The following is a 72,089-nucleotide window of genomic DNA, read 5'->3' on the forward strand; positions in this document are numbered from 1 at the left end:
CGTTTTATCGAACTTCGTTCAAAGTTAATTAATATGATCTTCATTTATGCAGATAGCTCTAAGACCGATGACGGTGTCGGGTGTTCTTTTATTGTCGGGGCACACAGTGTCAAATACCGGCTCCGTGGCCATTGTTCGGTCTTCACAGCTGAGCTATTTGCTCTCTACCTGGCTGTTCTTTACATCTGCCGCCACTGACATTCTGCTTATGTCATCTGCTCCGATTCCCTTAGCGCCATCCAGAGCCTCAGTGATCTGTATCCGGTTCACCCTTTTGTGCACCGGATCCAACGCTCTCTTCAGCAGCTGTTGGACGACGATTCTCTTGTTACCTTTATGTGGGTTCCTAGCCGTGTCGGTAACCCTGGGCACGAAGCTGCAGATGCCGTGGCCAAGGCTGCGGTCCTCCAGCCTCGGACAGCTTCTTGTTGTGTCCCTTCATGGGATTGTAGCAGGGTCATTTGTCAGCGCATTTTATCGCTGTGGCATGCCGATTGGGCTGCACTTACGCCCTTCTCGGCGGGAGGAGGTCGTTTTGGCCCAGTTACGAATTGGACACTGCCGGTTCAGCCATCGCCATTTGCTGATGGCTGTGCCGGTGCCGTTCTGCCCATGTGGGGAATTGCTGACGGTATGCCACATTTTAACGTCCTGTCCGAATTTTAATACACTGCCCGTTGATCTTGGCCTGCCGTGCACTCTGGATGCCATTTTAGCGGATGACCCAGGAGCAGCTGCTCGCGTTCTTTGTTTTATCCACTTGACAAACCTGTCTAAGGAGATTTGATTCTGCTGTTTTTTTAATCCTATACCTGTCAATCTGTCTTTTATCGTGTTTTCCATTTTAGTTGCTGTTTTAACCTAGTGCCTCGCTGTGCATTCCTAATGTAGTCTGGGCGCTGATGACCATTGTAGTTGTGCGCCCTAAAACAAAAAAAAAAAAAAAAAAAAATTGCAGCTGCTGTACTGGTCTGCACGTGCGTCGTACAAGTGTGGAGGGTGCTGTGTAAGGTGGGCTCGGTGGCGCCGTGTTTCAGGACCCTCCGCCATGTCGTCAGCTGCTGAGGTTCAGAGGATGGCGGCCGTGGACCTGGGCGCCCTGCTAGATGCGGGCGAGGGCGCGGTCATGACGCTGGTGGCAGGAGAGACGCGGCTGGCGGCGCACCGTGCGGTCCTGGAAGAGAGGAGCCCCGTGTTCCGAGCCATGTTCCAGCACGACAAGCTGGAGGCCAGCTGTGGTGAAGTCAGAATCGCGGACGTGGAGGGCCCGGTGCTGAGGCAGCTGCTGTCTTACATGTACACCCTGCAGGCACCCCAGCTGACCGACACGGCCCGGGAGCTGTTAATGGCAGCCGACAAATACGGCCTGTCCGCGCTGAAGGCCGCCTGCGAACAGCAGGTGGCGGCACAGCTGGAGGTGGAGACGGCGGCGGCTGCAGCTGTGCTGGCGGTGAGGCACTCGTGCCCCAGCCTAACTGCAGCCATCGTCCACTTCATAAGGGCCCACGACTACAAAGCAATGGCAACACAGGGCTGGGCAGACGCTGTGCTCGAGTACCCAAAAGACATGGTCGAAGTCAGTCGGCTGCTTCGTGAGCCACCAGCAGAAGCCAGGTGAGCCCGGGGCAAGACGTTATTCTGTCTTTAACAATAATGTGTGTGTGTGTGTGTGTGTGTGTGTGTGTGTGTGTGTGTGTGTTGTGACTCTCTCTCCTTACAGCTCACAATGCTGTCATTGGCCTGTCATGACTGGTTTATCAAAGCTCCATATTCAGCTCTTTTTGTTAGCAGTTATGTTAAGTAAACAAATCATTGAGGGGATAATTTCAATGGTTACGGAATCTGTCTACATTTGATTAGTTCTCTTATAAAGCATGTGTAGAGCCCACTCATGTAGATTTTGGCATCAAGTCATTGAACAAAACTACTAAATTGTGATCTGCATCCGTATCTGCTTCTGTGTACACCTTACAGTCCAGTGTCTGATTTCTGAATCTCTGCCTGAAGATGATGGTATGTAACTGAAATCTTCACATATCTCGCATCGTTTCCCAAGTGTACCACCACCTCTTGTGAGTCTCAAAGAGAGTATTTGCTATTGCTAGCTGAAGTTTATTGTACATCTCAACTAGTCTTTCTTCTCTCTCATTCCTAGTACCAGGTCCGTCTTCTCCTGTAACCATTTCTTTTACTCTTTCCCCTACAACTGCTTTTTTGTCCCCCCCGACTATTAGATATTTATCTCCCTTTACGTACTGGATTAAGTGTTGAGTATCATCATATAGTTTTTCTACATCTTCATTGTCACCTTGTGATGTCGGCATGTATACCTGAACTCTCGTTGCTTGTGCTGGTGTTGGTTTCCTGTCGATTCTGTTGAGAAGAACCCTGTCACCGACTTGTTCACAGTAGCTCGCTGTCTGCCCTAGCTTCCTACTCATAATGAATCCTACTCCTGTTCCGCCATTTTCTGCTGCTGTTGATATTACCCCATTCTCTTCTGGCCAGAAGTCCTTGCCTTCTTTCCATTTCACTTCAGTGACCACCACCACATCCAGATCGAGCTATAGCATTTCCCTTTTGTTATTGTCTGGCTTTCCTATTGCATTCAAACTCATTACAATCCACGTCTTGACTCATATAATGTCATCATTTTGTTGGTCATTCAATCTTTTTCTCGTGGTTACGGCAGTCTCCCCAGGTATCCAAATAGGCACTAGGTGCCAAGATCGTCATGATACTTTTGTCAGTTATCGGCCACATCTCCTGTTGATGCACTTCATGTGTCTAATGCAGTGGTTTCCATTGTCTTCTGCATCCTCATGCCTTTTATCATTGTTGATTCATCTGCCTTAAGTGGAAGCTTCCAAACCCAATGGCAAGAGTGTCCTGAACCTGTCTGCTCCACCACCCACTTTTGACAAAGATGTTGACTGGGGGTCTCAGGATTCTTTCATGAGTACTTGCATGGTGAGCACGGGGTGCCAAGCTAGTGCAGCCTTTCTTCTTTCCTGGGCTGCATTTCCTTGCCCTTACCCTCCTTTCCTCTCCTTGCTCCTTTGCCCTCTCCTTTCCCTCTCTTGGTGTCCTTGCTTATGTTGGTCCCGCTATCCTCCTGGTTATGTTGGTTTTGTAATTTGGCTTTGTTGCATAATCACCTCATCCTTTTGGCATTCCCTGGTCCCCCTCTGGGGATTGGCCTCCATTACTAAATTTCTATTGCGTCGTGTGAGCCATTTGGGTAAGAGCACCTTACCTAGTGTCTCCGACGTTTGCCCTCCTAGTTCATTCAGCCTGTTCTTTCACGTCGTCGTCTGATGATAGGGTGCATAGCCTGCTCGGTAGCCAGCCCGTGTGGTGGGGTCGCTAGTACCCTTTTGGTTGAGCCCCCTGAACACACAGGGATCACACTTCTGATATCTGTGCTGTGACCACCTCAGGTAAGGCTAGCAGTGGTAGCTTGTCATCCTGGTGCATTCGATCTCCCGGCAATGGCTGCTGTGCCAGACGGCCCTCGCTGTGGCTGGGTGGCGCACGTGAGGAGAGCCCCTGATTGGAGTGGGTGATATCAGGGAGGGCACTGCATACAGATCCAGAACTCAGGCCATTCTTTTGCGGCTGTCTCTCCCCGTGGAACTGATTCTTTTAGTGCTGCTTCTCCTGCCCCTTCGGCCTTCCCTCCCGCGGCTACACCCTTGGAGGAGCGTCAGGCCCATCGGCTAGGGGTGAAACCTTTTCCCCGCTATCTGGTTTGCACCAGGACTGACGGAGATACTTTCAGCAATGCCAAACCTTTATTTTTGTGGAACACATTGAAGATAAGTTTGGGGAAGTGGACTCCCTGAGCAAGGTGCGGTCGGGTTTGTTGCTGATCAAAACCGCTTCAGATGCCCAGTCTGCAGCTCTTCGTGCCTGTAACCATCTTGGCACAATTCCTGTGTCCATTACCCCCCCCCCCACACCAGTCTCTAAATATGGTACAAGGTGTGATTTTTCACAGGGACTTCATCCTTCAAACTGATGAGGAACTTCGGAACAATCTTGAACAATGGGGTGGGGTGTTCACTTTGTTCGGCATGTTCAGAAGGGTCCGAAGGACAATCGCATTGATACTGGTGCCTTTGTCCTGGCCTTTGAAGGGGATACCCTCCCTGAGAAAGTAAAGATTATTGGTTATTGATGTGGCATAAAGATTATTCTTTATTGATTTGGCGTGAAGCCGTACATACCACCTCCTACGAGGTGTTTTAAGTACTTATGTTTTGTTCGCAGGCCCCTCTCTGTGGTGACTGAATGTCCGCTCCATGAGGGGAGTTCGTGTGTTCCGCCTCCTGTGTGTACTGTCATGGCAATCATTTGATCGTTTAACCGACACTGAGGCTCGTAAGAAGTAAGCATGTCTTCAACCAGTGTCCATGACGCTAGTTCTGCTTTAGTTCCATTTTCACCCCTTCCTCACCCGTCGTTACCCCAGTCCTGAATCCCTCTCCTCCCCCCCTCCCTTGTGGCTCCCACACCTCTGTGCACTGTTCCCCCCTCTCCAGCCAGAGAAGTGTCCCACGTCTTCGGTGTCTGCTGCTCAAGGGCGCCCCTCCTGGGATATCCCTTCCAGGCCAAAATTATGCTGCCACGCAACCAATGCTGCCACGCGATGACTGCGAGAACCACGGTTTGTGGGGCCCCCAGGTTGCCCGATCTCTTTCTGTTCCCGATCTTGCTGCAGATGGCTCCTTTATGCCACTCAGCTCTCCTCGATCTCAAACAGAAAAGAAGAAGAAACATAAGTCCCGGGACAAGGAGCCTCTGGTGTCTCCAGAGGTCCCATCCTTGGCTTCGCAACCCGATTCTGACTTGTTGTTCATGGATGTCACCCCCTCCTTGTCGGTGACAGTTGGTGACTGGCTTTAGCTTGAATCATTGTTCTATGGTTATCCAATGGAATTGTAATGGGTATTACAATCACTTACCGGAGTTGAAATCCGTTATTTCGTCTTACTCTGGAGCTTGTTTGGTTCTACAGGAATATAATTTTACTGATGATCACTCACAAACCCTCTCTGGGTTCCGTGTTTTCTGTCGAAATTGGGTTGGCCCTGTGCGGGCAACTTGTGGCGTTTGTACGTTGGTCCGTACAGACATTGCTAGCACGTGGATTCCTCTTCAAACTACATTGGAAGCGGTTGCTGTTAAAGTCCACCTGGACGGTTTGCAATCTTTATCCCCCCTGACAACACCTACACCTGCTGGCATAACAGCCCTTCTTCTGCAACTTGTTCCTCCCTTCCTCCTTCTAGGGGATTTTAATGCTCACCATCCCTTTGGGGCAGTGCATTTCCATCTAGACGAGGTCTTCTCATAGACCAGTTTCTTGCAGACCACGACTTGTGCCTTCTTAATGATGGCTCCCCTATTCATTTCAGTGCCAGTCATGGTACCTTTTTGCCATTGATCTTTCTCTTTCTTCTCCCTCCCTCTTCCCTTCATTACACTGGTCGCCACATGACGACCTTTGTGATTGTGAGCATTTCCCATTGATTCTTTCACTCCCTTCCCGCTCCCAGATGGGCAGGCTACCTCATTGGTCTTTCCAACGTGCCGATTGGCGTCTATACACTGCACAGGTTGTGTTTTCTCCCTCTTTGTCAGGTTGTATTGATGATGTCCTACATGAAGAGTGACGTGATTGTTTGCGCTGCTAGTTTTGCTGTACCTCGCTCATTTGGACCATTTCACCGCCAGCAAGTCCCGTGGTGAAGTACGGCCATTGCCATTGCCATTGCCATTCGTGATTGGCGTCGAGCTTTGCAATACCTTAAGAGGCACCCTTACATTGCCAACCTTATTACCTTCAAACGCCTTCGTGCTAAAGCTCGTTACTTAATCAAACAGAGCAAACGGATATGTTGGGAATGCTTTGTTTCTTCCCTCGCTCCTACTGTCCCTACGTCACGGGTATGGGCTACACTTCCCTCTCTCCAAGGTTGCCACTGGCAGTCCACCCTCACAGGTGGTCCCAGATGGTCTTCGTACGGACCCGCTGATTCTCGCGGAACATCTGTCGACCCATTTTGCAACAGCATCATCATCATCAACCTCCTAACCAGCATCTTTCCTGCACCAGAAACAGTGGTCCGAAGCTTCCACCTTACATTTTACCCGTTGTCAGTCAGAATCTTACAATGAACCTTTTATGAATGGGAATCTCTTTTCACATTTTCTTCTTCTCATGATACAGCTCCTGGCTCAGACTCAATTCATAACCAACTGCTTGAACATCTCAGTGCTCCACAACGGCAACATCTTGTCCAGTTTTTAACCGTATTTGGCTCCAGGGTGACTTTCCTTCTTAGTGGAGGGATAGCATCATGGTTTTGTTTGTCGTAAGCTATCGGCCAATTATTCTGACAAATGTTGTTTGCAAGTTATTTGAACTGATGGTAGCCCGTCGGCTCAATTGGGTCCTCGAATCTCGGAATCTATTGTCATGTTACCAGTGTGGCTTCTGGGAGGGACGGTCTCCGATCGATCATTTACTTATTAAGCTTGGAATCCCCAGTTCGACAGTCTTTTTCCCAGCACCGCCATTTGGTTGCAGTATTTTTTGACCTTTGCAAGGCTTATGACACGGCTTGATGCCATTACGTCTTCCTTACACTTAATCAGTGGGGTCCACCCCCCGATTTTTATCCGCCAGTTCCTGTTCTACCGATCGTTCAGGGTTCGGGTTGGTACTGTTCTTAATTCTCCATGGACCCAGGAGACTGGCATCTCACAGGGTTCTGTATTGAGTGTACTTCTTTTCCTCATTGCTATCAATGGACTTGTGGCTTCTGTCAGTCCTTAGGTCGCCCTTGCTCTGTATGTGGATGATTTCTGCATTTGGGTTTGTTCCTCTTCAATGGCCTCTGCAGAGCAGCAGTTCCAAGGAGCTATACGGCATGCCTCTGCATGGACCCTCTCACACGGGTTTCAATTCTCTCCTTTAAAATTACGGGTGGTACACTTCTGTCGCCGTAGTACGATCCACCCTGATCCAGAGCTCTATCTCGATGCACAACGATTACCTGTGGTCCCACAGTTTCGTTTCCCAGGTCATCTTTTTGACAACTAGCTCACTTGGCTGCCTCATATCAGACTTCTGAAGAATGTTTCCGTAAACTCAGTCCTTCACTTCCTTGCCCACAACTCTTGGGGTGCAGACAGCTCCATCCTTATCCGCCTTTATCGTGCTTTAGTGCTGTCTCGCTTGGACTATGTCGTCAAGTTGGGCTGTCTCGCTTGGACTATGTCGTCAAGTTGGGCTGTCTCGCTTGGACTATGTCGTCAAGTTGGGCTGTCTCGCTTGGACTATGTTGTCAAGTTTATGGTTTGGCTGCTCCTTCCACACTGCACCTGCAGGATCCGGTCACCATTGCAGTATCCGTGTGGCCAGTGCTGCCTTCCCTACTAGCCTTGTTGATAGTCTCCTGGTTGAAGCTGGGATCCCCCCCCTTTCTGTTTGGTGGTCCCAGCTTCTGGTTTCTTATGCAATCGCTGTCTGTTCCTCTCCCACTCATCCTTCCTTTTCTATCCTGTTCCCAGCCCATGGATGTCACCCATCTGATTCCCGCCCTCTGGCAGGTTTACCGGTTGGGATCCCCCTTGCGTCTCTTCACCGTGATTTTCAGCTTCCTTCTGTGTCCTGTTTTCCATGCTCCCTTCCCACCACCCCCTCTTGGTTATTTCTTCTGCCCCAAATTCGGATGGATCTCCGCTGAGGTCCAAAAGAGTCCATCCCCCCCCCATGGTGTTCTGTTGGTTTTTCCGCCAAATTTTATGGGAGTTTCGGGATGTTGTTTTTTACACCGATGGCTCTAAATTTGTTGACCGTGTGGGATATGATTTCATGTCCTCTGTTTGCACGGAAAATCATCTGCTGCCACCTACATGTGGGGTGTTTACTGTGAAATTGATGGCAATTTCCCAGGCCCTTACCTTTATTAAACAGTCCCAGCACAACCGCATTTTGTTATTTACGGTCTCAATGAGTGGCCTTGTGGCTGTTGACCAGAGTTTATCCCGCCATCCCTTGGTCTCGGCCATCCATGACCGTCTCGCTGATCTTCACTGTGCTGCTTGTTCCGTTGAGTTCCTTTGGGTCCCTGGTGATGTGGGTATCCCAGGTAATGACCTTGCTGATTGTTTGGCTGGGGGAGCAGTCACTCCCCCCCAGTTTTCTGTAACTCCTGCAGTGGATTTACGGTTTCACATCAAATCCAACTTCGCACAATCATGGGCCAACTCTTGGGTGGCTACCTCCATGTCTAATAAACTTCGTGCGATTAAGGTGACACCTGGCCTGTGGCGTTCTTCCTTCCGCCTCTCTCAAAAGGACTCGACCACACTGTGTTGTCTCTGCATCGGCCATACCAGGCTGACCCACAGTTTTCTTTTGCGTAATGAGCCACCCTCACTTTGTGGTTGTGGAGCCCGTAACCCACATTTTGGTGCAATGCCCCCTTCTTTTGTACTAAGTACAGATTTCCCCATGCTTTACCTTTAACCTTGGATGAGGATTTCTGGATAGTTGAACTGGTTCTCAGTTTCCACTGGGAAAGTGGTTTTTATTCTCAATTTTAAGGTTTTCAATCTCACTTTGGTGTTGGGGCATGACAGTGAGGGTTGGGGTATCTCCCACTGTAAGCTGTGTTTGGAGATTCCCGACTCCCCTCCTTGGCCAAGATCCTCTTTTATTCCCCCTTTTACTCTGTTTTTATCACTTTTTAGAATTTGTTAGTCTCCTTTTGCCATATGCACTTCTACATTCTAGCGGTTGAATGCTTTCAAATAGCAGGTAGTCTTGCCCCTGCTGCTTCAGACGTGGGATATTTCCTGCCTCTAGCATAGCCATGGGGTCGCTCTCTTGCTGACTGCACTCATTTTGTTTTTACCATTGATGACATGACTGCTCTTTTACATTTTTTAGCCTTTTCCCTTTTATCGTTCTGACTTTTATGAGATGTCAAACTGTCTGAATGGACCACATTTGTAACAAGGGACTGATGACCTTGCTGTTTGGTCCCTTCAACCCTAATCAACCAATAACCATCCAGTCAGATATCCAGTACAGAAGATGTGAGCGGAGACAGTAATTCAGTCAGCACAGTACCGTGGTCACACACAATGCTGGGCCTGACAATCACAATCTCGTCTCTGTTCCAGGTATGGTGTGCTCTAGTTACCTCACTGTACTTGATGCTGGAGGGGCAGGTGTCAAATGTCTACCCTTCTGCCAGGGCTGCAATTCTCTCCGACATTACTGGAGACCACTCCAGTGAATCACATTAGTTTCCTCGCACTAGGATGCGGCAGATTATATTTCCTATCTGTCTATTTGAGTCTCCAGCATGTTCCACACTGTCAGTATTGGTGTGACGATTAGATCCAAGTATTATTTGTTACCCTCTGCCTCTCAGATTCATATGCTTCATATTAGGACTTCCTTTTCTTTTTGGAGTTTCTTGAATGTGTTACACTACTGGTAACTCAACAATTTATAAACATTGTTCGTGAAACAATATTACCTAGCCTGTGTAATCCATTTTTTCTTCTAGTGGTAGCCTGTACTGGAATCCTATGTCTGTTTTGTCCAGCTTAATTTAACATGAAAATTGATGTTTGAGGAAGAAGTACATCACCTCTGCTATCAAGAGACATTACATGCATATATGGTTCTGTCTGCTTTAGTCAGAAGCAAATTTTGAAACAACTCTTTTGTAAGTTTTACAGTGTAGCTGTTGTAATTCCTGGCCATCATCTCCTTCATTCCCTCAGGCGTCAAAAAATACTGCATGTTAGTTATCCACTGTTAATCTAAATGGCAGTTTATCAAACAACTCCTGTGTATCTGTGACAAGCTTCATGTGTTTTTCATTGTACGAGGGTCGTTCAATAAGCAATGCCTAAAAATTTTTAAAAATGCCATTAATATACATAGACAGATGTCCTTGTTGGTGCCTCCCATTTGATGTTTTTTGTGTGCCATTGCAGTTTCGAACCATTCTGGCAGATGGCAGAGCAGTAGTACAGCGTCAAAATGGCGTCTGCATATGAGATCCATTACAAGCAGCATGCTGTTATTGAGTTTTTGTGCGCAAGAAAAGAAACCGTGGTGAACATCCATAAACGTTTGTGTGCAGTGCGTGGCAATGCTGCAGTTGATAGCACAGTTGGGCAACGGGTGGTGAAAGTTGCACGCTCAGGAAATGCAGAAACAAGCTCCACGATCAGCCACACTTGGGACGTCCTGCCACAGCAGCTGCTCCAGACATGCTGAATCGTGCAGATGCCATTATTCGTGCCGACTGGTGCATCAAACCTTGACAGTTGGCTCTACAGTTGTCGGTCAGCATTGGAAGTGGGTCTGCAATGATCAGGACTCTCGGCTATTCAGATAGAGGTGCTCGCGATGGATTCGATTAACGCTCACTGCGGGCTACACGATTCAAAGAAGGGCCATTTCATCTGAACTATTAGAGCGTTTCGAGACCGACGGAGACGCCTTTCTCTAACGGATTATTACGGGGGACGAAAGCTGGGAGCACCACTTTGTGGCAGAAACAAAAAGGGAGTCCATGCAGTGGCGTCGACCTTATTAGTGACAAAACAAGACATTAGAGACAAACCCCTCTGCCAGAAAAGTCACGGTGACAGTCTTCTGGGATTGTGATGGCGTCATTTCTGTGGATGTGATGCCAAGAGGGTCAACCATCAATTCAGGGCCATATGAGAAGACTCGAACACGAGAACCGTTACCGATGTGTTCAATCGGACAAGAATCCAGCAGAAATCTTGCTCTAATATGATAATGCACGCCCACACACAAGTCCGAGAGCCCGGGAACGCGTTGCCTCATCCACGCTACAGTCCGGACCTGGCACCCTCGGAGTTCCATCTCTCTGGGCTGCTTAAAGATTTTCTACGGAGAACAGACTTTGAAGAGGACGAGTGTGTCAGTCTTTCAGTGGACACGAGCAAGACGTGTCGATGTATGTCACCAAATTCTGACTCTTAACAATAAATACATTATGGGGAAAAAAAGTGGGGCATTACTTAATGAACGATCCTCGTAAGTTAACAGAACTTGACAGATTGTTTCCCCTATGTCCCCCCTCCTCTCCCCCCATTATGGGGAAAAAAGTGGGGCATTACTAAATGAACGACCCTCGTAAGTTAACAGAACTTGACCGATTGTTTCCCCTATGTCCCCATCCCCTCTCCCCCCTGTTACTGATATTCAGCTTCCATACATTAGGTTCCAAATAAACTCACAAGCAAGTCACAGCTGGCTGACTTCAACTGCTTCCAAAGTTCTGCTCGGCAGTTGCCCTGTCAGTGCAGCACAGTCGCTGTCCCCTATGTTCGGGCTGTGGTTCGCGCCCCACTCTGAACAGTCGCCCCCTGTTTGCAGCGCGGGCCGTGGCTCCAGCAGTCCCAGCACCGCCACGCGGCCACTCGGCGACCCCGGACGCTCTCCTGCCGCGGCTGCCCGCCACACTCCGCCGCCACCAGATGCGGCCGTCTCTCGCCTGCGGTGAGTGCTGCCGACTTGTACACTCAGTGCCGCATCAACCAAATGTTACACTAAAAAGATCTAATTTAAGCATTTTTGAAATTTCCGATAAAGCTGAACTTACAGTTGTCAGGAAACACTATTTCTTCATTTAATAGGTGTGTTTAATGTAACTGCTGCTCTTGATGGTGTTTACATATCTTAGAAATTAGTTCCGAAGGAAGTGGCCTAGTAGCCACTGTCAGTGCACTGTTATTCACTGAAACCTACATGTCACGTCAATGAGTATACAACTGTGTGGAAGTTCTCACAGGGAACCTCTTGAGAGCGAGATCACAAATTCAGTCTTCAGTGAGGCTCATCAGATAGTATTAACAGTTGTGATGGGGAAAAATATTAGCTGCTAATGTTTCACAATCTTCATGAGGGCTACAGAAAGTGAGTGTCCATGATGTACAGAGATAAACCTCCTATGAGACACACGTATTACACATAACAAAATAGACATCGTCGACATTAGAGAAATGTTCAGGACAGATAATTAACTTGAACAACAAGCACCAAATGAAAAACAGCGTGTCCCGGTGGTCACAAAGGTTCACACCATCGAGATCGAAGGTGAACACTGTCGTGGACCTTAAACCGTGAAACTGGTCTTCCTTCGAGGTGCACGTTCAGATAATGCGATAATACGTTTTATAGGCACAGAACAAACAAAACATCTAGAGGCAAAATCTTCCAGTGATACAAATTACAATATTGCACTCCTTTCAGGAGGGATAGTTTACTCTGAGGGACTATCATTTTTATACGCAGACCAGGAACGATCAAAAGAAACTTGCTTTAACCAGTCATTGGTCAGAAGCAGTGCTCATACTGCATTTGTAGTTCTCTTATGCCTATTTTCCTGCTCTCGTTTGCTTTGAGGTAACTACTACCTACTGCCCTTGCAAGATGGCGCACACGAGAAACAATCGTAGGGGGCAGAGCACCTCCAGCTTGTCGCAGCACAACAAATAGATTTCCAACAAATTTACCGACTAGATTAACATTCGACATGGTTGTGTACTGCTGTGTTAAGGCATTGATATTACGAGAGTGAGATTTTCACTCTGAAGAGGAGTGTGCAGAATTTGGAAGGTAGGAGACGAGGTAATGGCGGAAGTAAAGCTGTGAGGACAGGGTGTGAGTATTTGAAATTTCGTTACCTGATTTTTTTCAGTTTTATAGCACTGTTTCAAACTATGCCAGTAGTATAGGCTTTGATATGGGACACCACATGTTTTTGACTTGAAAATATTTCGACATGTTTTTGACTTGAAAATATTTCGACATGTTTTTGACTTGAAAATATTTAGACGTGTTTTTGACTTGAAAATATTTAGACGTGTTTTTGACTTGAAAATATTTAGACGTGTTTTTGACTTGAAAATATTTAGACGTGTTTTTGACTTGAAAATATTTAGACGTGTTTTTGACTTGAAAATATTTAGACGTGTTTTTGACTTGAAAATATTTAGACGTGTTTTTGACTTGAAAATATTTAGACGTGTTTTTGACTTGAAAATATTTAGACGTGTTTTTGACTTGAAAATATTTAGACGTGTTTTTGACTTGAAAATATTTAGACGTGTTTTTGACTTGAAAATATTTAGACGTGTTTTTTTCTGAAAAAATATTTCCACGAAGGTTTCTTCTGGAAAAATATTTCCACGAAGGTTTCTTCGGGAAAAATATTTCCACGAAGGTTTCTTCTGGAAAAATATTTCCACAAAGGTTTTTTGTGGAAAAACGTTTCCACATATATTTTGTAAAAAATATTTGTCTTATAAAATTTCCACTTAAATATTCTGTTACATATTTCCAATTTCCTTTTTAAAAATTCGCCGTTCGGCTTGAGAAAACTGTATCGACAAGACTATTTTCATCATTTTCACATGTTTTACACGTAAAAATATTTACATAGTTTCCGCATAAAAAATTTCCACATCTTCCCACTGCAAATTTTAAAACATTTTGTATAAAAGTGTGGTCCTCTCTTTAAACTCACATCTTTTTGCGCAAAAGATGGCAGCCACTTTTTAGCAGTCACTTTTTTGCGAAATTGTGGCGATTTTAAGTAAGGGCAGCGGTATGGCACGAACCCACATTTTTTAGACGAAAAGACGACAGCCACCTTTCTGCAACTACTTTTCGCATCCACTCTTTTGTGGCCACTTTCTTGACATTTCCAAGGAGCGTTCGAGTCGTCACTCGGCAGGCACTTTTTCGTGGTCTCTGTTTAGCTACCACTTTCTTGCGAGCGCATTTTTGCAACGACTATCTGAAACAACACTCGACAGTTGTGATGTGCTTAAGTCACCTCAATTATTTACTGGTTGATAGGTGTCTCTTCAGTTATCTCTATTTTATCATCCAGCAACAATCTGTACCAACAATCAGTATTATCAATGCATTCTGTAATCTCGCAGAAAGCATAGCTGTATTCTATTTATACAAGCGGATTTTATTTCATTATTAATTGATAACCCCCAGGGAAGTGTATCGATTATTCTGTAATCTCTTCTAAAGCCATAAGCTTATCGTAGTTACAGTTAAATTCCTTACCTATAGCTGTACTTACAAAGTTCTTTGTTTTCTTGTGTATGGGTATTATATCATTGGTTATGACTTTGTCTTGTGAACCATGTACCAGCTCGGCCATTGTTTCCATATTCAAAACCTTCAGCACTACGGTAGTTAAGAGTGAAGCCTTGTAATTTTGGTAGTCTGTTTACCTCTGTACGTTTTGTATGCACAACTTTTTGGTCCTGTTCCTATCCATTCAATACCGTAATCATCTTTACCAAACTCGTCAGTCAATTCACAAAGTGTGCAACCTGTTTCTACAGTATTCGTACCATCGTCAAGATAAACAAGTGTCGGTGTTGTAGGACACAATTTTATCACCTAATCTATCGAGCATATCGTACGGCCTCATTCTAGTGTTGGAAGTGGTGAAAGTGGACACAAATAGGTTGGTACAATCTTAGACATAGTACTGATATATAACTTGGATTACACAGGTCTGCGACATAAAAATCGTTCCAAATTTATCAAGTGGTTTTCATAGTGTTTTCAACATCGATTTCAGGGAAATTGGTGAAAAAATTCCATCACGTACAGTTATTTCACAAACGTCTTCTCTAGTTTTAGCTTTTTTCGATATTTCAGCACTCTAGTGAGTTTGAATTTTGGTTTTTAGGGTCTCCGTAAACTGTTATTTAGCCGTTTTTATACTAGATGTACGCAAAATAAGAGTAATCAGGCGAAACCAGCAGTATTTTCATGTCAGTGCCTGTCTGCCGCGATGCCCCTTCCCCCGCCATCACCGAGCAGTGAGCTTCTGCTGTTGTCCTCCAGTTCACAGTACCTCTTCACTCTGTGATGTTGTTGCTGGTGCTTTAAGTTAGTGACTGTTTCCTTGTGCTGTGAAGTTGTTCTATGGACAATGGCTACCAGAGGATATATAAATTCGCCACATCGCTTGTGCTACATTTGTGGTAACTATACCGTTAAAAAGCAACAAAGAAACATTTCCGATTTTGCTGAAAAGGTATAGTTCGCCTATTTTTGTATAAAGTTAGGTGATCAAGATAAGCCTTGGACCCCACACAAAGTTTGTTCAGTGTGTGTTGAAGAACTGAGGCAGTGGTTTCAACGTAAAAAGCAGTCCGTACATTTTGGAATACCAATGGTTTTGAGGAGCCCAAATATCGTAGTGATGACTGCTATTTTTGTTCTTGCAGTGCAAGAAGACAGAGATCGCTACGATTCTGGCACAACTGATCCCGTTCCATTCTCACAAACTGAACTGAACGATTTAGACCTAAGCCTTTCTAAAGAATCGGCAGAGGTTTTAGGATCTAGATTGAAAGATAAACATATATTGGCACCAGGTAGATCCTTTTCTTCGTATCGATCGAGGGAAAAAGAGTTTGTATCTTTCTTCCCTCAAGAAGGTGACATGGTGTTTTGCAGTGATGTTCCCCCTGGACTTATGGCATGTTTCAAAATAGAATATGCTCCTGATGAGTGGAAACTTTTTATTGATTCTTCAAAACAAAAAAGCTTTAAAGCAGTACTTCCACACAACAGCAATAAGTATGCTTCTATACCAGTTGGGCACTCGGTTTACTTAAAACAATGTTGCGCAGGCCTTGAACTGGCTTCAAGCAAACACTGCTATTCAGACCACAAACGGACATTACGTGTGGATTTAAAAGCGATTTCAATGCCGTTTGGTCAACAAACGGCTCTACAAAGTTCCCTTGCTTTTTCTGTGAATGGGAGAGATAGAAAGCAACACTACATCAAAAAAGGTTGGCCCTTCAGAAAAACCTTACAGGTAAGGGTTAAGAACGCTGATAGGAAAAGCCTTGTGGATCCCAAAAAGGTGTTACTTCCACCACTTCACATTAAGTTGGGACTGATGAAACAATTTAAGACATTGCCAAAAGAAGGGGAATGCTTCAGATAGCTTTGTGGACAGTTTCCTGGTTCATCAGAGGCAAAGCTAAAGGAAGGAATCTCTGTCCGACCAGACATTAGGAAACTAATGACAGATCCCAAGTTTGTGGACAAAATGGAAACATAAGAAAAGACAGCATGGACATCTTTTAAATTAGGTGTTACAGATTTCCTAGGAAACACGAGAGATCCAAACTAAAAGACAATTGTCGCAGACATGCTCTACAACTTTAAGAATCTGGGCTGTAACGTGAGCATTAAAGTTCATTTCCTCCACTCGCGTCTTGACTACTTCCCTGCAAACCTTGGTGATGTAAGTGAAGAGCAGGGCGAAAGATTCCATCAAGACATCCAAGAAATGGAAAGAATATATCAAGGAAGATTGAATGTCAACATGATAGCGGACTACTACTGGGTGATAAGTGGTGATCCTCAACGAGCCCACAGCTGGAGAAGCAATAAGAGGAGCTTTGACAGAAAGCGAAAGCGTTATTATAATGACTTGTGAGATTAAAGAGAAGTGGAAGTGTGCGGGAAATATAGTTTAGAACTTATTTATAAATAAAATAAAATTTTATTGTTACTATACTTAAAAATACTCCTTTTTCTGGGAAAACCTGACGTTACAGAAAAAAATTGGATTGCATTTTTGAAATTGGTGTTAAAAAGTACATAAGTCAGTTATCAAATTTCAAGCAACTTCCAAAAAAATATTTTTTTGCAGACCTGTGTTATTTCTTCGTTGATCGGTATGACATTAGTTCTCTCTCTTTTATTTCGAGTAAGAGCTCGTACAATTGCTCAGTGTTGTCTATAAATTCTGTTTGACACATTCTGTCTCTGGCCGAATTTTCTGCTGAGGGAATTGCACATTTTGGCCACAGCCCGCTTGCCAGCGTTCGGTTCAGTATTGTTAATGTCATGCGTGATGTCTTGCTTTCCCTCGATAATTCGACCGTATTCTTCTTTAGACTTCTCATTACCATCCCAAGGACTAGTTTGACCTTCATGAAGGTTTTAACGTAGTTTGTGAACAGTCAATTACTTTCCCATTCAAAGTGCCACACCTCGTAAATTTCCTGTATTGTGCAGCCTTCTTGATGGCTTTGTTGAGCTCTATAGTTGTCATAAAGTTCGTACGAATGCTCACTCATAGTCACTATGGTTGCAACTACTATCAGGCTTTTCTTCTACACTTTTCGAACATAGAGCAACTGGAAGCACAGAGTGGTACAAGCCGTGAAGCACAAGCACTTTGCATTTAACAAAACGAAATCATTCGTCGTCATATTTTTGTGGCCTCAGTATCTGTACGGGATGACCAACATATAATCGTCGTAAAACATCGCTGTCGGATATAGCCTGCCCGTGTCTATATATCGCAGCTTCTTGCCTGAAACCTTGAATTTAGCAGCGTTTGTTCTTGCTCCAAAAAAGACATCTCTAGGATTCAGGGGTTCTATGACATTTACGTTCTCTTTAGAATTATTCCACTTAAAGCTCCATATTTCGACACAGTTACAACTGGTGTACCCTAACTCTTGTGTGAGTTCTAAGAGATACATGGTTTCATTGTTGACCGTTGTCGATAGTATCGGGCGAATAACACACTAGACAGCTGTGCCAGAAGCAATTGTGATACTGGTAAACTGTTTTTGTGTTTGCGTACTAGCTGTCAACATTTCCGCCACCTTTTGTAACTTCTCCACAGCTCAATGCATTTCGTACATTAGGAAACGAATTTAACCACACAATTTACTCTTCGCTGAACATTTCCTTCTTTTGATGTTTGACTACAGCAATTGGGTTCAATGTATTCTGACCTGTAAATAGCCATAGAAACACTAAAAATTATGTACTGGAAAGGATCAATGTTTCTAATATCCAGGAAATATCTCCTAAATTCAAGGCAGCTGCGGCGCAATATGTCGTCAGAATGGAAATACTCTGAAAATTCCTTCTGGAAGTCAAACCCGTAATTTTCACCCACTTCCTGAGCGTGCCATTCTAAGAATGCTTTTCTAGCCTTACATATCACAATGTCAACACCATAGTACTTGTTTGCTGGAAGTCGCCCTACGTAATTTTGATTTGCTTATTGAAGAAGTGTGGAAAGTAACCTTTTTTTCAGCTCTTTCAGACTGAATGTCTTGGAAAACCTCGCGAGATTTCCTAGGATACCATATTTACTGGAATCTAAGCCGTACTTCCGGTTTTTGTAATTCAGAAAACCGCCTGCGGCCTAGAATCGAGTGCAAAGTAAGCGGAACTTCTGAAAAATATTGGTAGGTACCGCCACAACTAACTTCTGCCGTCAAATATATGTGGCGCTACTCAGGCATGCTTTGCAGGCACAAAGATAAATACTGGTGCCAAAACCTCTGCGTTCGTAAATAAATTAAAAGAAAAGGTAGAAGAATGTGAACATTATGCCATGTATTCCTTTGTGTTTGCTGCTGTCTCACTGAAATTCTGTCTGCCTAATAAACTACGAAGCTAGAGTGAGACAACAGCAAATGCGGAAGAATATACATATCATGTCATGTTTATATTCGTATTATTCTTATGCTGAATAGTGATAGTCAGAAATGAATCTCAGCAACTGACTAGATTTTTAAATCTAAGATGACTTTGATTTCTGTGCAGAATGCAATGCACTAAAGAGGCGTCTGCCAAGATTTTCAAACGGAGAAAATTTTTCGCTAAACTCCAGTTCACAACATCTTCTCTCATACGCTGTCTATTATTTCGTTCTTGTTGGTATTTACCAAACAAAGCAGCAGTGTAAGTAACAACAAATAGCAGTCTCTTGCCATTGTTTCCTGTGTGAGACAATTTCTCTTTTTCTTTTTTATTGTAAGCCACGGAAGCGCGCACAAAAGCAAGCCATGCCGCAAGCGGCGACTGGTTGTAAACACTCATTATCAGTATGCGACAAACAATGCATGACACAGTACAAAAATGCATTTCCAGCTTAGAGTGACTTAAACACCTATAACAAAGAGAACAGCACTCATCAGATCAAAGCAAAATAAGCAATCCGTTCAAATCAGACGAAATATGTGAAAAAGGAAGGGTATCTGTATAATGCCTGACACACAGCAATGAATGTTTAGAGAACATAGTTGCGTGGAGATAGCAGCGATTGCTTGTACATGATTACTTACTGATATTATAGCTTTACAGTGTAAATTGCCCTGAAGATGACCCCATCTCAGGTTGAAACCGGTTGGCGACAAAATAATGTGGCTGTGAGTGTCGCTTTGATTAATTGACGTAGCAATGGCTACTTGGTAAAGCTTAACTGTTAAGCCTACGACTCGGACCACACTACTGTAGCTGTATCTTCATCTATTCGGCTTCAATTGTGTCTCACGTTAGGGTGGTCAAAAACTTTTCTCTCCCCTTGAATTTAGAACCCCAAATTTCAGGTGCAGCTTAGATTCGGAAATTTTTTTTTTCATTGATTTAGTCTCATTCTTCGAGTGCGGCTTGGATTAGATTCGACTGAATACGGTAAGGTTTATGCTGTCAGTTATTCCGAGCCTTGTTGTTGTCTTGAGGCCTTAGGGAAGGTATTTCTAGCACTACAATCTTCGTTCCTTGGTAAATGGTTTTGATCTTAATTCCGTTATTGACACAATACTGTAAAATAAAGTACGAATCATAAGTCTTTGTATTGTGTGCTATACACGTATAGCCCCTGTTACTGTGTGACAGCAACCATTCGCAAAATTTATTGTTTCTAAATTCGTATGTGTTTCCTTTGAAGTCTTGCACAGCCACAAAGTTTGGCGTGTGTATGCCTGTGTCTTGTTCTGCTCTGAAATCGGAAAAGTAGTACCTTTCTTTGTAAGTGCATTTTTAAATTTTTTAGTGCCACTCCCATTGCAAGTATATTTATTATTGCAGTAACCACCACATCTTTTTCTCCTTTGCATGTAGCATTTGTTTTCACTAACCTTCACACGCTCATCGCCGCAATTTTGGCAATCAGAGAAGCCAGTTGTCTTCCGAGGCTGCTTCTGTGTTATTTTTTTACACTTTTCGCACTCTAAAATCTTTTCACACGCTCACTTGTGATTACCCATGCATTCTTTACCAAAACAGTACAGTAGAGGCTTGATAGTGCGAGTTTCCAATAATCCGAGCCTCTTTAATAAAAAAGAAAAAAAATAGAGGTTGCCATGATCTACTTTCTTTTTTTCACTGACATGATAAATAATGAGAGAGTACAGCTCAGTGACGAAGCAGACAACAATTCAGTCAACACCGACAGTTAGCTCGCTGCCATGTTGCACGAACATCTGTCGTCAGTATGGCACGAAATACCCCGACTGCTGCCGGCTGCTACCGATCAAAACTGGGCAGTTCATACGCTGCTGTAGTTCCCAGCACCTGTACTGTACAGTGCTGTGTGTCGTTTTGTTTGTTGACTGTGTGTTCTGTTATTGTAGAATTTAAAAAATCATAAGTGTCGAAAATTTGTCTAATGAACAAATATATAACTGTGACGAAACTGGGCTAAATTTTAAAATGTTACCAGCGAGAATACTTGCTTCTTGTGAAGAAAAAAGTGCTCCTGGGCACAAAAATAGCAAAGAGCGGCTCACAGTTATGGCAGCTTCAAATGCAACTGGAAACCACAAACTAATACTAGTTGTGAATGGGAAGTTTGGCAAGCCAAGAGCATTCAAGAATGTATCCATCTCAGCTCTTCCAGTTGTGTATACACATGAGAATAATGCCTGGATGAACCAGGAAATCTTCAAGAACTGGTTTTTTAACTCATCTGTACCTGACTGCAAGAATTTTTTAAAAGGAAGGGGACTGCCATGCAAAGCAATTTCGCTCACGGATACTGCGTCCTCATGTCAGAGTGCAGGAGAACTGCAGTGCGACGGTATCCGCGCCTTGTTTCTCCCACCAAACGTCTCCTGTCTCATTCAGCCCACGGATCAGGGCGTTCTGGAATGTCCAAAAAAAAAGTATCGACGGCGATTGCTACAGTCAGTGCTGCATTCCGAAGACAACGAAAGTATTGTAGGAGCTTCGAAGAAAGTGATTTTGAAGGACGTCGTGTACTGGATTAGCAAGTCTTAGAGCGAAATAGTCAGAAACAATTTCTAAGCCGTGGAGGAAAATTCTATAGGAAAGTATGCCGGACACAGAAACTGAAAATTCACCGGAGGACGACGATCAGCCACTGTGTAATTTAATCAGAAGATTGCCAGGCTGTGAAGAGGCAGAAAAGGTGGAAGGAGGCGAGTTGTTTAATCCGGACCAACAGTTGGAAGTGACAGACTCTTTTGTAATTGACACGGCTAACATTCGACGGCAGTGCGAGGGTGACGAGGCAGCGGCTGCACAGGTGGTGAGTCACACCGATGGCTGCGCTGGCCTCGAGGCCGCCATATGCTCCGTGGAACAGCAGCCTGAGGCGACACCGGTGGCGTCACACTGCCGCGAGCAAACGTCGCAGACACCTCACTATTACTTGGCCCCCCTGTGGGTCCGGGGATTAGAATAGGCCCGCGGTATTCCTGCCGGTCGTAAGAGGCGACTAAAAGGAGTCCATCCCCCTCACGGGGGTCGTTAGCGCCTGCGTCCGGAGACGGACGGTTCCACGACCTATAATCGTGGTCTTTTTGGTTTTTCACTTCTCGTTTCTTCCTTCCTTTTGTTGGTTCCTTTCTTTGCTCTTCTCCACCTCACTGTCTTCCTTACTCTTTCCCTTGACTTCTCCTTGCCTTCTCATTGCCTTTTTCTCCTTGCCTTCTCATTGCCTTTTTCTCCTTGCCTTCTCATTGCCTTTTTCTCCTTGCCTTCTCATTGCCTTTTTCTCCTTGCCTTCTCATTGCCTTCTTCTCCTTGCCTTCTCTGGTCTCCGCCTCGGCGTTTGAGACAGTCTGTCCTCTTTCTCCCTCTCTCTCTTCTTTTTCCTCTTCTTCCTTCCTCCCTGTGCGTGCCTGAAGGCCGACCCACGCGTTCGCACGCGTAGCCGGTGACGGGGTAACGCGTAATTCCCCGCCCTGGGTAGACATGTAAGGCACGCGCGTACCCCCTGGTAAAGGCCAGGCCCGGGGAGGGGTGATTGCCTGAGCTGATACCTTCTGACCATGCCGATTGGTCCCTCCGTCTGTTTCTCGGGAGGTGTGACCTGAGGTGTAAACATTCACCTAAGGCGGGAGTGCCCTCTGAGAGGGTCCCCACAAGGAAGGAGCGCGCCATCGGAGACGCTGGCAATCATGGGGGATTCCTCCGCAATGGATTCTACTCCATCTCTTTCGACTTCGACCCAAAAACGGAAACGTGACCGGCCAACAGTGACAAAAGTACTACCGCCTGTCCCACAGTTCCTCGTAGTTTCTCGATCTGAGGACGGAAAGGATTTTTCTTCTGTCAACCCTTTCGTTATTCAGAAGGGCGTAGATGCCATAGCCGGATCTGTCAAATCTTGTACCACGTTGCGTAACGGCACCTTATTACTAGAAACTGAGAGTGCCTTTCAGGCACAAAAACTGCTTCGGGCCACCCTCCTGTACACGTTCCCTGTCCGGGTGGAGGCCCACCGAACTTTGAATTCGTCTCGTGGTGTAGTCTATACTAGCTCCCTCGACGGATTGACTGACGAGGAGCTTCAATCATTCCTCGCTGAGCAGGGCGTGACGGCTGTCCATAGGGTCATGAAAAAGGTCAACAATGACCTTGTACCGACCCGGACAATTTTCTTGACCTTCGATAGTGTTAAGCTGCCATCGCGCATCAGGGCGGGCTACGAGGTTATTTCTGTTCGCCCCTATGTCCCGACACCTACGCGCTGCTACCAGTGTCAGCGTTTCAACCACACTCGACAGTCTTGTTCCAATGCGGCTAAATGTGTCACTTGTGGCAGGGATGCCCATGAGGGTGACTGTCCACCTCCGTCTCCTCGCTGTGTGAACTGTCAGGGTGACCATGCCGCATCCTCCCGCCACTGTCCTGTCTATAAGGAAGAACGCTGTATCCAAGAAATTCGAGTCAAAGAGAAAGTGTCCACCTCGGCTGCTCGCAAGCTATTGGCTAGTAGGAAGCCCACGCTGCTCCCAGCGGGGAAATACAGTACTGTCCTCGCCTCTCCTCGGACTACCCGGGAGGTAGCAACCCAGACATGCGATCTGACCTTCAGCACCACGGTCGTCCGTTCGGCCAGTGCTAAGATCGCGCGGTCGACGTCTCCTCTTCCTCCCATCACCCCACAGACACGAGCACCTTCCTCAGCTTCTGCTAAGACGAAGACATCGAAGTCAGATGCACGGGCCTTCAAGAAGGAACCATCCCGTGCAGACTTCCTCCGTACCTCGACCTCCCAGCCTTCGACAGGTACTTCCACTACACGTCCTTCCAAAAAGGCGCATAGGAAGCACAGTTCTCCTTCTCCGCCACGGCGCATTTCTTCTCCTGCGCCACCCAGCGGTTGCCGCCCCAGGCCGTCATCCGTTTCGCCTGGCCGCACCGCTGGTAGCCGTACATCTGGCCGTTCACTGGCGGAGGAAGCTCCCCCTCCCGGCCATCCTCCCGAGATGGCCGATGACCCTATAGACCCAATGGACGATGACTGTCCGCCTACTGATAGCGGCGGCAGTGCTCGCTCGAAGCCAGGCCCTAAGCGGCCTTCGAGGTGACCACTTCTCTCATCTTCCTTTTGTTACGATGGCACTTATTCACTGGAATATTCGCAGCATTCGCTCCAACCGAGAGGACTTGAAGTTGCTGCTCCGCTTGCACCGTCCGCTCGTCGTAGCCCTCCAGGAAATGAAGCTACGCCCATGCGATCAAATTGCCTTGGCACACTACACCTCTGTGCGTTTTGACCTACCCCCTGTGGTAGGTATCCCAGCTCATGGAGGGGTTATGTTGCTGGTCCGGGATGATATTTACTACGATCCCATCACGTTGCACACCGGCCTGCAGGCAGTTGCCATCCGCATTACTCTTCCCACTTTTACGTTTTCCTTTTGTACCGTTTACACTCCATCGTCATCTGCCGTTACCAGGGCAGACGTGATGCAACTTATTGCGCAGCTACCTGCACCATTTTTGTTAACTGGAGACTTCAATGCCCACCATCCCCTTTGGGGCTCTCCAGCATCCTGCCCGAGGGGCTCCTTGTTAGCAGACCTTTTCAACCAGCTCGATCTTGTCTGCCTCAATACTGGCGCCCCTACTTTTCTTTCGGACACATCTCACACCTATTCCCATTTAGACCTCTCTATATGTACTCCCCAACTTGCACGCCGGTTTGAGTGGTATGCACTGTCTGATACATATTCGAGCGACCACTTCCCGTGTGTTATCCATCTCCTGCAGCATACCCCCTCTCCGTGCTTCTCTAATTGGACCATCTCCAAGGCAGACTGGGGGCTCTTCTCTTCCAGGGCGACCTTTCAGGATCAAACCTTTACAAGCTGCGATCGTCAGGTCGCACACCTCACGGAAGTCATTCTCGCTGCTGCTGAATATTCCATCCCTCACCCTCCTTCTCCACGTCGCGTACCGGTCCCCTGGTGGACCGCAGCATGTAGAGACGCTTTACGTGCTCGTCGACGTGCTTTACGCACATTTAAACGCCACCCTACAGTGGCGAATTGTGTCAATTATAAACGATTACGTGCTCAGTGTCGTCGTATTATCAAAGAAAGCAAGAAAGCCAGCTGGGCTGCTTTCACAAGCACCTTCAACAGTTTTACTCCTTCTTCTGTTGTCTGGGGTAGCCTGCGCCGGCTATCTGGCACTAAGGTCCACTCACCAGTTTCTGGCTTGAAGGTCGCGAATGACGTCCTTGTGACCCCTGAGGCTGTTTCCAATGCCTTCGGCCGCTTTTTCGCAGAGGTTTCGAGCTCCGCTCATTACCACCCTGCCTTCCTCCCCCGCAAACAGGCAGAGGAGGCTAGGCCACCTAACTTCCGCTCCTCGAATTGTGAAAGTTATAATGCCCCATTCACCATGCGGGAACTCGAAAACGCACTTGGCCGATCACGGTCCTCCGCTCCAGGGCCAGATTCTATTCATATTCAGATGCTGAAGAACCTTTCTCCTGCGGGTAAAGGTTTTCTTCTTCGTACATACAATCGCATCTGGATTGAGGGACATGTTCCCGCATGCTGGCGCGAGTCTATTGTTGTCCCGATTCCTAAGCCGGGGAAGGACAAGCACTTGCCTTCCAGTTATCGACCTATATCGCTTACCAGCTGTGTCTGTAAAGTGATGGAGCGAATGGTTAACTCTCGATTGGTTTGGCTGCTCGAGTCTCGACGCCTACTTACCAATGTACAATGTGGATTTCGTAGGCGCCGCTCTGCTGTTGACCATCTGGTTACCCTGTCGACCTTCATTATGAATAACTTCTTGCGGAAGCGCCCAACCGCGGCTGTGTTCTTTGATTTGGAGAAGGCTTACGACACCTGTTGGAGGGCGGGCATTCTCCGCACCATGCATACATGGGGCCTTCGCGGTCGCCTCCCTCTTTTTATTCGTTCCTTTTTAATGGATCGACAGTTCAGGGTACGTGTGGGTTCTGTCCTGTCCGACACCTTTCGCCAGGAGAATGGGGTGCCACAGGGCTCAGTTTTGAGCGTCGCTCTCTTCGCCATCGCGATCAATCCAATAATGGATTGCCTCCCAGCTGATGTATCAGGCTCCCTTTTCGTGGACGATTTTACCATCTATTGCAGCGCGCAGTGTACACGTGTCCTGGAGCGCTGTCTTCAGCGTTCTCTTGACCGTCTTTACTCCTGGAGTGTCGCCAATGGCTTCCGTTTTTCAGCCGAGAAGACGGTCTGTATTAACTTCTGGCGCTACAAAGAGTTTCTCCCACCGTCCTTATGACTCGGTCCCGTTGCTCTCCCAATCGTGGAGACAACCAAATTTTTAGGCCTTACATTTGACAGGAAACTTAGCTGGTCTCCACATGTGTCATATTTGGCCGCCCGTTGTACCCGTTCTTTAAATGTCCTCCGTGTTCTCAGTGGTCTGTCGTGGGGAGCGGATCGAACCGTACTACTTCGTCTATATCGGTCGATCGTCCGCTCCAAGCTGGATTATGGGAGCTTCGTATACTCCTCTGCACGGCCATCCATCTTACGCCGCCTCAACTCCATACAACATCGGGGTTTACGACTTGCGATCGGAGCATTTTATACCAGTCCCGTAGAGAGTCTTCATGCTGACGCTGGCGAATTGCCACTCACCTACCGGCGCGATATACTGCTTTGTCGGTATGCCTGTCGGCTACTGTCAATGCCCGACCATCCATCTTATCGTTCTTTTTTTGACGACTCTCTTGACCGTCAATACGGGTTGTCTGTCTCTGCCCTGCTACCCCCTGGAGTTCGCTTTCGTCGCCTCCTTCAACACCTTAATTTTTCACTCCCTGCAACCTTTCGAGTGGGCGAGAGCCGCACGCCACCTTGGCTCCAGGCTCAGGTCCGCGTTCACCTTGACCTCAGCTCGCTCCCAAAAGAGGTCACCCCCGGTTCAGTCTACCACTCCCGTTTTTTGGAACTTCTTTCGAAGTTCATCGACATGACTTTCATTTATACAGATGGCTCTAGGACCAATGACGGGGTCGGGTGTTCCTTTATTGTCGAGGCACAAAGTTTCTAATACCGGCTCCATGGCCATTGTTCGGTCTTCACAGCTGAGCTCTTTGCCCTCTACCAGGCTGTTCTTTACATCTGCCGCCACCGATATTCTGCTTATGTCATCTGCTCAGATTCCCTGAGCGCCATCCAGAGCCTCAGTGATCCGTACCCGGTTCACCCTTTCGTACACCGGATCCAACGCTCTCTTCAGCAGCTGGTGGACGTCGGTTCTCCAGTTAGCTTTATGTGGGTTCCTGGCCATGTCGGTATCCCTGGAAACGAAGCTGCAGATGCCGCGGCCAAGGCTGCGGTCCTCCAGCCTCGGACAGCTTCTTGTTGCGTCCCTTCGTCCGATTTTAGCAGGGTGATTTGTCGGCGCATCTTCTCTCTGTGGCATGCCGATTGGGCTGCACTTACCGACAACAAGCTTCGGGCCTTAAAACCTCTTCCCGTGGCTTGGACGTCCTCCTCACGCCCTTCTCGGCGGGAGGAGGTCGTTTTAGCCCGGTTAAGAATTGGACACTGCCGGTTCAGCCATCGCCATCCGCTGACGGCTGCGCCGGCGCCGTTCTGCCCATGTGGGCACTTGCTGACGGTTAGACACATTTTAATGTCCTGTCCAGATCTTAACACACTGCGCCTCGATCTTAACCTGCCAAATACTTTCGATGCCATTTTAGCGGATGACCCACGAGCAGCTGCTCGTGTTCTTCGTTTTATCGATTTGACAAACCTCGCTAAGGACATTTGATGATGCTGTTTTTTAATCCTATGCCTGTCAGTCTGTCTTTTATCGTGTTTTCCCTTTTAGTTGTTGTGGTCAACTTGTGCCTCGCGGTGCATTCTTAGAGTAGTCAGGGCGCTAATGACCATTGAAGTTGTGCACCCTAAAACCACAAAAAAAAAAAAAAACTATTACTTGGCTAAATAAATAATTATTGTTATTCTGCCAATGCAAATGCGTGTGTAAATACTTTTATTTTAATAAAATTCAAATTTGAGTTGTATTACTTAGAATATCATAATATTTCTTTTTCCCATTTAAATTTCGTTCGCCCGAGCTTTTGACAGTTCGAGGTGGTTCCGGTCCCGTTTACCTCAAACTATCGAGACTCTACTGTGTGTCTTGCACTTTCTGCATTAAATCCTTGGCTGTTTACCTTCATGCTTTGGTCTTAAACGCAAGTTGCACACATTTCCTTTATCTTTTTCGCAGAAGTATTTGTCCTTGTGATTGCAGGATTCGTCACACGTCTTGCAATAGACATTCTGCCTAAAAGACTCTTCATATTTTTGATGCCACTGTGGTGGTCATTATTTAAGCACAAATAGTGTTGCCCGCTTTTCGCCGCCAGAGGAATGGATAACCCTGTTAAAATTAACAGCGGAAAAAACTTTAATCTGAACATTCAAGAAAAGCTGCTGCATCGTCGATATCGTCCAGACTGAAATCTTCTTCACAGTTCTTCGAGTCTCGCTCACAACTCTTTCGCTAATTCTTCCTGCGGAGCTCTCCCTTTCCTAGTCTAGAGAATGTCATTATCTGTCAGTTCCTCGCACAAGTGTGTTTCTAGTGATCATTGCTCGAGGACCGCACAGGCTATTGTTGTTGGTTATTTTGTTTATACTTCTCGTGCCAATTATATCTTTAGTAATATTTATTATTTTTGTTTGCCCCCTGCGGGTCGGGGGTTAGAATAGGCCCGCGGTATTCCTGCCTGTCGTAAGAGGCGACTAAAAGGAGTCTCAAACGTTTCGGCCTTATGTGATGGTCCCCTCTCGGGTTTGACCTCCATCTATCTAAATTATTCCGAAGAGCGAGCCAATTGGGGAAGGGCACCTTACATGGTGCACTGTATCCTTCGTGCATTTAGACCTATAGCCGTCTTTCTCGTCGTTGCAATGGTGTCCCGCTCGTTTTCGATCTCTTGGGCGATTACCACGATGCACTCTGCAGTGTTTCTTTTAACTGTGACGACGACCTTGGCCATTTTTGCACCTAAGATCCAGCACGGTAGCCAGTCCGTTGTGGTGGGGTCGCCATGTACCCTCTTGGTTGTAGCCCCCTGACAACACAGGGATCGCTCTACTGATGCCTGCGCCGTTCACTCCCCACGTATGCCAAGGAGTAGATGCCCATCTCCCTGGGGCATCAGGACTCCCGGCAATGGCCATCCTGCCAGGTGGCCTTTGCTGTGGCTGGGTGGCGCCCGTGGGGAGGGCCCTTGGTCGGAGTAGGTGGCATCAGGGCGGATGACCCGCAATGAAGCGTGGTACATCATCTGTCGCTGGCGGCCAACCGTCAGCAGTCTCTAAGCGTTCGAGAGCCCATTTTAAAGGTAACGTTTATGACCCCAAATCGTTCCCCTCCCTCGCCACACCATGGGAGGAACGACAGGCATTGCGTGACACTGAGACGTATTCGCCCAGATATCTTGTCTGTACCAGAGCTGATGGGGAATCTTTTCTCTCTGTGAAGCCGCAGTTCTTTGTAGAGCATTTAGAGGACAAGTTTGGGGAGGTGGAGGGCTTGTCCAAGATGCGGTCTGGATCGGTGTTGATAAAAACGGCATCCTCTGCCCAGTCACGGAGGTTGCTCAATTGTGACAAGTTGGGGGATGTTTCCGTTAGCATCACGCCGCATAAGAGTCTGAACATGGTCCAGGGTATTATATTCCACCGGGATCTTCTTCTGCAGTCCGACGATGAATTACGCGCCAACCTCGAACGACGAGGTGTTCACTTCGTCCGGCGCGTCCATCGGGGTCCGAGGGATAATCAGGTCGCCACCGGTGCCTTCATCTTGGCCTTTGAGGGTGATGTCTTACCCGAAAAGGTTAAGGTGATGGTTTACCGTTGTGATGTGAAACCATATATCCCTCCTCCGATGCGGTGTTTTAAATGCTGGAAGTTTGGGCACATGTCATCTCGCTGTACTTCCAGCATGACGTGTCGGGATTGCGGCCGTCCTTCGCATCCCGATACTCCATGTGCCCCGCCTCCTATCTGTGTTAACTGCGGAGAACACCATTCCCCCTGCTCGCCGGACTGTAGGATATTGCAGAAAGAACGGAAGATAATGGAATATAAGACCTTGGACCGGCTGACCTACCCCGAGGCTAGGCCGAAATATGAGAGGCTCCATCCTGTGGCAATGCCGTCGACCTACGCCGCTGCTGCCACGACGGTTCTCCCGTCATCACGAATCGGCTCTAAGATCGGTCAGCATCCACCGGCCCCCTTGCTTGTGGGGGGCACTTCCCACCCTGTTGCTCCTGCTCCATCTTCTTCAGGAGCAACACCCTCCCAACCTTCGGGGACATCAGCTCCCCCTTCCCAGCCGGAGAAGCGTAAGACTTCTTCGGCTGCTCTCGCCAGGAAGGGATCCCTTGGGGACCTCCCTTCGCAAGTTCCGACCAGTGGCAAAGCGGACGCCCGCAAGTGGTTGAAACAACGGCCAGTCCCTGGTCGTCGGGCCTCGCGGTCGTCGTCTGTCCCTGAGACTGACCCAGTGAAGCCCATGCAGCCTGAAGAGCCGAAGGCACAGCGTGATAAGCAGAAAAGGAAGAAAGTCCCCAAGACCAACGGTAATGCGGTGGCACCGATCCCGCCGCTCCCTACAAGCTCTGCCTCTGAGGACGAGGTGGAGATTTTGGCGTCCGCTGAGGACCTCGCTCTTGCCGGTCCCGCCGACGCAATGGATGGCATTTGCACGGATGCTCCATCAGAGGCAGCAGGTGCCCCAGTGGCGTAATCTGCCTTCCCAGTCCCGTCACGCCTTTCCCAGCCATGGACAACACCATCCTCCAGTGGAACTGCAGCGGTTTCTTCCACCATCTAGCTGAGCTCCGCCAACTTCTCAGCCTTCGCCCTTTCTTCTGCATTGCTCTCCAGGAAACTTGGTTTCCAGCAATGCGAACCCCCGCCCTCCGTGGCTATCGGAGTTATTACAAGAACCGAGCAGCTTATGAAAGGGTGTCTGGTGGCGTCTGCATATATGTCCTTCACACTCTGCACAGCGAGTCTGTCCCTCTCCAGACGCCTTTAGAGGCTGTCGCTGTACGCGTGTGGACGCCACAGGCTGTTACCGTCTGCAGTCTTTACATTCCACCGGATGGTGATGTCTCGCAGCATGTCCTGGCTGCACTGGTCGCCCAATTGCCGCCACCTTTCTTGCTATTGGGCGACTTCAACGCTCATAACCCTCTGTGGGGTGGGTCAGTGGCAACAGGTCGAGGCGCCATCGTTGAGCATTTATTGTCGCAGCTCGATCTCTCGCTGTTAAATGATGGTGCCTTCACACACTTCAGTGTGGCGCATGGCACCTACTCCGCCATTGACCTTTCCATCTGTAGCCATAGCCTCTTACCGTCTGTCCAATGGAGTGTGCATGACGACCTGTGTGGTAGTGACCATTTTCCGATCTTTTTGTCACTACCACAGCGCCACTCTTCTGGGCGCCCTAGCAGATGGGCTATGAATAAGGCTGACTGGGACTTGTTCTCCTCCACTGCCGCTTTTGAGCCTCTCTCTACCGATGACATTGATGCGGTGGTTCAATCGGTCACCACCGGCATCGTTACTGCCGCCGAATCTGCCATTCCCCTTTCCTGTGGGTCCCCTCGGCGGAAGGCTGTGCCTTGGTGGTCGCCTGAGATCGCTGAAGCGATTAAAGATCGCCGGCGGGCGCTCCAGCGTCACAAGCGACACCCCTCCCTCGACCACCTTATCGCCTTCAAACGGCTGCGTGCGCGGGCCCGCCTCCTTATCCGCCAAGGCAAGAAGGAGTGCTGGGAGCGGTATGTGTCCACCATTGGCCTCCATGTCACTCCTTCGCAGGTCTGGGCCAAGATTCGACGCGTCTACGGCTATCGGCCACCTGCCAGCGTCCCTGCGCTCTCACTGAATGGAGCAGTTTGTACTGACTCCGACGTCATTGCCAATCGCTTAGCAGAGCATTTTGCTATGAGTTCCGCTTCTGCGAATTACCCCCAGGCCTTCCGCTCCATTAAAGAGCGGATGAAACGTCGGAGCCTTTCGTTTCGCACCAACCACCCAGAATCTTACAATGCTCCATTTAGTGAGTGGGAATTTCGCAGTGCCCTCGCTGCTTGCCCTGATACCGCTCCTGGGCCAGATGGCATCCACTGTCAGATGCTGAAACACCTTTCAGTGGACTGCCAGCGGCGCCTTCTCGATCTTTACAACCGTCTTTGGGTCGAGGGGGAGTTTCCGTCGCAATGGCGGGAAGGCATTGTCATCCCCGTTTTGAAACCTGGAAAGAACCCTCTGGAGGTGGACAGCTACCGTCCCATTAGCCTCACCAACGTTCTTTGTAAGTTGCTTGAACGGATGGTGAGCCGGCGCTTGCATTGGGTACTGGAGTCTCGGGGCCTTCTGGCTCCATCTCAGGGTGGGTTCCGTAAAGGCCGCTCCGCCGCCGACAATCTGGTGAGCTTGGAGTCGGCCATCCGTACTGCCTTTTCCCGCCGTCAGCACCTGGTCGCTGTCTTTTTCGACATGCGGAAGGCGTACGATACGACGTGGCGTCATCACATTCTTTCTACGCTCCATGGATGGGGTCTTCGGGGTCCTCTGCCGATTTTTATCCGCAATTTTTTGTCGTGTCGTACCTTCCGCGTGCAAGTCGCGGCCTCGTATAGTTCCTCCCACGTCCAGGAGAACGGTGTACCACAGGGCTCTGTTTTAAGTGTCTGTCTGTTTTTAATAGCCATTAACGGGCTTGCTGCGGCCGTGGGAAATTCTGTCTCCGCTTCCCTGTATGCTGACGACTTCTGCCTTTATTACAGCTCTACTGGCATTGCAGCTGTTGAACGTCAGCTACAGGGCGCTATCCGTAAGGCGCAGTCTTGGGCTGTAGCGCATGGGTTTCAGTTTTTGGCAGCCAAGACCTGCGTTATGCATTTCTGCCGGTGCCGAACAGTCCATCCTGAGCCGCGGCTTTATCTTGCCGACGAACTCCTTGCTGTGGTGGAGACCCACAGGTTTTTGGGGGTGGTTTTCGATGCCCGGTTGACTTGGCTGCCTCATATCCGGCAGCTGAAACAGACGTGTTGGCGGCATCTCAACGCTGTGAGATGCTTGAGCAACACCCACTGGGGCGCCGACCGCTCTACACTGTTGCGGCTCTACCAGGCGTTAATCCAGTCCCGTCTGGATTATGGGAGCCTGGCTTATGGCTCAGCATCCCCATCTGCGTTACGGGTGCTGGACCCGATTCTCCACAGCGGGATACGCCTTGCCACTGGTGCTTTCCGCACCAGCCCTGTGGACAGCATACTAGTGGAGGCAGGTGTACCTCCCCTGCGGTTCCGACGCCAACGTTTGCTGGCCGCTTATGCTGCCCATGTTCTCAGCTCGCCCGGGCATCCAAACTATCGTCTCCTGTTCCCGCGGTCGGTCGTCCGTATGCCAGAACGTCGGCCCCGGTCTGGTTGTACAATAGCGGTCCGTGTCAAGGAGCTTCTCTCTGGGCTCCAGGGTTTCACTGTTCCACCTCCTTTCCGGGCTACTTTGCATACACCCCCATTGTGTGTTCGTCGCCCTAGCCTTCGGCTGGACCTGGCACAGGGCCCGAAGGACTCAGTCCCTCCAGAGGCCTTCCGCCGCCGCTTTTATTCTATCCTGGCCACGTATCAGGGCTCTGGTGTTGTCTACACTGATGGTTCGATGGTTGCTGGTCGTGTCGGGTATGCGCTCACTCTAGGGGACCGTTCCGAACAACGTTCCTTGCGGGATGGCTGCAGCGTTTACACTGCTGAATTGGTCGCCATCTTTCGTGCCCTAGAGTATATCCGCTCCTGCTCAGGTGAGTCCTTCGTTATCTGTAGCGATTCCCTGAGCGGTTTACGAGCTCTCGACCAGTGTTTCCCTCGTTCTCGTCTGGTGATGGCTATCCACGAGTCTCTGCATACTCTTGCCTGTTGCGGCCGCTCTGTGGTCTTTGTGTGGACCCCCGGTCATGTCGGTATCCCGGGTAACGAACATGTTGACCGCCTGGCGAAAGAGGCCACCAGCAAGCCATCTCTGGACCTTGGCCTCCCGGAGACTGATTTGCGGGCAGTCTTCCGCCGCAAAATCTTGGCGCTATGGGACGATGAATGGCGCGAACAGACAATGTCCAATAAACTCCGTGCTGTCAAGGAGACGACGGCTGTGTGGCGGTCATCCATGCGAGCCAACCGCAGGGACTCCGTCGTCCTTTGTCGGCTCCGCATTGGCCACTCCCGGCTAACACACGGTTATTTACTGCGCCGGGAGGACCCTCCTCTATGTCGCTGTGGGGCAGCTTTGACAGTGGCCCACATTTTGCTGGCCTGCCCCCTTTTAGCTGTGGTCAGGCAGACATTTGCGCTGCCTGCTACGCTCCCTGCCCTTTTAACAGACGACTCCACTATGGCTGACCTAGTTTTACGTTTTATTCGGGCAGGGGGATTTTATCATTTACTCTGAGTGTTTATGTTTTATTTTATTGTTTTGTATTGATTCTGGCCTTTGGCCTATGGTTTTACACTGATTTTTTAATGTGTTTCTACGTGGTTGGCCTTTCCTTTTTTCTGTCTATGGTCGGCCAACCACCGTCACACTCTGTGTGGTTTTAGTTTGTTTTGTCTTGTCTTGTCTTTGTCTCAGTATCTCTTGTTCTGTCTCGTCTGTGATCTCTTCTGTTCCTTGTTTTTATTCTCTGTGGGTGTTCTTTGTCTTTGGAAAAAGGGACCGATGACCATGGCAGTCTGGTCCCTTTAATCCCCCAAACCAACCAACCAACCAACTATTTTTGTTTCCCTTTGAACCTTTACCTCGACCTATTTCGTAGACCTCAAAGTAAAATTTGGTGTTGTTTGTGTTTACATTTTCATTGGATCATTGGATGTTATTATTATTTCAATCTGATCAATAGCTGTGAAGCATTGACTTTTAAATTCCTTTTCGATGATATTGCATGATTAAAATCATTTTCAGCAACTATTTTCATTTTGTCGCCTTACTTGCAATCGGGCAATGTTCTTACTGCATTTATAGCTGCGTGTATAGCCTTTCTGACAGCTTTCATTTGTTACACGGGATTACCTTTCTTTGAGTCTTTCTCACTCATGTTGTTTCTTTCCATATCTTTCGTAGCTGTCCACCAAACGTTATTTCTTTAACAATACTGAAGTGAACAGTTCTTTTTTGAGCAGAAACATTTGGCCTACTTTTCCTGTTTTTGTGGAGCCGCGCTGTTATTTTTCTTCAAAAACCTCTCTAGAGAATTGAATGTGCCAAATTATTTCCAAACGTTCCTTTTCTGAGTTCACCAAGTCCAGTAGGCCTTTCTTTGTATGTACTACAGAGTAACCTTTGACCCTACTTTCCCTTGCTATATATAATATATATATATATATATTTATTTATTTTATTTTTTTCCCCCCTGTTCACGAGTAGCTTTCGGAAACAAGTCTCCATAGTTAAACAAACCACTATCATTTGCTGCTGGGTAAACTCATTCTATAGCTTCAACAAATGCTGCTTTCTTCAGTTTGTATAATTCGTAGTTCAGTACTAAACATTAATTTCCATAATTTCTCATTTTGTACAAACCTTTGATTCTGAGGTCTTACGCAAGGGCTCTTAATTCCTTAAGTTTTATTTTCTTTAACCTTCAATTTTTTTTTTTTCATTTGGCTCATCTAAGGACCACGCACCAATTTCAGTGCCTCCTCTTTGTTGTTTTTCTTTTTCCTTTAGTATTCTTTCATCATTTCACTACATATCCTTTTTCTGTCCTGGGGCCATTTTTACACTGTCTTTTTCTCCCTCTTGCCTTGGAATCCTTCAATTTTTTACGCTTCCCTCTTGAAAATCTTTCTCTTTCATCTTTCTCACTCATGTTGTTTCTTTCAATATCTTTCCTAACTTCTTGAGTCCAGGCTATTGTTGACTTCTTGTCCCAAAGATATCTAAAAACCTGTTTGGTTAAACCTGTTGCTGTTCATTCTGTGTAAGTGTCCAAAAAATTGCCTCTTTTGTAGTGTTCCATTTATGTTTTCAATGCTACGATAAACTTCTTCATTGCTTCTGTATTTTTTGGTGCCCAACTATTTTTCGAATTTCTTTCTAGGACTTCAGTTTTGTATAATTCGTAGTTCAGTACTAAACATTAATTTCCATAAAGAAACTCTGGTTTTTCTACTGTGATGTAGTGCTGCATCTTCAAATGTTTAGAGAGGCACCTTTTGGTACAGATATTCCTTGTTATTTCACAAGTGCTCTCCATTTTATGTACTCCCTTCTAAAACAAATTTTTCTAAGCCATTTTCTTGAATAATTACTCGCAAATATTTAAATTTATTTACCATCTTTATCTGGCCAATATCTGTTGCTAGGGATTCGAGAGCATTTTCTATATTTGTCATAAATTTTATTTTTCTAAGATATTCAACCTACTTTGTTGGATATTTCTTGTAAGACTGATTTGTATTCCAGCATTTGTTAGATTTTCAGAGAGAATGGCAAAATCATTCGCAAATGCTAAACAGTGAATTTCAGTACCTTTGTTTTTAGTTCCCAGTCTGACTGGTGATAGCTTCTGCTCTTTCAGTTTTTGTTTGCACACTCTTACTATTTTCTCAAGTGCACAGTTAAGAGGAGTGGAAACAAGCCATTACCTTGCCTTCCACTTGTTTTTATGTCGAATGCCTTCGATATATCATCCCGAAACTTTACTTTTGATGTGGTGTTTGCGAGCGTTTGAACGAGTAAGGTTTGCTAATTTAGGTTTGATGCCAAATTCTCTGATCCCCCCAGGGGGTCCACAACTCTTTTGTGGACACGTGCATAGCGAGCACGGGACCCCGAGCTAATGTGGCCCTCCTTCCCTTCCGGGCTGCATACCTTCCCTTTCCGCATCCTTCCCCCCCCCCCTCATCTTCGCCCCCCCCTCACCTCTGGCTCTTTCCTTCCCTTTCTCCCCCTCTGGGAGTATGGTTTGTGCCTACGTCCGGAGACAGACACTCGAAACTGTTCCAAATTCCTTGCTTTCTACACTTGCAAGTCTTCGTCCTTCCTCTGTCCTTCTCTTTTCCTTCCCTCTTCTCTTTGCCCTTTTCTCCGCTGCGGCGTTTGAGACCCCTCTTCTTTCCTTTCCCTTTCTCTTTTTTCCTCCCTGTGCGTGTCTGAAAGCCGACCCACGCACTTCCATGCGTAGCCGGTGACGGGGTAACGCGTAATTCCCCGCCCCGGGTAGACAGGTAGGAACGTACGTACCCCTGGTAACGGCCAGGCCCAGGGAGGGGTGATTACCCGAGCTGATACCTTCCGAAAGTGCCGATTGGTCCCTCCGTCCGTTTGTCGGGAGGTGTGACCTGAGGTGTGAACAATCATCTAAGGCGGGAGTGCCCTCAGAGAGGGCCCCCACAAGGGAGAAGCGCGCCATCGGAGACGCCGGTAATCATGGGGGATTCTTCCGCAATGGTTTCCTCACCTTCCACTATGTCTGCTCACAAACGTAAGTTCACTGAGTCTCAGCCACAGACAGTTCTTCCATCGTTGCCACAGTTCGTTGTTGTTTCTCGGTCTGACGAAGGTCACGACTTCTCCACGGTCAACCCTTTCATTATTCAGAAAGGTGTCGACGCAATTGCAGGTCCTGTAAAGTCTTGTTCCAGATTACGGAATGGCACCCTGTTGTTAGAAACAGTCAGTGCCCTCCAGGCACAAAAATTGCTGCGTACTTCTCTGCTCCACACCTTCTCTGTCCGTGTGGAATCGCACCGTACCTTAAATTCCTCGCGTGGAGTCGTTTATACACGCTCCCTCGATGGATTGTCTGACGAAGAAATTCAGCACTACCTGTCTGACCAGGGCGTAACGGCTGTTCATAGAGTTATGAAAAGGGTTGACACGAACATCATTCCAACCCGCACTGTCTTCTTGACATTTGACAAAGTTCAACTCCCATCGAAAATCAAAGCAGGCTATGAGATAATTTCCGTTCGCCCTTACGTCCCAAACCCTACGCGTCAGCGGTTCAATCACACCAGCCAGTCCTGTTCCAATCCGGCCAAATGTGTTACGTGTGGTAAGGATGCCCATGAGGGTGCTTGTCCACCTCCATCCCCTCGCTGCATCAACTGTATGGGTGACCACGCTGCTTCCTCTCGAGATTGCCCCGTTTTTAAGGACAAAAAGCTCATCCAGGAAATACGAGTGAAGGAAAAGGTGTCGACCTTTGCTGCTCGAAAATTATTCGCCAGTCGACAGCCCACCGTGCCTCAGACAGGAAAATACAGCACTGTCTTTACTTCTCCTCAGCCAACAAAGGAGGCGGCCACGCAGACATGCGACCTCACCTTTAGTGCCACGGTCGTCAGATCGGCCAGCGCAAAGATCGCCCGTTCAACCTCACCACTTTCGCCTGCCCACTCTATGGCTCACCCTTCGTCGGGTTCTGCTAAATCTCGAGCCCAAAAGTCAGACAACAAGTCTTCTAAAAAAGAGCATACTCGTGAAGAGTTTTTACAAAGAAACCCAGTTCCTCTCCTTCTCCGCCAAGGCGTGTCCCATCTACAGCACCACCTGGCGGAAATCGCCCTCGGCCGTCTTCTGTGTCGCCGAGGCGCACTGCTGGTGGCCAGTCAACCGGCCGATCGCTGGTGGCAGGAGCTGCTCCTGACCAACCTATGGATCAGGATCTTCTGCCTTCAGCTGAATGCCATTCCATGCTGTCGGTCGCAAGCTCTGAGCAGTCGTTGAGTTGACAGCAAATTTGGTCACATTCCTCCATTTTCTGTTCACCCTATGTCCATTATCCACTGGAATATCCGCGACATTCGAGCCAATCGGGATGAATTGTCGATCCTCTTACGATCCTACTCGCCGGTCATCTTCTGTCTTCAGGAAACAAAGCTGCGTCCCCATGACCGCTTTGTTCTCCCTCTTTTTCAGTCCGTCCGATATGACCTCCCCTCTGTTGAAGGCACTCCAGCCCATGGAGGACTCATGATTCTTCTCCATGATACTCTCCATTATCACCCAAACCCCTTAAACAGTTCCTTCCAAGCTGTCGCCGTCCGTCTTTCCCTTTCTGGATACACGTTCTCTCTTTGTACTGTATACATTCCATCGTCCACACCAATGGCACGAGCTGATCTCCTTCATCTTCTTGATCAGCTTCCACCCCCCTATTTGCTGGTTGGGGACTTCAATGCCCACCACCCGCTTTGGGGATCTCCACATCCTTGTCCACGTGGCTCCCTATTGCTAGACGTCTTCCACCAAGCGGATCTAGTTTGCCTCAACACTGGGGTCCCCAACACTGGGGTCCCCACATTTTTGTCTGCCTCCACGACAAATTTATCTCATTTGGACCTTGCGGTCGGTACTGTTCCGCTAGCTCGGCGCTTCGAGTGGTTCGCCCTTGATGATACAAACTCGAGTGACCACTTTCCATGTGTCCTTAGACTGCAGCCTCAACTGCCATATATGCGCCTGCGACGCTGGAAGTTTGCCCAAGCCGATTGGACACTTTTTTCGTCTCTAGCGACATTCGATGACCGTCGCTTTCCCAGCGTCGACGATGAGGTCACACATATTACCGACGTTATTCTTACAGCTGCGGAACGTTCAATACCACGCACCTCCGAATTGCCCCGGCGCCCCCCAGTTCCTTGGTGGAACGAGGCATGCCGTGACGCAATACGTGAGCGGCGACGTGCTCTTCGCATTTTCCGTCACCATCCTACTTTGACCAACTGTATCCGCTATAAGCAGCTCCGTGCGCGATGCCGTCGCGTCATCCGCGATAGCAAGAAGGCAAGCTGGAAATTCTTTATTAGCTCATTTAACACCTTCACTTCCTCCTCTTGGTCCCTCCGTCTGTTTCTCGGGAGGTGTGACCTGAGGTGTAAACATTCACCTAAGGCGGGAGTGCCCTCTGAGAGGGTCCCCACAAGGAAGGAGCGCGCCATCGGAGACGCTGGCAATCATGGGGGATTCCTCCGCAATGGATTCTACTCCATCTCTTTCGACTTCGACCCAAAAACGGAAACGTGACCAGCCAACAGTGACAAAAGTACTACCGCCTGTCCCACAGTTCCTCGTAGTTTCTCGATCTGAGGACGGAAAGGATTTTTCCTCTGTCAACCCTTTCGTTATTCAGAAGGGCGTAGATGCCATAGCCGGATCTGTCAAATCTTGTACCACGTTGCGTAACGGCACCTTATTACTAGAAACTGAGAGTGCCTTTCAGGCACAAAAACTGCTTCGGGCCACCCTCCTGTACACGTTCCCTGTCCGGGTGGAGGCCCACCGAACTTTGAATTCGTCTCGTGGTGTAGTCTATACTAGCTCCCTCGACGGATTGACTGACGAGGAGCTTCAATCATTCCTCGCTGAGCAGGGCGTGACGGCTGTCCATAGGGTCATGAAAAAGGTCGACAATGACCTTGTACCGACCCGGACAATTTTCTTGACCTTCGATAGTGTTAAGCTGCCATCGCGCATCAAGGCGGGCTATGAGGTTATTTCTGTTCGCCCCTATGTCCCGACACCTACGCGCTGCTACCAGTGTCAGCGTTTCAACCACACTCGACAGTCTTGTTCCAATGCGGCTAAATGTGTCACTTGTGGCAGGGATGCCCATGAGGGTGACTGTCCACCTCCGTCTCCTCGTTGTGTGAACTGTCAGGGTGACCATGCCGCATCCTCCCGCGACTGTCCTGTCTATAAGGAAGAACGCTGTATCCAATAAATTCGAGTCAAAGAGAAAGTGTCCACCTCGGCTGCTCGCAAGCTATTGGCTAGTAGGAAGCCCACGCTGCTCCCAGCGGGGAAATACAGTACTGTCCTCGCCTCTCCTCGGACTACCCGGGAGGTAGCAACCCAGACATGCGATCTGACCTTCAGCACCACGGTCGTCCGTTCGGCCAGTGCTAAGATCGCGCGGTCGACGTCTCCACTTCCTCCCATCACCCCACAGACACGAGCACCTTCCTCAGCTTCTGCTAAGACGAAGACATCGAAGTCAGATGCACGGGCCTTCAAGAAGGAACCATCCCGTGCAGACTTCCTCCGTACCTCGACCCCCCAGCCTTCGACCGGTACTTCCACTACCCTTCCTTCCAAAAATGCGCATAGGAAGCACAGTTCTCCTTCTCCGCCACGGCGCATTTCTTCTCCTGCGCCACCCAGCGGTTGCCGCCCCAGGCCGTCATCCGTTTCGCCTGGCCGCACCGCTGGTAGCCGTACATCTGGCCGTTCACTGGCGGAGGAAGCTCCCCCTCCCGGCCATCCTCCCGAGATGGCCGATGACCCTATAGACCCAATGGACGATGACTGTCCGCCTACTGATAGCGGCGGCAGTGCTCGCTCGAAGCCAGGCCCTAAGCGGCCTTCGAGGTGACCACTTCTCTCATCTTCCTTTTCTTACGATGGCACTTATTCACTGGAATATTCGCAGCATTCGCTCCAACCGAGAGGACTTGAAGTTGCTGCTCCGCTTGCACCGTCCGCTCGTCGTAGCCCTCCAGGAAATGAAGCTACGCCCATGCGATCAAATTGCCTTGGCACACTACACCTCTGTGCGTTTTGACCTACCCCCTGTGGTAGGTATCCCAGCTCATGGAGGGGTTATGTTGCTGGTCCGGGATGATATTTACTACGATCCCATCACGTTGCACACCGGCCTGCAGGCAGTTGCCATCCGCATTACTCTTCCCACTTTTACGTTTTCCTTTTGTACCGTTTACACTCCATCGTCATCTGCCGTTACCAGGGCAGACGTGATGCAACTTATTGCGCAGCTACCTGCACCATTTTTGTTAACTGGAGACTTCAATGCCCACCATCCCCTTTGGGGCTCTCCAGCATCCTGCCCGAGGGGCTCCTTGTTAGCAGACCTTTTCAACCAGCTCGATCTTGTCTGCCTCAATACTGGCGCCCCTACTTTTCTTTCGGACACATCTCACACCTATTCCCATTTAGACCTCTCTATATGTACTCCCCAACTTGCACGCCGGTTTGAGTGGTATGCACTTTCTGATACATATTCGAGCGACCACTTCCCGTGTGTTATCCATCTCCTGCAGCATACCCCCTCTCCGTGCTTCTCTAATTGGACCATCTCCAAGGCAGACTGGGGGCTCTTCTCTTCCAGGGCGACCTTTCAGGATCAAACCTTTACAAGCTGCGATCGTCAGGTCGCACACCTCATGGAAGTCATTCTCGCTGCTGCTGAATATTCCATCCCTCACCCTCCTTCTCCACGTCGCGTACCGGTCCCCTGGTGGACCGCAGCATGTAGAGACGCTTTACGTGCTCGTCGACGTGCTTTGCGCACATTTAAACGCCACCCTACAGTGGCGAATTGTGTCAATTATAAACGATTACGTGCTCAGTGTCGTCGTATTATCAAAGAAAGCAAGAAAGCCAGCTGGGCTGCTTTCACAAGCACCTTCAGCAGTTTTACTCCTTCTGTTGTCTGGGGTAGCCTGCGCCGGCTATCTGGCACTAAGGTCCACTCACCAGTTTCTGGCTTGAAGGTCGCGAATGACGTCCTTGTGACCCCTGAGGCTGTTTCCAATGCCTTCGGCCGCTTTTTCGCAGAGGTTTCGAGCTCCGCTCATTACCACCCTGCCTTCCTCCCCCGCAAACAGGCAGAGGAGGCTAGGCCACCTAACTTCCGCTCCTCGAATTGTGAAAGTTATAATGCCCCATTCACCATGCGGGAACTCGAAAACGCACTTGGCCGATCACGGTCCTCCGCTCCAGGGCCAGATTCTATTCATATTCAGATGCTGAAGAACCTTTCTCCTGCGGGTAAAGGTTTTCTTCTTCGTACATACAATCGCATCTGGATTGAGGGACATGTTCCCGCATGCTGGCGCGAGTCTATTGTTGTCCCGATTCCTAAGCCGGGGAAGGACAAGCACTTGCCTTCCAGTTATCGACCTATATCGCTTACCAGCTGTGTCTGTAAAGTGATGGAGCGAATGGTTAACTCTCGATTGGTTTGGCTGCTCGAGTCTCTACGCCTACTTACCAATGTACAATGTGGATTTCGTAGGCGCCGCTCTGCTGTTCACCATCTGGTTACCTTGTCGACCTTCATTATGAATAACTTCTTGCGGAAGCGCCCGACCGCGGCTGTGTTCTTTGATTTGGAGAAGGCTTACGACACCTGTTGGAGGGCGGGCATTCTCCGCACCATGCATACATGGGGCCTTCGCGGTCGCCTCCCTCTTTTTATTCGTTCCTTTTTAATGGATCGACAGTTCAGGGTACGTGTGAGTTCTGTCCTGTCCGACACCTTTCGCCAGGAGAATGGGGTGCCACAGGGCTCAGTTTTGAGCGTCGCTCTCTTCGCCATCGCGATCAATCCAATAACGGATTGCCTCCCAGCTGATGTATCAGGCTCCCTTTTCGTGGACGATTTTACCATCTATTGCAGCGCGCAGTGTACACGTGTCCTGGAGCGCTGTCTTCAGCGTTGTCTTGACCGTCTTTACTCCTGGAGTGTCGCCAATGGCTTCCGTTTTTCAGCCGAGAAGACGGTCTGTATTAACTTCTGGCGCTACAAAGAGTTTCTCCCACCGTCCTTACGACTCGGTCCCGTTGCTCTCCCAATCGTGGAGACAACCAAATTTTTAGGCCTTACATTTGACAGGAAACTTAGCTGGTCTCCACATGTGTCATATTTGGCCGCCCGTTGTACCCGTTCTTTAAATATCTTCCGTGTTCTCAGTGGTCTGTCGTGGGGAGCGGATCGAACCGTACTACTTCTTCTATATTGGTCGATCGTCCGCTCCAAGCTGGATTATGGGAGCTTCGTATACTCCTCTGCACGGCCATCCATCTTACGCCGCCTCAACTCCATACAACATCGGGGTTTATGACTTGCGATCGGAGCATTTTGTACCAGTCCCGTAGAGAGTCTTCATGCTGACGCTGGCGAATTGCCACTCACCTACCGGCGCGATATACTGCTTTGTCGGTATGCCTGTCGGCTACTGTCAATGCCCGACCATCCGTCTTATCGTTCTTTTTTTGACGACTCTCTTGACCGTCAATACGGGTTGTCTGTCTCTGCCCTGCTACCCCCTGGAGTTCGCTTTCGTCGCCTCCTTCAACACCTTAATTTTTCACTCCCTGCAACCTTTCGAGTGGGCGAGAGCCGCACGCCACCTTGGCTCCAGGCTCAGGTCCGCGTTCACCTTGACCTCAGCTCGCTCCCAAAAGAGGTCACCCCCGGTTCAGTCTACCACTCCCGTTTTTTGGAACTTCGTTCGAAGTTCATCGACATGACTTTCATTTATACAGATGGCTCTAGGACGAATGACGGGGTCGGGTGTTCCTTTATTGTCGAGGCACAAAGTTTCAAATACCGGCTCCATGGCCATTGTTCGGTCTTCACAGCTGAGCTCTTTGCCCTCTACCAGGCTGTTCTTTACATCTGCCGCCACCGACATTCTGCTTATGTCATCTGCTCAGATTCCCTGAGCGCCATCCAGAGCCTCAGTGATCCGTACCCGGTTCACCCTTTCGTACACCGGATCCAACGCTCTCTTCAGCAGCTGGTGGACGTCGGTTCTCCAGTTAGCTTTATGTGGGTTCCTGGCCATGTCGGTATCCCTGGAAACGAAGCTGCAGATGCCGCGGCCAAGGCTGCGGTCCTCCAGTCTCGGACAGCTTCTTGTTGCGTCCCTTCGTCCGATTTTAGCAGGGTGATTTGTCGGCGCATCTTATCTCTGTGGCATGCCGATTGGGCTGCACTTACCGACAACAAGCTTCGGGCCTTAAAACCTCTTCCCGTGGCTTGGACGTCCTCCTCACGCCCTTCTCGGCGGGAGGAGGTCGTTTTAGCCCGGTTAAGAATTGGACACTGCCGGTTCAGCCATCGCCATCTGCTGACGGCTGCGCCGGCGCCGTTCTGCCCATGTGGGCACTTGCTGACGGTTAGACGCATTTTAATGTCCTGTCCAGATCTTAACACACTGCGCCTCGATCTTAACCTGCCAAATACTTTCGATGCCATTTTAGCGGATGACCCACGAGCAGCTGCTCGTGTTCTTCGTTTTATCAATTTGACAAACCTCGCTAAGGACATTTGATGATGCTGTTTTTTAGTCCTATGCCTGTCAGTCTGTCTTTTATCGTGTTTTCCCTTTTAGTTGTTGTGGTCAACTTGTGCCTCGCGGTGCATTCTTAGAGTAGTCAGGGCGCTAATGACCATTGAAGTTGTGCGCCCTAAAACCACAAAAAAAAAAAAAAAAAAAAAAAAAAAAAAATTCCTCCTCGGAAGTTTGGAGTCGGCTTCGACGGTTCTCAGACGCGCCTAGTTTCTTCCCGGTCTCTGGGCTCATTGTCGCGCATGATACCTTAGTGGACCCCGTCGCAATTTCTAACTCATTGGGTCAGCACTTTGCTGAGATTTAGAGCTCTTCAAATTACCCACCAGCGTTTCTCCCGAAGAAACGTGCAGCGGAAGTGCGACATCTTGCTTTCTCCTCTCAATATCACGAAAGCTACAATACTGTTTTCTCCATGCGGGAACTCCAACATGCCCTCTCTTCTTCTCGCTCCTCTGCCCGAGGACCGGATGGTATCCATGTCCAAATGTTGCTGCATTTATCAACCCATAGTCTGCGATGTATGAAACAGGCGAAATACCCTCAGACTTCAAGAAGAATATAATAATTCCAATCCCAAAGTAAGCAGGTGTTGACAAACGTGAAAATTACCGAACTATCAGTTTAATAAGCCACAGCTGCAAAATACTAACACGAATTCTTTACAGACGAATGGAAAAACTAGTAGAAGCCGACCTCGGGGAAGATCAGTTTGGATTCCGTAGAAATGTTGGAACACGTGAGGCAATACTGACCTTACGACTTATCTTAGAAGAAAGATTAAGGAAAGGCAAACCTACGTTTCTAGCATTTGTAGACTTAGAGAAAGCTTTTGACAATGTTGACTGGAATACTCTCTTTCAAATTCTAAAGGTGGCAGGGGTAAAATACAGGGAGCGAAAGGCTATTTACAATTTGTACAGAAACCAGATGGCAGTTATAAGAGCCGAGGGACATGAAAGGGAAGCAGTGGTTAGGAAGGGAGTAAGACAGGGTTGTAGACTCTCCCCGATGTTATTCAATCTGTATATTGAGCAAGCAGTAAAGGAAACAAAAGAAAAATTCGGAGTAGGTATTAAAATCCATGGAGAAGAAATAAAAACTTTGAGGTTCGCCGATGACGTACTTCTGTCAGACACAGCAAAGGACTTGGAAGAGCAGTTAAACGGAATGGATGGTGTCTTGAAGGGAGGATATAAGATGAACATCAACAAAAGCAAAACGAGGATAATGGAATGTAGTCGAATTAAGTCGGGTGATGTTGAGGGTATTAGATTAGGAAATGAGACACTTAAAGTAGTAAAGGAGTTTTGCTATTTGGGGAGCAAAATAACTGATGGTCGAGGTAGAGAGGATATAAAATGTAGACTGGCAATGACAAGGAAAGCGTTTCTGAAGAAGAGAAATTTGTTAACATCGAGTATAGATTTAAGTGTCAGGAAGTCTTTTCTGAAAGTATTTGTATGGAGTGTAGCCATGTATGGAAGTGAAACATGGACGGTAAATAGTTTGGACAAGAAGAGAATAGAAGCTTTCGAAATGTGGTGCTACAGAAGAATGCTGAAGATTAGATGGGTAGATCACATAACTAATGAGGAGGTACTGAATAGGATTGGGGAGAAGAGGAGTTTGTGGCACAACTTGACCAGAAGAAGGGATCGGTTGGTTGGACATGTTCTGAGGCATCAAGGGATCACCAATTTAGTATTGGAGGGCAGCGTGGAGGGTAAAAATCGTAGCGGGAAACCAAGAGATGAATACACTAAGCAGATTCAGAAGGATGTAGGTTGCAGTAGGTACTGGGAGATGAAGAAGCTTGCACAGGATAGAGTATCATGGAGAGCTGCATCAAACCAGTCTCAGGACTGAAGACCACACCAACCAACCAGTCTGCGTTACCTCCTTCACCTTTATAATCGAAGTTGGACGGACAGTACTTTTCCCAGACGATGGCGGGAAGCTATCGTCGTTCCTGTTCCGAAACCTGGAAAGGACAAACATCTCCCCTCTAGCTATCGCCCCATTTCTCTCTCGAGTAGTGTCTGTAAGGTTTTGGAGCGTATGGTGAATTACCGTTTAGCTTGGTGGCTGGAATCCCGCAGTCTTTTAACACCTGCCCAATGCGGATTCCGAAAGCATCGTTCTGCAGTTGACCATCTTGTTGCTCTCTCCACTTACATCATGAACAATTTTCTCCGGAAACGCCAAACGGTAGCAATATTTTTTGATCTGGAGAGAGCATATGATACCTGTTGGGAGGACAGGCATACTCCGCACACTGTTGTCTTGGGGCTTTCGAGGCCGGCTGCCCCTTTCTCTTCGCGAATTTATGGCAGGGCGCACATTTAGGGTGCGGGTGAACACTACTCTCTCCCGTACCTTCTCCCAAGGAAACGGGGTACCCCAGGGCTCCGTGCTGAGTGTTGTACTGTTTGCCATCGCCATAAATCCAATTATGGATTGTCTCCTTCCTGATGTCTCGGGCTCCCTCTTTGTGGACGATTTTGCGATCTACTACAGCTCTCAACGGACAAGCCTTCTTGAACGTCTTCAAGGATGTCTCGATCTCTTCCACTCTTGGAGCATCGAAACCGGCTTCCGTTTTTCTCCCAGTAAGACCGTTTGTGTTAATTTTTGGCGACGAAAGGAGTTTCTTCCACCCTCCTTACATCTAGGACCTGTCAACCTTCCGTTTTCAGATGTCGCTAAATTCTTGGGTCTTATGTTTGACAGAAAACTGTGCTGGTCCTCCCACGTTTCCTATCTTTCGGCTCGCTGTCTGCGATCCCTCAACACCCTCCGTGTTCTGAATGTTACCTCCTGGTGAGCGGACCGAGTGGTCCTTCTCCGCCTCTATCGCGCCTTAGTGCACTCGAAATTGGACTATGGAAGCATAGTCTACTCCTCTGCTCGGCCGTCTATTCTTCGGCGTCTCGACTCTATCCACCACCGTGGATTACGTTTAGTGTCTGGAGCCTTTTACACCAGCCCTGTGGAAAGCCTTTATGCCGAGACTGCTGAACCTCTGCTGTCCAATCGGCGAGCAGTCCTTCTGAGTCGTTATGCTAGCCATCTGTCTTCTATGCCTGCTAATCCAGCCCATGACATTTTTTTCGACGCCTCCTTTGATGTAGGGTATGCAGGCCGCCCCTCCTCCATACTACCACCGGGAGTCCACTTCCGTCAACTGCTCCATTCTTTCCTTCCGCTTTCCTAAAAACTTCTTGACAACTTGGGGTACAGCACCACCATGGCTCCGTCCCCGGATCAGCCTGCTCAGAGACCTTTGTCGATTTCCCAAGGATGGTACCCCTTCACTTGTTTATCGTCGGGTATTTGCTGCTCTATGTGCACAAATGACGGACGCCACATTTATTTACACCGATGGCTCGAAAACATCGTTAGATGTAGGGAGTGCCTATATTGTTGGCGACACCCCAAATCACTTTCGGCTTCCCGACCAGTGTTCGGTTTATACTGCGGAGCTTTACGCTGTTCTCCAGGCTGTCCACTACATCCGCCGCCATCAGCGAATACATTACGTAATCTGCTCAGATTCTCTCAGCTCTCTCCTCAGTCTCCAAGCTCTTTACCCTGTGCACCCTCTGGTCCACCGGATTCAGGACTGTCTGCGCTTGCTCCACCTGGGGGGGCGTCTCGGTGGCGTTCCTCTGGCTCCCAGGACACGCTGGTATCTGTGGGAATGAGGCGGCCGATATAGTGGCCAAGGCTGCAGTCTCTCTTCCTCGGCCAGCTATTCAGTCGATTCCCTTCACCGATCTACGGAGCGTTTTATGTCGCAGAGTTGTTCATTTATGGCACGCGCATTGGTCGACACTTCCCCATAATAAATTGCGGGACGTGAAAGCTCTTCCTTGTGCTTGGACCTCTTCCTGCCGAACGCGTCGTCGGGAGGAGATAATTTTAACTAGACTCCGGATAGGGCACTGTCTTTTTAGCCATCGACATCTTTTAAGCAGCGATCCTCCCCCACTCTGTCCCCACTGCTCTCAGCTGTGGACGGTAAGACACCTTTTAATTGAATGCCCCTATTTTAATCCGTTACGCTCCCGTCTACAGCTAACGCCTGATATATCGTCGATTTTAGCAGACGACACGCGCTCAGCCGACCGCGTTCTCCAGTTTATTAGCGCCAGTGAAATGACGTCAGTCATTTGAAGCTTTTTTTGGGGACAACCAACCCCTTTCTGTAGTGGATTTTTAAGCCTTCCTTCTGCTTTTAGTTTCTCAAATTTTATGACTTTCGTTCCCATTGCTGCTGGTTTCCATTTCCGGCTTTTTATTGTTTCCTAAGTCACGGACCGGGCGCTAATGACCATAGCAGTTTTGCGCCCCAAATCCAAACAAAAAAAAAAAAAATTCTCTGTTCACTTTATCAAGTGTTTCCCTATCAACCGAGTCAAATGCATTTTTAAAATATAGAAATGTTACAACTATATCTTTGGACTTTGTAAATCTGTGATGAATTACGGACTGTAGGTTGAAAATGTGTTCTGAGCAAAATCTGCACTTTCTAAAACCACTGTAATACTCTACCAAATGGTTACCAAGTGTTGCTCCTTCCATGTTTAATAGTATTGTTGAGAATTTTCTTACACAATATATATTTTTTTAATCCGTGTTTCTGCTAATTCAGTTTTCGTAACACTGTTTGTGCGCACGAACCGCTGCGAAGCATTCCCTATTGTAATCTGTGGCACACTAAGAGAAGCAGGATGTGGCGGCGTTGTCAGCAGCTGCTCTCTTCCGTCAACAGATGTCGCCGAGGTTTCCGCCGTGTAGATTACTGCAGTACGTGTTATGCTTTACTCGTTACGGAAATACAGATGGGACGGTCATGCCAGCTGAAAATTAGAGAGAACTGAAGTTTGCGTTTGGTCTCTTCAGACGAGCTGCACCTATCTGGCAAAAACCTTACATTTCGTGCGAGAAATAAGGTGACTGTAGGTGCTTTCAGAAAGTACTTCATTGCCGCACCAACCGTATGTACAAGTTGCAAATGCTTGACCTCGCTCCCTGGTCTGCCTCAGGCTAGCGAGTCGCCACTGTTCCTGTGTTCTGCCGCCTCAGTTAAAGACGGGCGACAGATGCAAGAAGGAGCAGCTCCCATCACGTCGCGGATTATCGAGAGAGAGAGAGAGAGAGAGAGAAAACGCTGGAAGGTGGAAGATGAGAAAAAATCCCTCCAGGGTTTCCTTCAGGTGGCACCGAAGGTTCTGAAATTTTTTCAACAATTTTAACAGATCTGGACCCATTAAAAAATTATGCTAACAACTTAGCCTCACGGAGATATTTGATATCGTTAACCAGTTCGTCTCGGGTGTAGTCATCATCATCGATATTGAAATAGTTCACGTGGTAGTCGGTGCTCAAGTTTTCCTTCATTCTTTGGTTCAGATTTATCGAATTTGGATTGTACTCGAGCCTCGGCATTTCTTCTCTATTTGGGTGTCTGACTGTGATGCTTTTGCAAATTTCTTCTCTACACTCTGATGACACGGTAAGTGTAATCGCAGTAATCGTCAAATAATTTCGAGAGTAGGAACATGTTTCAAATTTTCATTTTTAGGGACAAGATGAGGTAGTAATTGATGTAAATTTTGAACGTGCTCTTCACCAAACCGTGTTTTCTAAGGGCAGACGTACACGGAAGACTTACTGTCACGCAACCATTTCGTCTTTGTTGCTTTATTGTTGCTTCTGCTTTCGAGAGCTCGCACGAGATGAGCAACTGTTTCCTGACAGGGATTGTTTTGAGACTGCAGTGGTTTGTGCTGTTATCATTCGACAAAGGACAAAACGGGAAAGGAATTACTGGATTCGCCAACTTAAGTCTGAAAGACTAAATGAAGGGAAAGTCACTTTAATATTTCAACAGCTAAGATGTTACCCAGAGAAATCCTTCAGTTCCGCACGAGTGTAACGTCACGTGACGAGCTAGTCGCAGTTCTGGGGCCTGCCATCGCCTACCGAAATACAAATGCGCGCCTCCTACCGAAATACAAATGCGACAGGTGATTCCACCCGAAGAGAGGCTCAGTGTTACGTTACGGTAGGTTGCATGAAATTACACATTTTTATTTAGCTTGATATTTATTAATTCCAGCAATCCAGTTAGTAACAGGAATCATTACATTTTGTATAAAAGATGTCCAAAGCAACTGATGGAAATGGCAGAAAATGAATGCAGGTATAAACACTGTTGCATGTAGTGACATCGTACATAGTTTCTGATCCATGTGGAGGCCCAGAAAAATTTGTCGGGTATGAGTTTACACTGTCTCAATCATGAGGAGTAGTAAGGATGGTTTAGGAGCTGTTTCCGGCAGTAGGTTAATTGTCAGACGTAGATGTTCCAGTAAACACACATGCAGGGGTGAAGAAGCTAGAACACCGAACGCCACGACTGAAACCGTCACATGTGTCATTTGGTACACACGTGATCTGTAAAAGTCTCATTACCTGAAGAACCTCAATTTGTGCATCAATCATTTGGTGTGTGGGTATTGGTTTCAGCGTAGCTACAAGAGACAATGCAAATTGTGTTGCAGGGTCTTCCATTGATGAAGCAGTTTCTTTCTTCTCTTGAAGTATATCGAGTAAAGTTTCTTCCTAACTTCTTCTTTGGATTGTAGAAGGTATGTGGAGATAGAACAATGGGTGGCCTTTGAAGGTTCGTGGTCTTTGAAGGTTCTGTTTCCTCAGGTTCCTCATTGCTTATTACTGTGTCAGCATTTCCACTTGCATCACGTAGTTCTACGGTTGGTAGAAGAAACAAGTTGATTTGTACTTTCACGCTTACCGTGGCTGCTTGTCCCGACTTGGCAAATTTTTGCTCACACAATTCTCTTGCAGAGCATGTCCTTCGATTTTTCCGCCTTTGTTGTACCAGTGTTCCTAGGAAACAGACAATAAATTGAAATGTTTGACATTGTTGTAGATGTTAATTTATTTTCGTGAAATATAAATGAAAACTATTATTCAGTTACATAACTTTTCAGGTATGCAGCGACTGGATCAAGTTTAAATGATCTTCCATACAAGTACTTTATTTGTGCTAGCACAGTCTGCAAAATAGTGAAAGCAACATCCACTGAAATATGAAATGTTTTGCTATGTGTGGTTATGCCAGAGAAATGTGAGGAAGAGTTGTTGGCTGAACAGTTCTATAAAAAAACCATTTCTGCAACAAGATACAGGTGGAAAACGTATTCGAATAATACAACTTCAAAGTTCTGGCTCAGATTTTTTTTAATTATAAAAAAATCTCTCCTGTGGTATTGATGGCATGGGTCGATGCTGAATACCAGTTTGTTGGTTCGCCCTTCTGTCGGCGGCCGGAGCAACTGAAAAGTTGTCTCTGGGGAGTCGCTGTGTGTGTGTGCGCTCTTACATATGATTGTACAGACTCTGTGCAAAAGGCGAGACAGTTGCACGACAAAAGTCCTCCCTTGGGCGCCCGCCCTAATGGAAAGCAAGACTTCGTCAAACACCCAATCACTAAATTTAACAGTGAGAGACATTGTTGAGTTTAGCACTAACATGTAGTCCGGTTTCATTGACAAAATTTGCCGCTTACAGCTACACTACAATTTTTTTTTACTGTGAGGTATCTTTTTCTCTAACATTATCTTTCAAGGCGTGTCTAGAATTTGCATACTCGAGAACATAACATACATCACATACATTGTTGGCCTCGAACCAGAGAGCATTCTGTTCATCTAATCCTATAATCTCGCCAGTGGGTTATAAGACTTGGCTACTAAGGACGACATTTGTACAAAATTACAAATGCTAGCACGTAAATACAATAAATTGATATAAAACATACCTAGAGCTCGTATGCGAGTGTAAGATTCTTTCAGCAGATAGATACAACAATGTGCCGAATTACGAGGACTATGAAATGCTGAAAGGCACACTTAAGATGTGATGTCTTGTTTCTTTCGTGACATAATGTAAGATCCTTAGTTCCACACGTAGGAACATGAGGGCCTCCTGCGTCATCGTAGCTGCGCAAGCGCGCTGACTCCTTCCACCTGGCGCTCTCTGTCAGCTGCTGAAACGAACCTCATATTTCTAACAGGTCGCGGGAAAATATTGAGAATGGTGGTTTCAAAAACGTACAGCGTAAATTTCCTTTTACGCAAGATGAACTATGTGCGAGAACGTACAATGAATTTATTGAATCACAGAGCGTTTGACTCTCATTTAAAAATCAACTCTTCGGTGACGAGCTATTTAGAGGAATTTAGAGTCCAGAAGATGAGACATTTGGGTCGTTACTAAAAGTTTTACAATCACGTTAGTGTGACGTGTATTAAAGTGTAAAACGCGCACAGATCATCAATATTGTATGTGCAGCCTTAGCTTCTCTTTCAGCTTATTAATCTTTGAGACCAATATTGTATGTGAACGCTGTGTTTATTAATTTAAACCATGAGCTTTTATTATTTGTGTCTTGGCGCTACTTAAGAGTGATGTTGCTATTGGCTGACTATATCGCGTGTCCTGTGCTGTCAATACCTGCCGAGATCACGTGACATGAGCTATGGCTGGCTTACAAAAGCTCTTCGCAATCTCGATTTCAATGCATCGGAAAGTAACATGCGGTGTTTGAGGGAATCCGAATGTATACCTCCATAATAGGAACATATGCACGACATCAAAGGTCTTGCAAAACGTTTTTTTTTTTCTTTCCGCGCTGAATTTAGTTTCCTTAAGTGCTGGGAATTCTACGTCGGTACAACAATCAAAGAAGTGATGAGTTTTACAGTGGGGAGGAAGAGTATATTGTCGCTTAACACGGAAAAAGTGTATTTTGACCAGGTAGAAAGTCTATTTTTAACCGAGAAGCCGAGGAAAAATGCGTGAATTTTTTTCCTTGTCCATGTACACGCCCTGTTAGGTTGTTGATGTACAGAACATGTAATGATAAGTCGATAGTTCTACAACTCTACAACCAGCAGTATATTTATAATGTGCAGCTGCTATTTTTATACGCAGGAGTGTCTGGATATTTTGTCCACCGACACACATTTTTTTCAAGATGTCGAGAGTCGGTATCAACATTTTAGTAAATATCGATCTATTGGATGCCACATTATTAAAAATACCCTGATGTAGCGCCGACTGCCGTTCCGCAACCGAAGTCTTTCAATTGCGGCCGTGCGGCCATTAGAGAAGACGGCGGCAGCCCTTGCAGGCGAGTCAGCCGAGTACAGGGGGCAGCCCGGCCGACGCTAGGCCCTTCCTGCAGCTCGCGTGCGCCACGCCGCAGCCGCCTGCGTGTGCAGACACGGCTGTCGGCTCAGTCTAACATTCGACCTGGTCTCTCTTTGAAGGCACGCGTTTGCTTCCTGACGGTGAAACACCTGGTCTCAAGTCGAAATTAGAAACTAGTCGCAATTGTACGTAGACGGAATACACTTTATTTAAATACTTGGAGCACATACTGAAGTGTGTTGGACAGTCGCTGACAGGCGGTAGGGGGCGTTGCTTGTGAGGGTCGCCTGCCCTGGCCGCCCTCTGCCCTGGACGCGGTACAGTGTGTCCGTCAAGTCGTGCGCCCTCTCCGCTCCACAGTGCTGTCCCGGCGACCCAGTCTGGCCACACAGCCTGGCGCCGCTCACTCCCAGCTCAGCGACTGCCCTGTCCACAAAAACACGACATTATGGAGTAAATTGCACTAACGCGGGAACAGGAATCAAATGTCAGCGTTCCCGTATCTCTCAGAAATATAAAAGCGGATTCCTGTTTGTCTGAATGCGTGTTCGTCTGCAACTTCATCCACAATTGGCGCATACATTCCGTCCGATACGGTTTTTAAACAACACATAGTGCAGCTGTACTGGAGAATTTAAGCCTTTCCTTTGATGCAGTCCGCTTAAACGCAACAGTTCTTGCTACACGAGTAGTGCTCAAAAGTAACGGCGAACTCGCCATTTTGCTTTTTTTATAACTGAGATTCGCACGACTTTTTTGTCGTTGTGATGGTAAACGTGCGGGAAAAGTATGTGTACATCAGGAAAATGGGATATTTTGTCTGTTGTCACATCTTGGAAAAGTTATTGGTGTGTTAGTAGAATTGGCGATTATTTGTTTAATGTAAAATCGGATTATCGCGTTTGTATTAAATTTGGCTGTGCGAACGGAGTCAAATTCATCAACCTTTAGAGACATTACATTTTGCTTTTCGCGAATCTACTATCAATACGGGAAGTGTTTACGACTGGTGTAAATATTTCTTCGATGTCAACGGTTTGGTGCAGCACAAATTCCTGTCACACAGTGAAACGGTCAGCAAGCAGTAAAACCTACAAGCTCAACGCCAGCGGCATGACGCAATCCGAAAAAAGAAAAACCTCTATAGTCTGGGACACGAGTCTTTGGTACTGACAGCTCGGTAGCGTCTTTCCGTTGCCTAGCGACCGCAGGCAGGCAGCCAGAGACCGAGCGGGTAGCAAGGGCCACGTTGCCGCCCTGAAACCCAGTCGCGCTCGCTCATGAAACTCACCAGTGTCTCTCGCGTGCAGGCGGTGCGGTCGTTCGTCGTTTGTCTGAAGTTGAATTCGCAGTTTATTTCGTTTTTGTTGTTTCTAGTGTTTCTTTGTTTATGTTTCGTTGTAAACAATGTCTAGTGCGGCGGGTAGCACCAGCCCAACACAAGAAGTGAAACGGAGGAAGAAAAGTGTGCTACACACCCAGGCCCGTGAATTCGTGTGCTCTGTGAGGCATTACTTTGAGAAAGAAAAGGACAAAGGTGGGCCCTTAATTCCTGTTGTTCAGGTTGTGAAGAGAACTGCAGCAGCATTGAAAATAAGTAAGAACACTGTTGTAAAGATAGGGAAAGAACAGTATAGTGTAGATTGTGACGAGAGTGGCACAACAAAGCTGCACACACCAGGAAAGAAGCGACAGAGAAATAAGCAGGTGACAGCTTTGGACGATTTTCAGAAAGACGCTATTCGTCGTCATATATACAGCTATTATAAGAGAAGGGAACATCCCACTCTATCTAAATTACTGGTGTCGCTTCAGAAAGACGATCTTTTTAAAGGGAGCAAATTTTCATTGCGTACAGTGTTGAAAGACATAGGCTTCAGCTATTCACTGTTTAACGGACTCAAAATATTAATGGAAAGGACAGATGTAGTTGCATGGCGGTGCAGATTTCTGCGTAGGATCATGGGTGTGGAATTCGAAAGTGGTTAGATGAAACTTGGGTCAATGCCAGCCATTCTTTACGTAGAGGCTGGAATGATGGAACGCCCGAGGGGATAATGGCAGTGCCTGTTGGCAAAGGAGGGCGTATTATTGTCTTACATGCAGGAACATCGAAAGGTTTTGTGCCAAACTGCATGAAAATGTTTCGGTCAAAAAAGACAGGAGATTACCATGAAGAAATGAACAGTGTAGTATTTCAAGAGTGGTTCGAGACATCGCTTATGACGAATCTGACAAGTCCATCAGTGATTGTTATGGACAATGCGCCTTATCATTCCGTTGTTAACGATAAGGCACCAACCTTGGCAACAAAAAAAAGACGATATCATTCAGTGGTTGAACCGGCGAAAAGTACATTTCAGAGACGATTTAAGGAAGGCGAAACTGCTCGAAATTGTGGCACAAAAGAAACCCCAATTTCCAACATATGTAATTGACGAGATTGCTAAAAGGCACAGGCATGAAATCGTTCGGCTTCCTCCATACCACTGTCACTTCAATGCAATTGAAGGAGTGTGGGCGCAGATAAAAAATTACATTGCTGCTAACAATAAAAAATTCACGATCTCTGAAGTGGAAACTCTCCTTCCAGCAGCTATCAATAAAGTGACAAACGAGACGTGGGCTAAAATTGTAAACAGCACTGCAAGTGCCATCAGAGAGGCGGCCAAAACCGAAGGGGTTGTGGAAGAATGCATCGAAAATTTAATTATACATCTGGGAGAGAGCAGTGATAGTTGGAGTAGTGCTGAGGAAGACAATGTCAAATCAGATTCTGACAGTGATGTGAGTGGTGTTTTTCCATTACAGTAACTACAACGTACTCAGGAATGTAAGGAGGGAGTTTGCTATCGATCTACAACCAGATCATCATATTGTGAGTACTTCCTTCAGGTTATAGCTCTTAATACACTGACCAATTATTTTGTAACTTGTAGTAGAACAAATTAATAATGCTAATACTTAACAATGGAAACCAAAACTGCTAATGTTCAACAACTTGCGAAAATAGTTTTCATTTCAGTTGTGAAGTTTAACAAATAACTTTATTATGTTTCAGCATCTTAGATACTTGTACTAAATAGCTCTTATCAGTTTTCGAGTTAATATATTTCAAGCATCAACTTTAAATAAATTCACGCGTACCAATACGACTTGTATTTTGTCTCGCTTTTATTTCTGCTGCTAAAGAATGCGTGTAGCAGACAGGGCGCCGCGTGCTGTGAGCCACGTTCGGCAACAGCGCCGTCTGCCCGCCGGAACTGTCACTACCAATCACTCGTCTCGCGGACTATAGATTTGTGGCGGAACAGTTGATGATTTCTGCACTGCGATAACGCATCTGCTTAGAATTCGTTGCGTGTTCGTGAGTGTTTGGCTACAAACGATACTGTGGTGACGCCCTTGGCTGTACGATCACCCGATGTGAAATTTTGTTCCTAAAAATTACGACCAACCGTAAAGGGCTGTCTTTTTCATACACAGATGAGATTTGAAGTGCACTGCTGAGAGAACTACAGGGTATTATAACAAAACTTGCAGAATTGTTTGACACAGCGGAACAAACACTGGAATAAATGTATTCACGTATAGTGGAAAATATTTTGATGAAGACAACATTGGTATACAGTATTATACATAAACCCAGCAATGGATCCAATATTCACCGCTCTCGCTTTCACTAATATTGTCCGTGTGGCGACCTACGTTTTGTTAACAGACGAGGAAGTTGTATTTCTGTACTTACACATCTGATTACTTGCCTGTGTTTTCTTCTCGAGTCTCGGAAGGGATTGCTCCACACACAAGTAACCGTTAGAGGTGTGTTTCTCTTAAGCTCAAAGATTGGTTACCAACAGGATGCTGAGGTCACAGGAGGTGACTCCTCAGAGTGAATTAGAAGTTAAAACAGCTGGTAATGAGATGCAGTGCACCAATTTTTAACGGGAAGCGGCAGCAGATTTCGATAATGGGATACTGGTATGTGTCTGTCATACGCTGGTTGATCTGTATCCTAGAGGGAAGATTTCTAGATTTGTAACTCGTGGCTGGGCGGAAGTGTATTGAGGGCTGCTCGCAGTTTGGCGTCTGTGACGATTTCTTTCATTCGGTGTGTGTGTGTGTGTGTGTGTGTGTGTGTGTGTGTGTGTGTGTAGTAGAGAGAGAGTGTCGATGTTTTTTGCAGGAGCCTCTCTCAACAGGAGAGAGGGAGGAGGCTGATACAGGCGGCCAGGCAGGGCGCGGCGGAGCAGCTGCGCGAGTTGCTGGCGGCGGGGGCGGGCGTGGGGGCGAGGGAGTCTAGCATCAAGCGGACCGCCCTGCACGTGGCAGCACGCGGGGGTCACGTGGCGGCGGCCAGCTGCCTCGTCGGCGCCGGCGCGGAGGTCGACGCCAGGGACAGCTGTGAGCAGTGGACGCCCCTGCACTGGGCTGCATACAATGGCCACACTGGTGTGGTGCGGCTGCTGGTCGGCGCCTCTGCTGACCCCAACACCAGGGCTCTGTGGGGGCGGACGCCGCTGCACTGGGCGGCACTGTGGGGCCACTCAGAGGCGGCGGCTGAGCTCCTGCTGGCGGGGGCGGACAGGGGGGCCCAGGATGGCAACGGCAGGACCCCCCTGGACCTCGCCAGGCAGAACAGAAAGCAGGAGCTGGTGGATATGCTGAGACAAGGCTGACGTACGGCATTCAGGAAGCACAATCAGTTACATCATATCTGTTGGTCTTTCAAATAAAGAACACAAAAATGAATCCTTTGTTCATTTATTTGTACACACCATTTTGTGCTGTGTATGACAACTCTGGTAACACTGTGACAACTGCAACGACGAGAGATACCTGTAAACTAACGTGAGGAGCCCTTCTTTTGACGATTTAGTCTGTAAAATACTACACGATCAGTTTTTGCAAATGCTCAAAACAACAACTCAAACACTCCAGTATTAACAAACACCACTTGTCTTCCTCATGGTGTACAACATATGCAAGCAACTTACAAGAACACAGCCGACATCTATCATGACCGCCTGCATTTCAAAACTTCACCAATCAAACTCTTTTAAAGACACGAATGGCGCAATATTGTTGGTTGTCTACCACATCATGCAGCTGCATTAACGTTAGTTGTTCGAACCAGTCCACTGCATTACCCCATTACTGGAAACTACATGCTGGCAGCAAGTGTGGTGCTATGTTACACCAGCATAAACTGCACCATACTCAAATTACTGGCACACAAGTCGTTCAGTCAGAATGTGTCATCAGTTCCGATCTCACGCCGAGTGTACCTGCGTATCTGCAGTTCGCAAATACTTGCCGCCTTTAATTGCAACCGCACATTGGTAGCAAGAGTTACACCACATACTTGGCAACACTGCACACGGAATGAGTCACACATCAGGCAGATTCGTAGAGGTCACGCTATGACGAAAAGTAAAATAAATAAAATTCTCTACTTTAGCCCACAAATCGAGTAACTGCTTCCAACTGCTGGTGAGATTCTAATGAGAGACTTGCTGTTACGTTAATTCAAATGTAGACGTGACTGTCGATATAAATTATACAGTTTGCCACACTGTCGCCATCTGTATATGAGCGTGTCATTATTTCGTAACTTTTGTCACCTGAGTCTGCGACGGAACGAGTAGTGGGGATGTCAAAAACAAAACGCACTACGACAACTAACTTTCAAAAGATGTTTCCTGTGACAACAGTGCTACACTGAAGCGAATCGCTGGTGGCTACACAGAGGGAAGAGATACATGTCCAGTGTGCACAGAAGAGGTTTGTATAAAGTGTCAAGCGATGTGAAAGACTCCTAAAATGTTGATGTCGAAAATGAACTGGCTGGATTGAGTGTGTGAGGTTCCTTTCCCTATCGACACCAACTTATTTTTCCAGGTTTCAGGTTTCAATGTGACGCTGCAGCTAAGGGAACAGTGCAGAATAAAGCGGCGGTGGCGAGCGAGAAGGCGTTCCCCGCGCATGCGCCGGCTACGGATTCGCCACGCGGCGTGATGGTGAGTGGCTGGAGTGAGGCTCGTGAGCCAGCCGTGGGGCCGCGAGAGAGAGTCGCGCCTGCCAGCTTCCAGTACTCGGCTGCGAGACGGACCTGGAACTTCCCCCCAGTCAGCATCGGCCGCCAGGCCCCACCTGTGGCGCAGCAGGCGGTCACGTGTGTAACCGCTACACGGCGAAACAAACAACTTACACCCACACATTCACACCAGGCTATGATCGGAATCAGAAAACACACAAAATTTTCTGAATCTCGCCGTCCGAAAGAGAAACGCCACACATGGCTTCACAATATTCGGGAAACCGACAGCCACGAAGCATCGCCGTTCACAAACTGTCGAGTCACCCGGTGGCGCACAAGCTTCAGATTCTGACTGTACAGACTGAACAGAACATCCGTAAGCAAACACCATCACACAAAGCAGCTACACACAATAACATATACCTGAGGAAAATAGTGGCAAGTCTCATATGATCAAGAAATTAAACCAGCAAATTAGTAGAGATAAAAGGAACACACACAGGGAGAGGGAGGGAGAGAGAGAGAGAGAGAGAGATAGTGTAAACAAAAGTCAAATTCGTCGCCAAATACTCTCGACAACAAATGAACGCCAATGGTGTTAGCAAATACAACAATGTGCGTGTGTGTGTGTGTGTGTGTGTGTGTGTGTGTGTGTGTGTGTGTGTAGTGCCCTCAGAACGCAAAAGAAGAATGTCGCAACAAAACCTGACTAGTAACAAATATGTAAGCAAAATATTTTTATACGCCAAAATAAGTCGTTTAATAATCAAGAGATGTGTTAACTTGCTGATAAATTTCACATTTCCAGCGTTTGGTTTGCAGATGCCAAGCAATCATTGCAGGACACCATACAGATAGTCGTGCAGAACTGTGTAATGTGAAAATTTCGGTAAGGAGAAAAGTGAACAAAAACTTTCTTTATGCCTCACTGTGTTAGATCAATTAAAACATAAAATACGTTCACTTTCTACAGCTTACAATAACCAGATCTCACTCTGGATGGCACAGGGGTGCCGAAACATGTTTGGGTAACAAGAGAAATTAGTGTTTCAGCATAAACGGGAACCTGTTTTCAATAATATATGTATATATTCGCCGTTGACTGTAAAAGTTATTTTCGCAACTGCAGTGTCGCCTTTTGGCTCTGATAAAGATTTCATCTCGGCACATGCCAAACTTTAAACTCCTCCGACACACACACACACACACACACACACACACACACACACACACGTCCCGATTTTTGTAACTTCATGTGGTGAACCGTTTCGCCTATTTAAATGCTGACTGTTTTACTGCATTCTTTAATAAATGTACTCTGATGGTGTCTTGGAATATTTTGCAAATGGTTTAGCTACTCTCACCACCAAATTAGACACACAGATCGCCTGCTTGCATATAAATAGCTATCCTTTCTGCTGCAAGAACTGCCCAAGTGGCCATATCAGCGAGAGACGTACGAAGAACAATCAGGAGGGATTGCAGTGCGTCGGCTCATTAACATCGTACAGGAAATAGTTAAGTGTAGTAGTCTCGGGTGGGAAGTTACGGTGTGTTTATTGCTTTCTTCGCAGTCGTGGCTACATTCAGAAACATGTACGGAGATTTCGTACCAAATGGGGGTCTTGCGCGTAAAAAAGCGTTCGGAAGAGGAGTAAATATTTGTACAAAGAACGGGTGTTGAAAAATTACAGGCTGTATACGACCCAGGACAATCGGAAATCTGGGAAGAACCCGGGAATTTTTCATTGTTTTAGTTTTCAGATAAATTTTTGTAATTTTGGCTGCCAGGAACTGATTTTCTGGCAAAAAATGCTACTGTATCCCGCTACTGGAAAATAATACTGCAGCAATGAAACAAAAACGAGAGGAAAAAATAAATCTTTAGTTGCAAAGGAAATGCGCCATTTACAACAAGAAAATACAGCTAAAAATATGTCAAAGGCGTTAGAGCGAAGACGACGTGATACTTCGTAACAATACACTCCTTTCTGTGAGCGTGACGTCACAGCTGCTTACGTCAGGTTCATCTGGGAAGTCGCCAGCGGGCTGATGCGCATGCGCAGTTGACTCGCCTGCGAGCAGTACCTTCCCCCGCCCACCGCTGCTCGGACTGCTTCGGCTAGTGGTGGGCAGGAAATGGCGTATCTGTTAGAAATCACAGTGATTGAGAGGTCACAGATATCACAATAACAACTTTACAAAATCTAACTTCGATTTCAGTCGCAGTTAGCAGTCGCAAGTAGCATTTCACATTCAACGCCGTGAGCCATTTGTTGGCCGAATTCCGTACTGCTTTCTGCGATTTCAGTGACAAGTCGCGGCTAGAAGTCGCAAGTAGCAGCTAAAAAGCGCAGATAACAGTGCCATCTGTTGGCCAACGTTCGTAATACGCTCATCTCTGCGAGACACTATCGAGTCCAACTGCGATTTCCGTGACAAGTCGCAACTGAGAGTCGCAAGTAGCAACTAAAACGCGCAGTTAACAGTGCCATCTGTTGGCCAACGTACGTACTACGCTCATCTCTGCGACACGCTATCGAGTCCAACTGCGATTTCCGTGACAAGTCGCAACTGAGAGTCGCAAGTAGCAACTAAGAAGCGCAGTTAACATTCTTCTCCTAGTGCCATCTGTTGACCGACGTACGTACTTCGTTATGAGAGCCTTGTGCCTCACGAGATCGATGTGCTGTGTGTGCATATGAAGGGCTTATTTCAATAGTGGTACAAGTCCATTTTTGTTCATTTTGAGATGTCCGCAGCTCGTGCTCTTGCGGTAGCGTTCTCGCTTCCCGCGCACGGGGTCCCGGGTTCGATTCCCGGTGGGGTCAGAGATTTTCTCTGCCTCGTGATGACTGGGTGTTACATCATTTCATCCCCATCGACACGCAAGTCGCCGAAGTGGCGTCAACTCGGAAGACTTCCACCAGGCGAACGGTCTACCCGACGGGAGGCCCTAGCCACACGGCATTTCCATTTCATTTTGAGGTTACAGAGTCGTAAAGTTAAATGAGCAACTGAAAAATGTGCAGTTGAGATACCAGAAATATTCAAGCATATGGCTTCTTGCTAGAGATGAACCTTTATTTATGTTTGTTTGGATCATTAATTTCAGAAGCATTATAGACAGAAAAGTGGAGGTAATGGACTTGTACCACTATTGAAGTAAGCCCTTCATATCATATGGCGACATGCACATTCAGCACCAGTTATGGTTGGTCAAACACAGCTGTGACTCTGAATGTATTATATTAATAAGAAGCAACATTGCCTTTTTCTCCTGAAAATATCAAGTAATGTAACAAATGTGTTTGATTCTGCTTCCGATATGACAGTTTTGCTTAATACTCCACATGCCTACAGCACTTTGCAATGTTAACATAGCAGAACTCAGACATCTGTATAAGTGTAGTGAAATGAAAACAGTATTATTGAGTCATATGAATGCCTCACTTTTGTTCCGACACAGTTCAAAATTCGGGATAACAGTTTTACACCTGATGTTCTACATGGCAACTTCACACACAAGAACTTTTTGCCGTAACTACTACCACCTACATAAGTAAGCTTTTCCTGTGTTACTTTCAAGTAGTGCACTTAAGCTATTCCTGATTTAACTGGAAGATGTGCTCCCTGCCGCCGTTGGATAAGCAGCTGCAGAAGCAAGTCGTATACTCCTAGCTCACTCAGTTGTTACATAGTTTAAATCTTAATTTCTTTGCGTGTTTTTGGTACTTGCTTTGTTTAATTCATGAATTACAGGCGTATTATAGTATTTGACCCTCCCAGGGGACACCGCCTTATAGTAGGCACCTTCAGTGCCGGGCGGGAGGGTTTGCGTGCTTCGGTGAAGTCGAGAGCTATACCGGTGGTAGCATAGCTACTGGCAGGGTCTCCCAAGCCGGACTGGTCTCGACAGAGGAGCCAGACAAAGTGTGTCCCACAACATAGGGCAGGGAGGGCTCTAGAGGCGTAGTGAAGCCAGCTTCCCTAGAGGAGTAAACCTCATACAAATCCTGGTCCCCCAGGTTGGGGGTTGGGCATGGGGCTAATAACCCCATACTGTAAAAAAAGAATATTATGGAAATTCAACAGAAGCCTCGGAAACTGGATGGAAAACATGTATCACGACCCCGGCAAAGGAAACGGATAAAGGATCTAACAGTAGCATCGTGGAATGTGAGGACAATGCTTCAGCCTGGAAAAATGAAAGAAATAGCCAATGAAATTTTAAAATTCAAATATGATATTGTAGGGCTACAGGAAATAAGATGGCAGGGGAATGGGCAGATAGATAAACCTGAGTACTCATTGGTATATAGTGGACCAGAAGAAAGAACAGGCCAACTTGGAACAGGGTTTATAATAACTAGGGAAGTTAGGAAAAGCCTTCTAGAATTTGAACCTATAAATGAAAGGATGTGCAGACTCAGACTAAAAGGTAAATTTAGGAATATATCAATAGTTAATGCACATGCACCAACAGAGGAAAAAGAGGATATAATTAAAGAACAGTTCTACGAAGACTTGGAAAAAGTATGCTGTGCAGTACCTAAATATGACCTGATGCTAGTAATAGGAGATTTTAATGCAAAAATAGGGAGGAATGAACATCCGTATGGAGTTTCTGGAAAATATTCACTACATGTAGAAAACAATGAGAATGGAGACTTACTATGCCAATTCGCAGCAAGGAATAATATGATTATTAAAAGTACCTGCTTTCCACATAAAAGGATCCATCTCGGTACTTGGAAGTCTGCAGCCAATGGAGTAGTCAATCAGATTGACCATATTTTAGTGATTGCACGCCACTCCACGTCAGTTACGGATGTATGGAGCTGCAGAGGACCAAACTGTGATTCAGACCACTTTTTGATAAAATCAGTCTTGAGAGAGAAACTGTCACTAATAAAGGGCAACAGAATGGGGAAGATGATGAAATGGAATACAGACAAACTGAACATCCCTGATGAAGTAAAAAAATACCAAGTAACACTAAGCAGAAAGTTGAGCAATGAAGAGACCACAGTAGGAGTAGATGAAAGGTGGAACAGGTTTGAAAAAGCCATTAAGGATGCTGCAGAGGAAATAATAGGCATAAGAAGGAACAGAAGAACCCAGGAGTGGTTTGATGAAGACTGCAGGTCAGCAATAGAGGAAAAGAACAGGGCAAGAACAAAAGTGCTACAGAGAGAAACCAGAAATAATGTGGAACAATATAGAGAATTAAGGAGAAGAGCTAACAGACTGTGCAAGAGAAAGAAAAGAGAATGGAATAAGAAGAAATTTCAAGAACTAGAAGAACTAAAGGAACAGAGTGAAATAAGAAAGTTCTATCATGCCATAGGCAAAATGAAGAATAGATTCCAACCAAAAACAACGGCCTGCTCCAGTAAAGATGGGAAAATGATAAGGGAGGAAGAACAGATAGTGGGAAGATGGTCAGAGTATTTCAAAGATACACTAAGCACCAGCCTAGAAGATGAAGAGACCTCTGCACAGGAGGGAAGAGTGGAGCTGGAAGTAGACAGTGAAACCAATGAGGCAAGAAAGCCAACACTACAAGAGGTCTCCCAGGCTGTGCACAAGTCAAAAAACAATCGAGCCCCTGGGGAAGACAGTATAATTGCTGAATTAATAAAAACTGGTGGTGAGGCTGTAATAAAGGAACTGCACACACTAATATCAGATATATGGGAAACAGAAACTATGCCAGATAATTGGAAAATTGGAATAATAGTCCCCATTTATAAGAAAGGGGACAGAACAGCATGTGAAAACTATAGAGGTGTAACACTCCTAAGTACAGCTTATAAGATCTTCACAAGTATATTAAACGAAAGGATACAGAAGTGTGCAGAAGGCATACTAGGGGAATATCAGTGTGGCTTTCGACCAGGCAGAGGAACAACTGATCAAATATTTGTGATAAGGCAAATGATGGAAAAGTTCTATGAATATGATATAGATCTGCATTTCTTATTCATCGATTTCAAACAAGCCTTTGATAGCATAAATCGGCAAGAACTATACAGAGTACTGAAAGAAGTTGGAATATGTGCTAAATTAATAAGACTAATCAGAATGACAATGACAGAGACAAGAGCAAAAGTAAAGGTCGTTAGCAGAACAAGTGATAGCTTTGACTTTAATAAAGGTGTGAAGCAAGGGGATAGTCTCTCCACTGTCCTATTCAACATAGCCCTGCATAGTGCAGTAAATAAAATCAACAAAAGAGGCACCATAATTATGAAAACTAGCCAGATATGTGCATACGCTGATGACATTGCTTTAGTAGGAAGAAATACCAATACACTCCTAGAAACATACCGGGCAATGGAAACAGAAGCCTTAAAATTTGGCCTCATAGTAAATGAAAACAAAACAAAATATATGGTAATGTCACAATCTGAGGCCAGAAGAACCCCTAAAAACCTAAACATCAATGGGAAATGCTTCAATGGAGTGTCCTCTTTTAATTACTTGGGAGCCCTAATAACAAATAACAGTATTGGAAAGGCTGTAAGAGAAAGAATACAAGCAGGAAACAGAGCTTACTTTGCAAATATGCAGTTTTTCAAAAATAGCCTTGTTACAAGAAAAACTAAACTGCTAATATATAATTCCCTAGTCCGCCCAGTTATCACATACGGCTCAGAGGTATGGACGTTGACAGAACACGATAAAAATGCTCTAAGAAGCATTGAGCGGAAAATACTACGCAAAATCTATGGGCCAATAAGGGAAGAAGAAGGCTGGAGAATACGCTACAATGCCGAATTACAAGAGTTAATACAAGGCAGGGACATAGTAAAATTTGTGAAATCACAGCGAATACGATGGCTAGGACACTTGGAGAGAATGGCAGAGGATAGAATTCCAAAGAAAATGATGAAAGGTATGATCCATTCAGTTAGGCGAAAAGGGAGACCTAGAAGAAGATGGATCGATGAGGTAATAATGGATATCACCAATATGGGAGTCCAGGGGTGGAAAAGAGCAGCAAATAACCGAGAAGTGTGGAGGAAGATTGTTGAAGAAGCCAAGGCTCACCAAGGGCTGTAGAGCTACTGAAGAAGAAGATTATAGTATTTGAGAATGTAGCATCGCGTTTTAGTACCTGAATAGTGTAAATTCGCGTAGTCTCCTTCCGCCGCCGAGCAGTGTCAGCAGTGCGCAAGTAGCAGCATTACTGCATTTACTAGGCAATCTTGTATTTTAATAACCGTTTAAATTTTGTGTCGATTTGTTTGCGCTCTCTGTAGATTAGTTCAGACGTTCTTTGCACAACAGTTTTCAGCATGTATAGGGACTGCAACTGCTGTGTTTGGATGCAGGCTGAGTTGGCATCCCTTCGCTCCCAGCTTCAGGCAGTGTTGGCTTCGGTCACACAGCTTGAGGCTGTTGCCAATGGGCATCACTGTGGGTGTCCGAATGGCGGTTTGTCGGGGACGGCCAGCTCGTCCCATGCATCCCCTGATCGGACTAAGACTGTGGTTGTCCGGGATACTGCCCGCATTGAGGCTGATCCCTCACCTGTGGTAGAGTGGGAGGTCGTCTCAAGGTGTGGCAGGGGGCGAAAGACATTCCGGAGGGCTGAACGGAAGGCCTCTCCAGTTTGTCTGACGAACCGGTTTCAGGCTCTGTCTCAGGCTGATACTGATCTTCGGCCTGACATGGCTGCTTGTCCTGTTCCAGAGGTTGCAGTCGCAGAGGGTGGGCTTACTGGTAGTTGGGAGCTCCAACGTCAGGTGCGTAATGGGGCCCCTTAGGGAAATGGCAGCAAGAGAGGGGTAGAAAACCAATGTGCACTCCGTGTGCATACCAGGGGGAGTCATTCCAGATGTGGAAAGGGTCCTTCCGGATGCCATGAAGGGTATAGGGTGCACCCATCTGCAGGTGGTCGCTCATGTCGGCACCAATGATGTGTGTCGCTATGGATCGGAGGAAATCCTCTCTGGCTTCCAGCGGCTATCTGATTTGGTGAAGACTGCCAGTCTCGCTAGCGGGATGAAAGCAGAGCTCACCATCTGCAGCATCGTCGACAGGACTGACTGCGGACCTTTGGTACAGAGCCGAGTGGAGGGTCTGAGAGGCTGAGACGGTTCTGCGACCGTGTGGGCTGCAGATTCCTCGACTTGCGCCATAGGGTGGTGGGGTTTCGGGTTCCGCTGGAAAGGTCAGGAGTCCACTACACGCAACAAGCGGCTACACGGGTAGCAGGGGTTGTGTGGCGTGGGCTGGGCGGTTTTTTAGGTTAGATGGCCTTGGGCAAGTACAGAAAGGGCAACAGTCTCAACGGGTGTGGAGCAAAGTCAGGACATGCGGGGACCAAGCAGCAATCGGTATTGTAATTGTCGACTGTCGAAGCTACGTTGGTAAAGTACCAGAACTTCAAGCGCTGATAGAAAGCACCGAAGCTGAAATCGTTATAGGTACAGAAAGCTGGCTTAAGCCAGAGATAAATTCTGCCGAAATTTTTACAAAGGTACAGACGGTGTTTAGAAAGGATAGATTGCATGCAACCGGTGGTGGAGTGTTCGTCGCTGTTAGTAGTAGTTTATCCTGTAGTGAAGTAGAAGTGGATAGTTCCTGTGAATTATTATGGGTGGAGGTTACACTCAACAACCGAACTAGGTTAATAATTGGCTCCTTTTACCGACCTCCCGACTCAGCAGCATTAGTGGCAGAACAACTGAGAGAAAATTTGGAATACATTTCACATAAATTTTCTCAGCATGTTATAGTCTTAGGTGGAGATTTCAATTTACCAGATATAGACTGGGACACTCAGATGTTTAGGACGGGTGGTAGGGACAGAGCATCGAGTGACATTATACTGAGTGCACTATCCGAAAATTACCTCGAGCAATTAAACAGAGAACCGACTCGTGGAGATAACATCTTGGACCTACTGATAACAAACAGACCCGAACTTTTCGACTCTGTATGTACAGAACAGGGAATCAGTGATCATAAAGCCGTTGCAGCATCCCTGAATATGGAAGTTAATAGGAGTATAAAAAAAGGGAGGAAGGTTTATCTGCTTAGCAAGAGTAATAGAAGGCAGATTTCAGACTACCTAACAGATCAAAACGAAAATTTCTGTTCCGACACTGACAATGTTGAGTGTTTATGGAAAAAGTTCAAGGCAATCGTAAAATGCGTTTTAGACAGGTACGTGCCGAGTAAAACTGTGAGGGACGGGAAAAACCCACCGTGGTACAACAACAAAGTTAGGAAACTACTGCGAAAGCAAAGAGAGCTCCACTCCAAGTTTAAACGCAGCAAAAACCTCTCAGACAAACAGAAGCTAAACGATGTCAAAGTTAGCGTAAGGAGGGCTATGCGTGAAGCGTTCAGTGAATTCGAAAGTAAAATTCTATGTACCGACTTGACAGAAAATCCTAGGAAGTTCTGGTCTTACGTTAAATCAGTAAGTGGCTCGAAACAGCATATCCAGACACTACGGGATGATGATGGCATTGAAACAGAGGATGACACGCGTAAAGCTGAAATACTAAACACCTTTTTCCAAAGCTGTTTCACAGAGGAAGACCGCACTGCAGTTCCTTCTCTAAATCCTCGCACAAACGAAAAAATGGCTGACATCGAAATAAGTGTCCAAGCAATAGAAAAACAACTGGAATCACTCAATAGAGGAAAGTCCACTGGACCTGACGAGATACCAATTCGATTCTACACAGAGTACGCGAAAGAACTTGCCCCCCTTCTAACAGCCGTGTACCGCAAGTCTCTAGAGGAACAGAAGGTTCCAAATGATTGGAAAAGAGCACAGATAGTCCCAGTCTTCAAGAAGGGTCGTCGAGCAGATGCGCAAAACTATAGCCCTATATCTCTGACGTCGATCTCTTGTAGAATTTTAGAACATGTTTTTTGCTCGAGTATCATGTCGTTTTTGGAAACCCAGAATCTACTATGTAGGAATCAACATGGATTCCGGAAACAGCGATCGTGTGAGACCCAACTCGCTTTATTTGTTCATGAGACCCAGAAAATATTAGATACAGGCTCCCAGGTAGATGCTATTTTTCTTGACTTCCGGAAGGCGTTCGATACAGTTCCGCACTGTCGCCTGATAAACAAAGTAAGAGCCTACGGAATATCAGACCAGCTGTGTGGCTGGATTGAAGAGTTTTTAGCAAACAGAACACAGCATGTTGTTATCAATGGAGAGACGTCTACAGACGTTAAGGTAACCTCTGGCGTGCCACAGGGGAGTGTTATGGGACCACTGCTTTTCACAATATATATAAATGACCTAGTAGATAGTGTCGGAAATTCCATGCGGCTTTTCGCAGAGGATGCTGTAGTATACAGAGAAATTGCAGCATTAGAAAATTGTAGCGAAATGCAGGAAGATCTGCAGCGGATAGGCACTTGGTGCAGGGAGTGGCAACTGACCCTTAACATAGACAAATGTAATGTATTGCGAATACATAGAAAGAAGGATCCTTTATTGTATGATTATATGATAGCGGAACAAACACTGGTAGCAGTTACTTCTGTAAAATATCTGGGAGTATGTGTGCGGAACGATTTGAAGTGGAATGATCATATAAAATTAATTGTTGGTAAGGCGGGTACCAGGTTGAGATTCATTGGGAGAGTGCTTAGGAAATGTAGGCCATCAACAAAGGAGGTGGCTTACAAAACACTCGTTCGACCTATACTTGAGTATTGCTCATCAGTGTGGGATCCGTACCAGATCGGTCTGACGGAGGAGATTGAGAAGAGCGGCGCGTTTCGTCACAGGCTTATTTGGTAACCGTGATAGCGTTACGGAGATGTTTAATAAACTCAAGTGGCAGACTCTGCAAGAGAGGCGCTCTGCATCGCGGTGTAGCTTGCTCGCCAGGTTTCGAGAGGGTGCGTTTCTGGATGAGGTATCGAATATATTGCTTCCCCCTACTTATACCTCCCGAGGAGATCACGAATGTAAAATTAGAGAGATTAGAGCGCGAACGGAGGCTTTCAGACAGTCGTTCTTCCCGCGAACCATACGCGACGGGGACAGGAAAGGGAGGTAATGACAGTGGCACGTAAAGTGCCCTCCGCCACACACCGTTGGGTGGCTTGCGGAGTATAAATGTAGATGTAAATGTAGATGTAGATGTACTTCCCACTTTCATATCAACAGCCTCAAAATGCATATTGTAGACTTTGGGATATGTTACAGGCCAGTGTCGTACCAAGATTGTGGAGAAGGGGGGGGGGGGGGGGAATGTCATTCTCCAACTAGTGTTTACCAGTAAATAAGTGGCGGAAAATTACGGGTATAGGACGGCTTATGAGATTTTCATTATTCACTCATTGTATTTAACATTTATTATTCCTTTAAAATCGCACAACTTCAATAAAACACAGTTTAATCACTCATCTGCACACTTATTTCACAATTATGTCACTTTTAAACTGCAAAATCTTCTAAGAGCTGTCTTGAATCTTCACGAGTCTCTCTCAACAGCCTTGATATGGATAGATACGTACAGCAACCAGAACTGTGTCTGCAAAATCACAAGGATTATTAAACAATTTTTGCTGTCACTAATTACAAGCAATATAATTGACAGAGTAGATTGCTAATATTTGCTCTAATGAAAGCCACTCAATGGGGTATATTTCACATTTGCAAGAACGATCTCACTGAAGTAATCAAGTCCATCGAAACACTTAGAAACTAACCTCTCGTCTGACGAAAACGGTCTGAAGACGCAGTGGCAATTTCTCCAGATCTGTTGACAATGATATTTTGAGTTGTCACTTTACTGAGTGACTGAAATGTAGTTCGGGTACCTGTGTACATAACAATATGTTAGAATTCATTTTATAAACACTGTTACGCTACTGTATGGCTACTTACATATTAATTACACTATTAATATTTTCACAGTTGTTTCTTTAATACAAAATTAAAGCTAACAGAAGAACAAACGTAAGACGTACTTACCAATGACAGGTTTGTTGAGATG

At 46.8% G+C, this 72,089-nt stretch overlaps 1 protein-coding gene across 1 annotated transcript; it reads left to right on the forward strand.

Moving 5' to 3' along the window:
• Positions 1 to 1,048: 1,048 nt before the first annotated feature.
• Positions 1,049 to 58,732, forward strand: LOC126427161 (poly [ADP-ribose] polymerase tankyrase-1-like). Its single transcript, XM_050089386.1, has 3 exons — positions 1,049 to 1,614; positions 11,450 to 11,572; positions 58,240 to 58,732. Exons 1-3 carry the CDS (start codon positions 1,049 to 1,051, stop codon positions 58,730 to 58,732), a joined length of 1,182 nt encoding a protein of 393 aa, XP_049945343.1.
• The last annotated feature ends 13,357 nt before the right edge of the window (positions 58,733 to 72,089 follow it).

The sequence above is a fragment of the Schistocerca serialis genome, chromosome 11, assembly GCF_023864345.2.
Source record: "Schistocerca serialis cubense isolate TAMUIC-IGC-003099 chromosome 11, iqSchSeri2.2, whole genome shotgun sequence".
In the NCBI taxonomy this organism is placed as follows: domain Eukaryota; kingdom Metazoa; phylum Arthropoda; class Insecta; order Orthoptera; family Acrididae; genus Schistocerca; species Schistocerca serialis.

Coding starts and splice junctions, on each gene's coding strand:
- LOC126427161 (XM_050089386.1), top strand. CDS start 1,049: ATGTCGTCAGCTGCTGAGGTTCAGAGGATGGCGGCCGTGGACCTGGGC. Junction 1,615..11,449: donor GAGCCACCAGCAGAAGCCAG/GTGAGCCCGGGG, acceptor CCCTGTTTGCAG/CGCGGGCCGTGGCTCCAGCA. Junction 11,573..58,239: donor GCGGCCGTCTCTCGCCTGCG/GTGAGTGCTGCC, acceptor TGTTTTTTGCAG/GAGCCTCTCTCAACAGGAGA.